At 45.2% G+C, this 72,089-nt stretch overlaps 1 long non-coding RNA gene across 9 annotated transcripts; it reads left to right on the forward strand.

The window, feature by feature from the left end:
• Positions 1–17,053: 17,053 nt before the first annotated feature.
• LOC123046290 (uncharacterized) lies at positions 17,054–40,090 on the forward strand. Of its 9 annotated transcripts, XR_006422105.1 has the most exons (17): positions 17,054–19,572; positions 20,105–20,209; positions 21,119–21,220; positions 21,297–21,357; positions 21,429–21,521; positions 21,603–22,793; positions 22,883–23,006; positions 23,169–23,293; positions 23,391–23,514; positions 23,676–23,724; positions 23,810–23,877; positions 24,061–25,857; positions 25,945–26,139; positions 26,849–26,940; positions 27,043–27,166; positions 27,237–27,401; positions 27,596–27,667. It is a non-coding gene; the product is annotated as an uncharacterized lncRNA (long non-coding RNA). The 9 variants fall into 9 exon arrangements; XR_006422104.1 differs by lacking the exon at positions 27,596–27,667 and adding an exon at positions 39,824–40,090 and having other exon boundaries at positions 27,043–27,401; XR_006422108.1 differs by having other exon boundaries at positions 26,849–26,923; positions 27,237–27,693.
• Positions 40,091–72,089: the final 31,999 nt, after the last annotated feature.

Genomic DNA, 72,089 nt, shown 5'->3' on the forward strand with positions numbered 1-72,089 from the left:
CTCATCTGGTTGTGCGAACTTGATCCTTGCATCCGCCATCCTAAAGAATAGAAAAGATGAGGAGTCAGAAATGAGAAGAAAGAGTAGTGATCTAGGGCTTTAGCTTAGTGGCCGTGTCCTACAGTCAGCGTGTGCTCTGATACCACCTTGTAGCGACCAGACCTCAAACAGTCTGATCTTTGTGCTCAGTGCCATCCCTGGATCAGTAATGCTGACACCACACAGTACTTGGAGGATTTATAACAGAGTAGCAATCACACACTTATTACATCGAATGTCTCAAAAGAGAACTTATTGAAATAAATATGGCTTAAGGCCATCTAAAAACGATAACAGCGGAAGACTTGGAAGATAAGCGAGTCCATCAACTCCAACGGCATCACTGAGTATAGAACCACGACCTAAAAGCACCTTACTCGTCGTCTGAAAAGTCTGCAACATGAAACGTTGCAGCCCAAAAACGGGTCAGCACATGGAATATGGTGGCAATGTAACACATAGAGAATAACAATGGAATAAGCTACACTACATGCAATTTGGCTGGTGTAAAAGCTCTATGGTTACAGTTTTGCATAAAGCCAATTTTTCCCTACTGCAAAGGAATAAATTTATTTAACTATCATGGTGGTTGTTAAACATTGAGAATGGTTGACAGCATTCTCAATCCCAATTAAAAGTACTCATTAAACCCAACAATATTAAATTAGAGTAACATGATGAGATTCACATGATATCCAGGTACTAGATACTCAAAACGTCCATAACCGGGGACACGGCTAACCATGATTAGTTTATACACTCTGCAGAGGTTTGCGCACTTTTCCCCACAAGACTCGATCGCCTCCGTTTGATTCCTCGCACTACATGATGTTTGAGAAACGGATGACCGAGACATAGTCTTTCGGAAGCACTAGCACCTTACATGTGGGTAGACCGGTACACCTACTTTCCCCTACATCTGCTAGTCTACCCGTAAGAGTTCGCACAACTTAGTCAACTATGCCAGAGCCCATAATGGCTTGTGGCTGCACACGGAAGTTTCTAGTTTGAATAATCTCATGATCCCTTTGAGCCTGGGTGGCGGTCCGAAGAAATACAGGCAAGTCCTGATAGAAACCAGGTGCCTCAATCCACCCAGATGTGTGTTTAAGTTGCCACCTTAAATAAACCATTGATTAACAATCTCACATCTGTCATGGATACACTCACCCAATCCACGTCTACTAGCATAGCATGGCATAATAAGCAAACGTAGAAGTAACTCCCAAAGGTTTGATAATAAAACAGGTAATAGGTACTACCTCAATCTACTTCCCAAACCCACAATTTAATTAGATCCTAATCATGCAATGTTTGAGGATTGATCTAATGCATAAAAACTGGGTAGTAGAAAAGGTATGATCAAAGTGTTACTTGCCTTGCTGATGATCCGCAAAACCTAGAGACTCGAAGTAACAGGCAGCGCACTCCGGGTATTCTATCGCAGACAAACAAACAAACAAACATACAATAAGTACTCATCTAATGCACTGATAAAACTCGAATAAAAGATCTAACCAGAATGTTCAAATTAAGAACTCCGGTTTGCAAAAAGAACCAAATCAAACAAAGCAACGAAAGTCAAACGGCGAAAGAAAACAACTTCGTTTTACTAATCTTGATCTAAGTCAAATTTTACAGCAACAAAAACTTGTTTAAGTTGATTATTCGGAAAGAGGGTTTCGAGGCGAAACTCCAGGCGCTTGAATTGCCTGATTCCGATAAACGAGCGAAAAGTTATACTAAAACGAAAATCGGATCAGGAATCGCGATCAGAAAAATCGCGGATTAAATCCGAGAAAAAGAAAAACGACGAACAGGCTGACGAACGAACGTTCGTTGACTAAACAGATCTGACGAGTACGTTCGTTAAAACGAACGAACGAGCGAACGCTCGCTATTTAACCGAACCGAAAAAATAAAACCGATCTAACGAAAAACCGAAAAAAACCGAAGAAAAACCCGCTCGGTTTTTATAAAAAAAATCGGCGACACGCAAATCGAGGCGGCGGCGAACCTCGGCGGCGGCGGCGGCGAAGTCCGGCGATGCTCCGGCGGCGGCGGCGGCTGGCGGCTAGGGTTAGGGTTTGGCGCGGGTGTGGGCCGGCGGCGGCTGCGGGCTGGCGGGGCGGGGCGGCTGGGCCTGGGGCTCGGGGCAGCGCTATTTAAAGGCGCCCCCGGGCGGAGTCCCGCGCGGGCACGGCCCGTAGGTCGGTTGCGTTTTATTTTCAATAATTCCACGCAGAAGAAAAATAAAAAGAAATACTAAACGGACTCCAAAAATCCCGAAATAAATTTTCCCCGGCTTCTAAAATCAAGTCGGACAAGATGAACATTTATTTGGGGCCTAAATGCAATTTTGAAAAACACACATTTTTCCTAAATTCAAATAAAAGGCGAAAAACTCCAAAATAAATCTTATTTGATTTTTTATTAAATCTTCATTATTTCTTTATTTTGGGAAAGTCATTTTATTCCCTCTCTGAATTTTTGGTAGTAGAAATAATTGAAGATAAAATAAATAAAATCAATGATCCTATTTTCAAAATTTGAGAAAAACTCAAATAAGAAAATAACGAAATCCTCAACTCTCTCCGTGGGTCCTTGAGTTGCATAGAATTTCTAGGATCGAGCCAATGATGCAACAAAATATGATATGCAATGATGATCTATGTATAACATACCAAATTGAAAATTTGGGATGTTACACTATCGCTCCCTTGCCGCTCGCTGAGTGGAACCGGGGCGCCCCCGATCCCCTAGTCCAGACCCTCCCTCCCCTCCCCTACCCTCCGCACCAGCGGGCATCGTCGGGCGAGGCCCATGCGGCGCCGTCAGCGGAGGGGTTGTCCAGTGGTGCGTGGTTGCTTCGCGGCGCGGATCTGGGCTTTGCCCCGTAGTAGTCTCCCCGAATGCTACGGCGCCTCCGGCAGCGTGGTTGCGGTTCGTCGGCGTTACCGCTCCGATTCCCCTGGTGTGGAGACTCGGTCATTTGAGGAGCTGCAGCGGTCTGCGGATGTGGCTTCCCCGATGGCGTGCTTCCGCCACCGGTGGTGCAGCTCTAGATGTGCTGCTCACCGCCTCTTTTTGGCCGGCTCGGGCCGGTTGTGGGGCTCTGAGGCGGCTTCCGGCGAGCCTGGCTCTAACGAGCTCTAGATCTGGCGCATGTGCGTGTTGGGGAACATAGTAATTTCAAAAAAAATCCTACGCACACGCAAGATCATGGTGATGCATAGCAACGAGAGGGGAGAGTGTGTCCACGTACCCTCGTAGACCGAAAGCGGAAGCGTTAGCACAACGCGGTTGATGTAGTCGTACGTCTTCACAGCCCGACCGATCAAGCACCGAAAGCACGGCACCTCCGAGTTCTTGCACAGGTTCAGCTTGATGACGTCCCTCGAACTCTGATCCAGCCGAGTGTCGAGGGAGAGTTCCGTCAGCACGACAGCGTGGTGACGATGATGATGTTCTACCGATGTAGGGCTTTGCCTAAGCACCGCTACGATATTATCGAGGTGGAATATGGTGGAGGGGGGCACCGCACACGGCTAATAGATCTCAAGGATCAATTGTTGTTGTGTCTAGAGGTGCCCCCTGCCCCCGTATATAAAGGAGCAAGGGGGAGGGGCGTCCGGCCAGGAGGGAGCGCGCCAGGAGGAGTCCTACTCCCACCGGGAGTAGGACTCCCTAATTTCCTTGTCCAAGTACGATAGGGGGAAGGAAGGGAGAGAGGGGAGGAAGGAAAGGGGGGCGCCGCCCCTGCCCCCGCCTTGTCATATTCGTACTAGAGGGGGAGGGGGGCGCGGCTTGCCCTGGCCGCCCCTCCTCTTCTCCACTTTGGGCCCATGAGGCCCATTAAGCCCCCGGCGAATTCCCGTAACTCTCTGGTACTCCGAAAAATACCCGAATCACTCGGAACCTTTCCAAAGTCCGAATATAGTCATCCAATATATCGATCTTTACGTCTCGACCATTTCGAGACTCCTCATCATGTCCCCGATCTCATCCGGGACTCCGAACTACCTTCGGTATATCAAAATACATAAACTCATAATATAATCGTCATCGAACTTTAAGCGTGCGGACCCTACGGGTTCGAGAACTATGTAGACATGACCGAGACACGTCTCCGGTCAATAACCAATAGCGGAACCTGGATGCTCATATTGGCTCCTACATATTCTACGAAGATCTTTATCGGTCAAACCGCATAACAACATACGTGTTCCCTTTGTCATCAGTATTTTACTTGCCCGAGATTTGATCGTCGGTATCTCAATGCCTAGTTCAATCTCGTTACCGGCAAGTCTCTTTACTCGTTACGTAATGCATCATCCCGTAACTAACTCATTAGCTACATTTTTTGCAAGGCTTATAGTGGCGTGCATTACCGAGAGGGCCTAGAGATACCTCTCCGACAATCGGAGTGACAAATCCTAATCTCGAAATACGCCAACTCAACATGTACCTTCGGAGACACCCGTAGAGCTCCTTTATAATCACCCAGTTACATTGTGACGTTTGGTAGCACATAAAGTGTTCCTCCGGTAAATGGGAGTTGCATAATCTCATAGTCATAGAAACATGTATAAGTCATGAAGAAAGCAATAGCAACATACTAAACGATCAAGTGCTAAGCTAACGGAATGGGTCAAGTCAATCACATCATTCTCCTAATGATGTGATCCCGTTAATCAAATGACAACTCATGTCTATGGTTAGGAAACACAACCATCTTTGATCAACGAGCTAGTCAAGTAGAGGCATACTAGTGACACTATGTTTGTCTATGTATTCACACATGTATTATGTTTCCGGTTAATACAATTCTAGCATGAATAATAAACATTTATCATGATATAAGGAAATAAATAATAACTTTATTATTGCCTCTAGGGCATATTTCATTCAGTCTCCCACTTGCACTAGAGTCAATAATCTAGTTCACATCATCATGTGATTTAACACTAATATTCACATCTGCATGTGATTAACACCATAGTTCACATTTGTCATGTGATCAACACCCAAAGGGTTTACTAGAGTCAATAATATAGTTTACATCGATATGTGATTAACACCCAAAGAGTACTAATGGTGTGATCATGTTTTGCTCGTGAGAGAAGTTTAGTCAACGGGTCTGTCACATTCAGAGCCGTGTGTATTTTGCAAATATTCTATGTCTATAATGCTCTGCATGGAGCTACTTTAGCTAATTGCTCCCACTTTCAATATGTATCCAGATTGAGACTTAGAGTCATCTGGATCAGTGTTAAAACTTGCATTGACGTAACCTTTTACGACGAACCTCTTTTATCACCTCCATAATCGAGAAACATTTCCTTAGTCCTCACCAAGGATATTCTTGACCGATGTCCAGTGATCTACTCCTAGATCAAAAAATTGTACTCCCTTGCCCAACTCAGAGCAAGGTATGCAATAGGTCTGGTACACAGCATAGCATACTTTATAGAACCTATGACTGAGGCATAGGGAATGACTTTTCATTCTCTTTCTATTTTTGCCATGGTTGGGTTTTGAGTCTTACTCAACTTCACACCTTGCAACACAGGCAAGAACTCCTTCTTTGATTGTTCCATTTTGAACTTACTTCAAAATTTTATCAAGGTATGTACTCATTGAAAAATCTTATCAAGCGTCTTGATCTATCTCTATATATGTCGATGCTCAATGTGTAAGTAGCTTCACCGAGGTCTTTCTTTGAAAAACTCTTTGAAAAACGTTTATATATCATTTTCAATCAACAATATGTCATCTACATATAGTTTTAGAAATGCTATAGAGCTCCCACTCACTTTCTTGTAAATATAGGCTTCTCCACAAGTCTGTATAAAACCATATTCTTTGATCAACTCATCAAAGCGTATATTCCAACTCCGAGATGCTTGCACCAGTCCATAGATGGATCGCTGGAGCTTGCACATTTTGTTAGCACCTTTAGGATTGACAAAACCTTCTGGTTGCATCATATACAACTCTTCTTTAAGAAATCCATTAAGGAATGTAGTTTTGACATCCATTTGCCAGATTTCATAAAATGCGGCAATTGCTAACATGATTCGGATAGACTTTTAAGCATCGATATGGGTGAGAAAATCTCATTGTATTCAACACCTTGAACTTTGTCAAAAACCTTTTTCGACAAGTCTAGCTTTGTTGATAGTAACACTACTATCAACGTCCGTCTTCCTCTTGAAGATCCATTTATTTTCTATGGCTTGCCGATCATCGGTCAAGTTAATCAAAGTCCACACTTTGTTTCCATACATGGATCCCATCTCAGATTTCATGGCCTCAAGCCATTTCGTGGAATCTGGGCTCATCATCGCTTCCTCATAGTTCGTAGGTTCATCATGGTCTAGTAACATGACTTCTAGAACAGGATTACCGTACCACTCTGGTGCGGACAGTACTTTGGAAGACCTACGAGGTTCTGTAGTAACTTAAACTGAAGTTTCATGATCATCATCATTAGCTTCCTCACTAATTGGTGTAGGAATCACTGGAACTGATTTTTGTGATGAACTACTTTCAATTCGGGAGAAGGTACAATTACCTTATCAAGCTCTACTTTCCTCCCATTCACTTCCTTCGAGAGAAACTCCTTCTCTAGAAAGGATCCATCTTAGCAACGAATATCTTGCCTTCGGATCTATGATAGAAGGTGTACCCAACAGTTTCCTTTGGGTATTCTATGAAGATGCACTTCTCCGATTTGGGTTCGAGCTTATCAGGTTGAAACTTCTTTTACATAAGCATCGCAGCCCCAAACTTTAAGAAACGACAACTTTGGTTTCTTGCCAAACCAAAGTTCATAAGGCACCGTCTCAACGGATTTTGATGGTGCCCTATTTAAAGTGAATGCAGTTGTCTCTAATGCATAACCCCAAAATGATAGTGGTAAATCGGTAAGAGACATCATAGATTGCACTATCCAATAAAGTACGGTTATGACGTTTGGACACACCATTAAGGTGTGGTGTTCCAGGTGGCATGAGTTTGTGAAACTATTCCACATTGTTTTAATTGAAGACCTAACTCGTAACTCAAATATTTGTCTCCGCGATCAAATCACAGAAAATTTTATTTTCTTGTTATGATGATTTTCCACTTCACTCTGAAATTCTTTGAACTTTTCAAATGTTTTAGACTTATGTTTCATTAAGTAGATATACCCATATCTGCTCAAATCATCTGTGAAGGTCAGAAAATAACGATACTCGCCACGAGCATCAACACTCATTGGATCGCATACATCGGTATGTTTTATTTCCAATAAGTCAGTTAGCTCGTTCCATTGTTCCGGAGAACGGAGTTTTAGTCATCTTGCCCAAAAAGCACGGTTCGCAAGCATCAAATGATTCATAACCAAGTGATTCCAAAAATCCATCTTTATGGAGTTTCTTCATGCGCTTTACACCGATATGACCCAAACGGCAGTGCCACAAATAAGTTGCACTATCATTATCAACTTTGCATCTTTTGGCATCAATATTATTAATATGTGTATCACTACGATCGAGATCCAACAAACTATTTTCATTGGGTGTATGACCATCGAAGGTTTTATTCATGTAAACAGAACAACAATTATTCTCTGATTTTAAATGAATAACCGTATTGCAATAAACATGATCAAATCATATCCATGCTCAACCCAAACGCCAAATAACAATTATTTATGTTTAACACGAATCCCGAAAGTATAGGGAGTGTGCGATGATGATCATATCAATCTTGGAACCACTTCCAACACACATCGTCACTTCACCCTCAACTAGTCTCTGTTTATTCTGTAACTCATGTTTTGAGTTACTAATCTTAGTAACCGAACAAGTATCAAATACTTAGGGGCTACTATAAACACTATTAAGGTACACATCAATAACCTGTATATCAAATATACCCTTGTTCACTTTGCCATCCTTCTTATCTACCAAATATTCAGGGCATTTCCGCTTCCAGTGACCATTTCCTTTGTAGTAGAAGCACTCAGTTTCTGGCTTTGGTCCAGCTTTGGGCTTCTTCGCGAGAGTGACAACTTGTTTGCCATTCTACTTGAAGTTCCCTTTCTTTTCCTTTGCCCTTTTCTTGAAACTAGTGATCTTGTTTAATCATCAACACTTGATGATTTATCTTGATTTCTACGTTCGTTGATTTCAGCATCACGAAGAGCTCGGGAATCATTTTCGTCATCCCTTGCATACTATAGTTCATCACAAAGTTCTAGTAACTTAGTGATGGTGACTAGACAACTCTGCCAATCACTATCTTATCTAGAAGATTAACTCCCACTTGATTCAAGTGATTGTAGTAGTCAGACAATCTAAGCACTTGCTCACTAGTTGAGCAATTCTCCTCCATCTTTTAGGCAAAGTATTTGTCAGAGATCTCATACCTCTTGACACGGGCATGAGTCTGAAATATCAATTTCCTCTCGTGGAACATCTCATATGTTCCATGATGTTTCAAAAATGTTTTTGTAGTCCCGGTTCTAAGCCATAAAGCATGGTGCACAAAACTATCAAGTAGTCATCATATTGAGCTAGCCAAACGTTCATAACATCTGCATCTGCTCCTGCAATAGGTCTGTCACCTAGCGATGCATCAAGGACATAATTCTTCTGTGCAACAATGAGGATAAACCTCAGATCACGGACCAAGTCCGCATCATTGCTACTAACATCTTTCAACTTAGTTTTCTCTAGGAACACATATAAAAACATAGGGAAGCAACAACGCGAGCTATTGATCTACAACATAATTTGCAAAATACTACCAGGACTAAGTTCATGATGAATTAAAGTTCAATTAATCATATTACTTAAGAACTCCCACTTAGATAGACATCCCTCTAATCATCTAAGTGATCACGTGATCCAAATCAACTAAACCATGTCCGATCATCACGTGAGATGGAGTAGTTTTCAATGGTGAACATCACTATGTTGATCATATCTACTATATGATTCACGCTCGACCTTTCAGTCTCAGTGTTCCGAGGCCATATCTGTATATGCTCGGCTTGTCAAGTTTAACCTGAGTATTTCGCGTGTGCAACTGTTTTGCACCCATTGTATTTGAACGTAGAGCCTATCACACCCGATCATCACATGGTGTCTCAGCACGAAGAACTTTCGCAATGGTGCATACTCAGGGAGAACACTTATACCTTGAAATTTAGTAAAATATCATCTTATAATGCTACCGTCAATCAAAACAGAATAAGATGTATAAAAGATAAACATCACATGCAATCAAAAAATGTGACATGATATGGCCATCATCATCTTGTGCCTTTGATCTTCATCTCCAAAGCATCGTCACAATCTCCATCGTCACCGACATGACACCATGATCTTCATCATCTTGATCTATATCAATGTGTCGTCACATGGTCGTCTCACCAACTATTGCTCTTGCAACTATTGCTATCGCATAGCGATAAAGTAAAGCAATTATTTGGCGCTTGCATCTTATGCAACAAAGAGACAACCATAGGGCTTCTGCCAGTTGCCGATAACTTCAACAGAACATGATCATCTCATACAACAACTTATATCTCATCACGTCTTGACCATATCACATCACAACATGCCCTGCAAAAACAAGTTAGACGTCCTCTACTTTGTTGTTGCAAGTTTTACGTGGCTGCTATGGGCTTAGCAAGAATTGTTCTTACCTACGCATCAAAACCACAACGATAGTTCGTCAAGTTAGTGTTGTTTTAACCTTCTCAAGGACCGGACGTAGCCACACTCGGTTCAACTAAAGTTGGAGAAACTGACACCCACCAGCCACCTATGTGCAAAGCACATCGGTAGAACCTTACTCGCGTAAGCGTACGCGTAATGTCGGTCCGAGCCACTTCATCCAACAATACCGTCGAACCAAAGTATGCCATGCTGGTAAGCAGTATGACTTGTATCGCCCACAACTCACTTGTGTTCTACTCGTGCATATAACATCTACGCACAAAACCTGGCTCGGATGCCACTATTGGGGAACGTAGTAATTTCAAAAAAATTCCTATGCACACGCAAGATGATGGTGATGCATAGCAACGAGAGGGGAGAGTGTGTCCACGTACCCTCGTAGACCAAAAGCGGAAGCGTTAGCACAACGCGGTTGATGTAGTCGTATGTCTTCACGGCCCGACCGATCAAGCACCAAAAGCACGGCACCTCCGAGTTCTTGGACACGTTCAGCTCGATGACGTCCCTCGAACTCCGATCCAGACGAGTGTCGAGGGAGAGTTCCGTCAGCACGACGGCGTGGTGACGATGATGATGTTCTACCGATGCAGGGCTTCACCTAAGCACCGCTATGATATTATCGAGGTGGAATATGGTGGAGGGGGGCACCGCACACGGCTAATAGATCTCAAGTATCAATTGTTGTTGTGTCTAGAGGTGCCCCCCTACCCCCGTATATAAAGGAGCAAGGGGGAGGGGGCGGCCGGCCAGGAGGGCGCGCGCAGGAGGAGTCCTACTCCCACCGGGAGTAGGACTCCCTCCTTTCCTTGTCCAAGTAGGAGAGGGGGAAGGAAGGGAGAGAGGGGAGGAAGGAAAGGGGGCCCCCGCCCCCCCTCCTTGTCCTATTCGGACTAGAAGGGGAGGGGCGCGCGGCCTGCCCTGGCCGCCCCTCCTCTTCTCCACTTTGGGCCCATGAGGCCCATTAACCCCCCGGCGAATTCACGTAACTCTCCGGTACTCCGAAAAATACCAGAATCACTCGGAACCTTTCCGAAGTCCGAATATAGTCGTCCAATATATCGATCTTTACGTCTCGACCATTTCGAGACTCCTCGTCATGTCCCTGATCTCATCCGGGACTCCGAACTACCTTCTGTACAACAAAATACATAAACTTATAATATAACCGTCATCGAACTTTAAGCGTGCGGACCCTATGGGTTCGAGAACTATGTAGACATGACCGAGACACGTCTCCGGTCAATAACCAATAGCGGAACCTAGATGTTCATATTGGCTCCTACATATTTTACGAAGATCTTTATCGGTCAAACCGCATAACAACATACGTGTTCCCTTTGTCATCGGTATGTTACTTGCCCGAGATTTGATCATCGGTATCTCAATGCCTAGTCCAATCTCGTTACCGACAAGTCTCTTTACTCGTTACGTAATGCATCATCCCGTAACTAACTCATTAGCTACATTGCTTGCAAGGCTTATAGTGACGTGCATTACCGAGAGGGCCCAGAGATACCTCTCCAACAATTAAAGTGACAAATCCTAATCTCGAAATACGCCAACTCAACATGTACCTTTGGAGACACCTGTAGAGCTCCTTTATAATCACCCAGTTACATTGTGACGTTTGGTAGCACACAAAGTGTTCCTCCGGTAAACGGGAGTTACATAATCTCAGTCATAGGAACATGTATAGGTCATGAAGAAAGCAATAGCAACATACTAAACGATCAAGTGCTAAGCTAACAGAATGGGTCAAGTCAATCACATCATTCTCCTAATGATGTGACCCCGTTAATCAAATGACAACTCATGTCTATGGTTAGGAAACACAACCATCTTTGATCAACGAGCTAGTCAAGTAGAGGCATACTAGTGACACTATGTTTGTCTATGTATTCACACATGTATTATGTTTCCAGTTAATACAATTCTAGCATGAATAATAAATAATAACTTTATTATGATATAATAACTTTATTATTGCCTCTAGGGCATATTTCCTTCAGTGGGCCAGTAGGGCCGATGGGCTTTGGCGGTCCTCGTTCGTTCATTGGCTAATGTCGACTGGGTTGCAGCGAGAGGCTAGATGGTGATCTGGTTGCAGCTGGATCTTCCCCGGCATGCTGCCGACGAGGTTTGGGGTGGCCCCCGTGTGGCGCCAATGCGGTTGTTGCATGGGAGGTGAGCGGGGCAGGGGATTGCGATGCGTGGGGGTGGTGTCTGAGATGTTCCAGGTGAAAACCTGCACAGTTGTTGCCGGGCGGTGGCAGCACCCGCGTGTGTTGTTTCCCTCCTTGTATGCTGTTGTGGAGATCTCCGGCTATCTACCCTCGGTTCAAGATCTTCGCGCGAAAGCTTAAGGCTCGTCGTTGGATCGGGCGATGGTGTCGTCCTCGTTGCATCCTATTTTGGGGGCGTCGCCTTGAAGAACTTTGATCCAGATCGCGCATTCCATAGGCTGGACGCTCACGACATTGCGGCCAGCTGGTGTCCGTCCGACGATGTGTGCGGTTGGCGTTGCGACCTGTGTGGCAACGATGATGGTGATGAGCGAAGCTGGGTTGCGGCTTGTCCTTCTGGTGTCGGAGGTCCGGTGCGCCAATGGGTGCGCCTATGTTGGTTTCTTGTTGTGACTGAGAAGTCAGAGCTGCGGGCGGCGGCACCACTGTGGCAACGATGACTCCATGAGGGTTTTTTCAAGCGGATGGTACTCTTCGGCTGTTGCACTGAGCTAGGTTGATGCGAGGCTTGCAACTTTCTCCTGTGAAGCTCTTCTTCCAAATTGGAGCTCCGATGTCCTTGACGCTTTGGTCGACCGATTGGTGCTTGTGGCCAGGTCACCGTGTGTGCCCCGTGTGGGGTTGTATCTAGGTTTTTGCCCGGTTTTCCTTCAATTAATCGGGCAACTCTCTTCTTCTTAATCAATAAAAATGGAAAATTTGGGGGGCTGCTAGGCACCATCCGGATATAGGAAATCAAAACAACATCCACCTTCTAGACCATATGATCCAGACTTCCTTGCCGATCGATTGATGTAAGTCAACTCAGCATGGTTTCTCTTTTCTTCCTTTTCTTTGCAGAACGACTCACACACATTCTCGCCTGCGTAGCAAACTCTGATGGCATGGAAGAAAAGTCGGCAGCACCAGCTTGCAGCACTCCGTCGTCGTAGCAACTCCGGCGGCCTAGGAGCAGCATCTCGCAGCACTTCCCCGTCGTAGCAACTCCGGCGGCCTGGCAGCACCAGCTCCTAGCACTAAGCCATCGTAGCAAATTTCGGTGGCCTGGCAGCACCGGCCGCAGAACGACGGAGCCATGCAGCATCGCTGATGTAACCCAAGCCGCCGTCACATCATCCTCGTCGTAGCATCACCGGAGTAGCTCAGGCCACTGTCGCAACATCATCGAAGCAGCCTCGAGCCGCTGTCACAGCACAACAACACCGTCGTAGCACCACTCGTTGTGAGTATCATCGGTCGACGCCACTCGCAGTAGCGGCTTCGCAGCCGAGATGTCGTCGCCGCGGCATGGCTGGAGCAGCCGGACCATCGTTGCAGCAAGTCGCCGCAGAATGACTGGAGCAGCTGGATCACCGTCGCAGCAGGTCGTCGCAGCATGGCTGGAGCAGCCGGACCACCGTCGCAGCAGGTCATCACAGCACGAGCCGTCGCAGCATGGCTGGAGCAGCCGGACCACCATCGCAGCAGGTCGTCGCAGCAGGGCTGGAGCAGCCGCACCACCGTCGCAGCAGGGAGCCATCGTCCCTCTCCGACGAACCAGGGACCTTATGGTCTAGCGCGTGCTATGCTAGCCACTGCGACCAACAAGCTCCAGTGCTGAATTAGCAGCGGAACACTAAAAGAAAGAACAAATAAAACTCAATGTTTGCTAAAAAATCCAAAAAAATTCAAACGAGAACATTTTTCAAATTACGAACAAATTTGTAACACAAAATTTCGAAACAAAAACAGAAAATTGAAATTATGAACAAATTTCAAAGAAAACACAAAATTTGAACCTCCAAACTTTTTGAAAAAACGAACAAATTTATAAATTCAGATCATTTTTTAGAAAAATGAACAAAATCTAAAATTGCAAACTTTTTTCAGAACACAAACAAAATTTAAAAGTGAGAACATTTTTTGAAAATGCAAACAAAATTTTCAAACTCCAAGAATTTTTCTACAAGGTTTTCTTTGGAAATTCTGAACATTTTTTAACAATGCGAACAATTTTAGAAAATGTGAACAAAATTCTCAATTTCGAACATTTTTCACAACATGAACAAAACTCCAAAAACATTTTTTTAAGCGATGAACAAATTTCGAAATTCCAAACATTTTTTTAATTGAGAACAAATTTTCAAAAATGTGAACAAAATTTGGAATTTTAAACATCTTTTTGAATTGTAACCGAGAATATGAAAACAGGAACATTTTTGAAATTGTGAACAAAATTTTGGCAATGCGAACATTATTTCAAAAATATGAACAAATTTTGACAACAATTTGTTGTTGAAAATTCTGAACAATATTTTAACTTCAAAAGAAAAGAAAACAAAAGAACATAAAAAGAAGTGAAGAAAACCCGAAAAAACCAGTAGAAGGAATAAAAGTTTTTTGGAAATTCCGTGTACTGGTTTTAAGTTATGTCCCTGCTGTGTGTTTCTCTAAAATTCGCGTTGTGGGTTGTTAACTTGCACGAGCCAGTCGGGGTGGCTATCGCGCTTGTACATCTACAGTAGGTGCTAGGTTTGATCCCTAGCGCAAACTCTTTTTGCTATTTTTAATCTCGCAAGAAGAGAAACGACAACAAATGGGCCGGCCCAGGGTGAGTTGTGCCCTGTGCGAAGGCGCGACAACTTGCCGCAATAAGCGGCAAATAGGAAATTCCATAAGACACGGCACACAACCTAAGGCCAACTCCACCGCGCGACTCCATCTTGTCCGGGTGCGTCCATTTAGGGTAAACGGACGAATAGCGCGGTCCAACACGCGGCCTCAAACGGACAAATGTCCGAATTCCGTCCGTTTTCAACCCATCCCCGGCCCAAAGTTGCGCTCGGTTTGGGGTAAAACGGACGCGCGCGGACGGCCGCGACGCACGCCCTTGTCCCCCCCGTGGCCCGCCTGTCGGGGACACTATCAGTCCCTCCGCTCCCAATGCTTCGACCCTCTCTCTCCCGCCCGCCCCACCGCCGGCGCCGCCGCTATTCTCCGGCCGCCTCCTCACCGCGCAGCGCCCGGCCGTCCATACCAAACCACGTCTAGACATGGCCGCCACCACGCCCGTGCTTTCGCCGTAGTTTTGGCCGTCGATCGGAGGAGGTTTGGCTGTCGTCTTCTTTGCCGGTGGTAGAGGAGACACGACCGCCGGCGAAGTACCGCGGCGGCCGCAGTAGTTTCCGAGGGCTCCAGAGTGGCCAGTAGCCGGCCGACAACCACCCCTGCTGCGTCGAGGTGATCATCGCGGCCTCTTCGCCACCACGACCGCAAGGTGTTCGGCATTTTGCCCACAAAGGTATGGATAGTGGAGACGAGTTTTTCTTCCACCACTTCCTTTGTTCATCGGATGATTCGTCGTTGGATGATGAAGATCTTGTGGTGGCTGCACTGGTCGTTCACGACCACATTCAATGACAGCTTCCTCGGTACAGGGGTTCAGTCCCTGGCCGTGCTCCCAACCTGAACCGCAACAGGGAGAGAGGCCACGCTCTGCTCTATGCCGATTACTTTTCCAACAAACTGCTCTTCAAGCCGGATAAATTCCGTCGCCATTTTTGAATGGCAATGCATGTGTTCAATCGTATCCGAGAGGGAGTGGTTTCTCATGACCCATACTTCAGGTGCAAGAGGATGCCCTTGGCAAGCTTGGATTCTCCTCTTACCAGAAATGCACCACAGCCGTCCGCATGCTTGCGTATGGAATTCCATTCGATCTGGTGGATGAGTACGTACGTATGAGCGAGACAACATGTCTGATGTCAATGTACAAGTTTTGTCAGGCTGTGATCGAGGTGTTTGGCCTAGAGTACTTGAGGCAGCCAATTGTCGCTGATACAGAGAGATTGTTGGCGACCAACGCAGCTAGAGGCTTTCCAGGCATGCTTGGCAGCATAGATTGTATGCACTGGGAGTGGAAGAACTGTCCATTTGCTTCGCAGAGCCAGTACAAGGGGCATGTCAACGAGTGCACTGTCATATTAGAAGCGGTGACATCGCAGGATCTTTGAATATGACATTCTTTCTTCGGCATGGCAGGTTCTCACAATGATATCAACGTGCTGTAGCATTCTCCAGTCTTTGCGAGGCTTGCAGAAGGCCGCTCCCAACCTGTCAACTTTGAGATCAACGGCCACCAGTAGAACAAAGGATACTATCTAGCTGATGGTATATATCCTCAGTGGTCAACTTTTGTGAAGACAATCTCGAAGCCCCAAGGTGAGAAGAGAAAGATATTTTCCCAAATGCAAGAGAGTGCTAGAAAGGATGTGAAACGTGCTTTTGGTGTGCTTCAATCCCGATGGGGCATCGTTCGATACCCAGCACTGTCATGGGATGAAAGGAAGCTTTGGGAGGTGATGACTGCTTGTGTGATCATGCACAACATGATCATCAAGGACGAGCGTGATGACAGTATCTTTGACCAAGGATTTGATTTTCAAGGTGACAATGTTGAGCCCCTGCACCAAGAACCGGCCACGTTTGATCAGTTTGCCCAGTTCCACCGTGAGCTGCGTGATTGGCACACTCATGTGGATCTTTAAAATGACTTGGTTGAGCACGTGTGGGAGCATATTGGCAACCGATAGATGTATTGGTTCATTTTATGTTCATTCAAGACAATTTCAATTTGGTTGTTAAACTATCTTTATTAAAGAGAATTTTGATTGGGTTGTAAAACTATTTTAATTTTCAAACAATTAATATTTGGACGTGCAAACTTGTTTTCATATGAAAATATGGGCATTTTAGGCCCTGGCGGACGAGATGGGGCAAATGGATGCGGCCGCGCGCTGGGCGCACGGCCACTGCTTTCCAGGACATGTCCGGACACGACCCATTGTCCTACCCAAACGAACAGAATCCGGACAAAATGGACGTCCGTTTGGGGTCGCATGGTGGAGTTGGCCTAACTCCTAACATGACCAAATTGGCCGGCGGTCTGCTCATGTGTGCCCGGTCCGTGGTCTGCACACAACCGCCTCTGCCTCGAGCACCCGACCCCAATATGAGGCTCCCAACGGTAATATCTCCGCGCCGTGCTGTGTTGCCGATCGACCGACCCCTCCTGTCCTGCTCCTGCCCACACGGTCCGGATCCAGTCCCAACCCACCACCGCCAGCTCCACTTCCCTTCGGTTTCTGCTGCTCGTCGAAGCCGTCTCCGGCAAGGACCTGGCCGGCGACACCGCCTCTTCCATGGCAGCCCGGCCACGGCCAGGCACGCCCTTTCCTCCCTCCCCGCGCTCTGGCCGTGGCCGGTCTGCTCCTCCTCTCTTCATCCGGGGCCCCGGGTCGTGCCTCTCATCTGGTTTGGATTTGCTCGTCCCCGATTCACCATCCGTTTAGGCTTAGAACAGCAGCGCCTCATTTGGTTTTTTCTCGTGCTCGGTTCGTCCATTTGGAATCGCGCCTGGTTTGATTTTGCTCGTCCTTGCCGTCGCCTGTTTGGGGTGATGGGGTCACGTCCGATTCGATTTTGCTCCTCCTCGCCTTGTCTGTGTAGAGTCGCTTCTGGTTCGATTTTGCTCATCCTCACCGCCGTCCGTGTATAGTCGCGCCTAATTCGATTTCGCTCGTCCTCGCCGTTGTCCTGATGCGCTTGCGTTTTCTAGGTCCGTCTCGCCTCGTCGGGGGTCTCCGTCTCATTTGCGAACTAGAAATTCTGTCTGCATGCGCTTGTGTTATCCGAACTAGCAATCCTGGGTTTCGTGTTCGCGTCGGTTGCAGGAACGCACGGGTCTGGTTTCGAAATTGGATTACGGCCGGAGACGGGGAGCGATGTTCGTTTATGGTGCTAGTTCAGACCGGTTCCTCCGTTCCGTCACCTGCATTGCTCTTGGTGATTTTCAGAACTGAAATGCATGCTCTCTTCTGTCAGTTCTTGTTGGCCCTCTGTCAATTCTTGAGTTCGAGGGTTCGTTAATTCTTGAGTTCTTGTTGTACCGGCTAGGCGTGTGTGCTCTCAATATAGATGTAGAGACGGGGTGATTCCTTACGCTTGTTCTGATGGTGTATACTGTTTATGTTCTTTCCAATTTGTTTCTTTTTATCATGCTTTGCTTGTGTGTTGCCATGTGGCCTGCTGCTTGACTAATTGAACACCTGTTGCTGCTACTGTTGGACAAGGTTGCTTCTTTTTTTCCTGATGTTGCTATTTCCATTGAAGTACTCATAGGAGTTATAGATGGTCTGCTGCTAGTTAGTTCCCCTTAGACTACATTCTAGATTGCATATCATAACTCGGGCATATAATTCTGTTGTGAGCATAACTCCAGAATTTATTTATTCATGAAAGCACGTTCATCACATGTTTTTTATCAATGTTGCTAACTTCTGTCACATCCGTTTCCTCAATTTCAACGAACCAATAATGTGGACATGTGTTGCTTGTTTTCTTGTGATGATGGTGATCCAATTGACTAGCCCAACTCTTATGCTCTGACATTTGTTTATCCCCGGTTAGTGTGCCTGAAAAATTATTGTTTGTCATGTTAAATTGTATGGCATCAACTCGGTATTGTGATTAATGACCTAGTATTTGTTTAGTGTACATAGTTGACTTCTTTTTTCTTAAATTTTTAGTGATATGCGTGTTTGTTATGTCTTATGTGGATATCATATTCTTTTTTTGTATTACTAATGTCCAGTCAATGAAAAATGCTTTTCTTGCTTTGCCTAGACTTTGTGACAATTAACTTATAGTACGATCATTGATCATTGAGCTTCTGACACCCTATTCCATAAAATTATGTGTTCGCTGTCTGGTTTTGAATTTGGATTACGAGGGCAGGGAGAGGCCAAAGCAATGTCAGTTTATCGTGTTTGTTCATATCGGTTCCTCGGTTCCGTCGCTGCATTGTTCGTCGGTGATTTCCAGACCTCAAACGCATGCGCCCTTGTGATACTCTGGTTTGGCTCGCTGGTCGTTATGGTTGTTCACCACGGTTGTTCTTATGTTCTTGAATCGCCCATCTCATAAGCAAAGATGGGGTGATTCATTATGGTTGTTCTGATGGTTGCTTATTTAGTGTTATTTCCAATTGAGTTCTTCTTGTCATGCTTTGCTTATGTTCCCAATGTCTGTCTTCCCATATATGGGAATGCGTTTAGGGGTGCAAACCGTGTAGGCCGTGGTGTGTATTGTACCAGCTACAGTGTGTTTTATACTATCTGATGTGGAAGGTATAAATATTGATATCACTTATGTGTTATTATACTTGATATGGTGTGTTTTATTCAAGTTATTAACCACATCTCTTACAAATTTTCCTTGAGATACATATTTATATGGCAGGAATGATTGTCTTGAAGAATAATCATTTATGCTAACTTGGTATTGGTAGTTCCTGGTCATAGGTAGCAGACCAGTACTTGTTTAGTGCAGATAACTGACTATTCTTTTTTCTGAACTTTTTTGTGATATGTGTGTTATGTGGATATCATATTCTAAAGCTTTTCTAAGTATTTAAGGTACAGACATGTGTATCTGGACATGTCACATTTGCTCTTTATTGTGTTGCTAAGGACACTGAAGGTTTGGCTGGGCCACTGCACGGGCTGGCTAATGAGGTACACTTGATTTTATGTATAGTTGATGTCTCTGCCACATCTAGTGTTTGCCAAATGGATCTCCTGGAACAAATTGTTCGTAATAAATGAACAAATTGTAGAACTTGTGGCTGTGCTATTTACTCCCTCCGTCTAGGTGAGTAAGTCATCTTAGGTTGTGCACCGTGACCAAGGAGAAGGAGAAAACGAGAGAACTTAATGTTCATTTGCTAATTAATAGCATTGCATGCAATGAACTAACCACTGCATGTCGTGTTTGGTAGTCTCAAGTCATTAAAAGCATGCACACCCCACATCTCTTATTGGTTGATATGTCAAGAAACAAGAAACGAGGTAGAATTTAATGCACCGCGCCTAAGTGTTTTGGGATTATTTGGTTTTCGTAAGATGACTTACACACCTAAACGGAGGGAGTACCAACTTGCTTTTGCACATGATGCTAAGAAGAAGAAAAACATACTGTCCTATTATTTTTAAAATGGTGTATTTACTATTTTGATGCGCATAAACTGAGAATTGTCACCATATACAGCAGGAAGTGTTGCTCTGGATCAAATCTGTAATGGAAGAGACTGGCAGTAACATTACAACCGACCAACTTAAAGAATATGTATAGAAGACACTTAAGAGTGGAAAGGTAGCTTATCTCAAACCGAGTTATATTTATTCAATTATCAAGCACTAATTATTGCTGAAGGACTATAGTTTTATAATACCTCATGATCTTGTCTATGAGTAGAGAAAATAATGCAATATAGGGATTACTGTTGCCACTCATTTCATGCTCACATGCTCACATGCTTCATGCATCATGTCCCTCATATGCACCGCATTTCAAAAATCTAAATAGCTTTGTCTTCTTTAGTATTACTATTTGGGAGTTCTTGTTGAAGTTGCAATTTATAATGTCTCATGGGATTAAACTCTGTTAAGCTACTGAAAACAGTCACTAAAATTAGCCATTAAGGAGTAGTATAATTTCTATTTATTGCAATCAAGTGGTCTTAGTCTTAACTATTCTTATATTTCTAGGTATTAGCTACCATCAAAGTAAATAAAGATAGAATAAGTGTGCAGAAAATACCTAGTGCCTGTTCGGTTTCTCTCCGCTCCGGCGACTCAGCTCCCGGAGCGGAGCAGGCTGTTGCAACTTTTTACGGAGCAACTCAAACCGAGCTCCGCAGCTCCGTGGAGCGGAGAGATTCCAAACAGGGCTCTAGTATTGAAAGATTATGTAGATCGGAGATGGTTAATATATACATGTGCAGAAAAATGTATAAACAATGCCTGCATCATGCTTGTCATCTTGTGAAAGAACTCATCCAGTGAATTTACTACTTCTAGTGTCTTCATGTAAATCTCATGGGGAAGGTTTATCTATAGATTTGTTTCACTACCACAAATAACTGACATAATATATATTTCTGTGGGCTTTGTAATTGCTCACTAATCCTCTTTGGTGACTTTGTGATTGACCTTGTTGTTGTTATGTAAAAAAGTCTTGCAACATTCTTGATCTATAACCGTGCTGGCTATCTATATGCAGGTTGTAGTGATTAGGGAAGCTTGCAGAACTGTATGAATTTGAACAACAATGGTCGAGAGCAGCACAAATGCTTAGTGGAATTGGCTTGGACTCAGAAATCAAGTACAAGCAAAGCTTTTGTCTCTCTTTACATGTCATTGGATATTCTGGGAAATCTGACCATCTTCTTAAAAACCAGGATGCTTGATGACACAAACAAATTATCCAAGTGTGTCCAGATTGCACGACTATATTTGGAGGTTAGTCCTGTTGGTTAGCCTTTGTCGTCATTGCATTGTCAGCTGGACTAATGTAGTTCTTCATTTTGTAGGATGATGACGCAGTGAATGCGGAAGCTTTTATCAACAAAGCCTCGTTTTTGGTCACAAACAGCAACCAGGAAGTTCTGAACTTACAATACAAGGTTTGTTGGTTCAGAACCAGTTTAATAATCTATATGTCTACAACTAAGGACAAAAATTTAGTTCCCTTGTATCTCTTGTAGGTCTGCTATGGGAGAATTTTAGATCTAAAAAGCTGCACTTCAATATTGTGTTATCTCTCAAATTGAGCAATGCCAAATTGGGGATGAGTAAGGCTTACTCCATTCAGTTGTAGATTTGTTTCTCTCGTGCAATTTACTCGTTTTTAATGTTCTATCTTGTATGGTTCTTTGTTGCCTTGCCGGTGTAGTGGTGCCTAATTTCTATTTTACACCCTTCAAATATTTCAATGTTTTGCTTACTGGATGTAATATATTACCCTACTTGATACTCATGTTTAAGTACTGCAGTGGTTATTAGCAAGTCGTGTTTGGAACTGATACCACCTCCATATTTTATTCTTAAAGATCTTGATGGAACATTGTTTCTATATTTTCTCAGATAGATTGATGAAAATGCTCTTGAGCATGCTCTTAGTGCTGCTGTAACATGCACAATATTGTAACTGATGAGAGGCAGCCACTGTTGCCAACTTGAAATTAGTTTACTCATTCAAGTTCTAGAATTTCTTTATAGCTTTCTGAGTTTACTTCGGTCTTCCATGTATTGGATTTCTCTTTGTGCCCCTATCTATGTTCGTTTCTTGTGTGCAAGTGCTCCATTCTATGTGTGTGACTGTGTGTGACTTGATGAATATGTGTGTGGCTTGACTCTCTGTGCGTGTGTGTGTAGTTTGACTTTGTGTGTGTGTGTATAGCTTGACTGTGTGTGGCTTGATGCCGAATATGTGTGTGGCTTGATGGTGAATATGTGTGTGGCTTGACTCTGTGTGAGACTGTGTGTGGCTTGATGCTGAATATGTGTGTGGCTTGACTCTGTGTGAGACTGTGTGTGGTTTGATGCTGAATATGTGTGTGGCTTGACTGTGTGTGTGTGTGTGTGTGTGATTTTGTGAAAATTGCATTTGTTTGACGGTGTGGCTTGTATGCTTTGCTGAATATTTGGTTGTATAACTTGTGTTTTATGTCACGACTGATTGCTTTGTTGTTTGTTGAATGTGAACAGACCTAGCACTATATTTTTTCTAAACTTTTTGTGATATCATATCCTTTTTTGTACTATTGCTGTCCAGGCAATTGAATAATGCTTTTCTCTAAGTATTTAAGGTACAAACATTTGGATCCGGACATGTCACATGGGCTCTTTATTGTGTTTTTAAGGACACTGATGGGTTTTGTTTGCATGCAACACAGGTATATTTACGTTCTTTACATTTTGCGATGTTGATGGCAAAATGTTTATTTAGTCAAATTTTGCTACTTATGGGTACTTTTGTTTTTAGATGTGTTGTATCCATAACTACCTATTGGCACCAGATATTTGTGCTCAAAATGCAGTATGGACCAACAAAATGGTCTCATTGCAAGGTCACTACCTGGACATATAGGCAAGCAATGTCAAGAGAGGTATTCTTTTGATTATTTTATTTTTGTGGTTCGCTTAAATGCATTTTCCCCTTTGTGCAATGAAGACAAACAGGGGAATGCTTGCTAATTCAGAAACACACTGGTTACATAAGGAGCTGATTCGTTATGAACCTGATTTTGAATTCATACATAACATCTTAGGTGGCATAATCATCTGAATCCAGAATACAGAGAGATGGTTGGACTACTGAGGAACATGCACGAATTAATACCCATCGGGTATATGAGAATAAATGGGCAAAAATAGCAGAAGTTGTTCCTAGAAGGTACTGCCTTGGTCCTCTTTGTTACCAGATTCCTAACATGAATGATGTTGCCCCTGCCAATTCCTCACTCTTTCCTGAACATCATATCGTGTATCAGGCATCTGAATATTGCAGGAATGGGGTACTTCCATTTATGTAACTTCTATTTGTTATCAGTTCTTCTCACCTATAGCTAAAGTCAAAGACGGTGAATTATTGGATTTGCAAGATACACAAAATCAGTAAGTTCATATCCTTCCAAATGGTCGGAGTATGAATTTTATACTGAATCCTTGGTTTCTTGACAACTTTGATATACACACAGGAATAATTACCTACGTTGTTATGATCATAAACTGATTTCCAAGTATTTTTGACTCATACGATGCTTATTACATCATAGGTCATCTTAATCTTCTTTTGTAAATATGACTGATGGTCCTGCTGATAACGTAAGCTACTTTTCTTGCTTCAAGAATAATAGAAACATCATTTACATTGTGAAACTCACATTTTAAGTTGCTCATGTCATTTCAGGCTATCCATCGGCTTGTAAGTCATGAGAGGCAACCACAGTTGCCAACTTGAAACATATAATTTTTTAGGTATGAATGGCTTACCTTAGCCAGAATTTCTATAAGAATACTTCTCATTTTATATGCCTTGCTTTCTCTAGTAAGTAGAACAAGAACACATTTAACATTTCTTTCTGTCCATAGGCCTACAAACTTGTGGGTAGTGATGAAGATAATCAGTTAATCAGCCTGTAACCAGCTTCCTTTTTTCAGGAATGAAGATCTGAATCACCCTCACCCCTCGAGAGAAATCAGTTTAGTCATTCAGGTTCTAGAATTTCTTTATAGATTTCTGAGTTTACTTCGGACTTGCATGTATTTGTGCCCCTATCTATGTCTGTTTCATTTTGTTTCTTGTGTGCAAGCGCTCCATTCTATGTGTGTCTGACTGTGTGTGGCTTGACTCTCTTGTGTGTGTGGCTTGACTGTGTGTGTGACTGTTGCATTTGACTGTGATGTGTGACTGTTTGTGTGACTGTGTGTGTGACTGTGTGAATATTGTGTATTTGATTGTGATGTGTGACCGTGTGAATATTGCATTTTGACTGTGGTTGTGTGTGTGTGTGTGTGTGTGTGTGTGTGTGTGATTGTGTGTGTGGCTTGTATGCTTTGTTGAATGATTGGTTGTTGTGGCGTAACACTGCCTTTGCCGGTCCCAAGCCCAGATGTGAAAGTGTGCAGGGAGCTGTAGTTACCTCCTTTGTATTGTTTGCCTTAGAAGTGTGGAAATTCATGGCTTAGGTTATTGTCCTAATCAAATAGTGAATCCTAACATAATGTAGGATTCAAGCTTCAAATGCATCCTTCCTTGCTATGAAAAATCTAGGCATGCCAGGAACTTCCTGATTCTATACCTAATATAATATTAACGGGAGGAAGATTTCATAGTTCTCAATAAGTCGTTTGCCAATCGTTAATACGACGTCTGTGGTTCGGTCTACCCGTGTCCAACCTTGCTACCTCTCCGATCCAACTGGAGTTTGTGCAAACCGTGTCTGGGCTTCCCGTGTCCGTCCCGCCCTCAAATCTTCCTTTTTTAGCCCTAAAAATATCTTCCTTTTTTTCTTCCTTCGCGTGACTCCTTCAGTTCTGCGCCCTGCCGATCCCCCTGATCTCACCTTCTGAACGCGCAGCCAACTCCACCTCCGCCTCCTTCGTGTGGCCAGCAGCGGCACACAACATGTACTTTTCACCAAGATTGTTGCACGGTAGGATCGACGGTGGCAGGTGAGTCTGCCGCCCAACAACGGTATGGCATGGCCTGAACCATGAGGAGTGTGGGGCTCAGCGACGTCTTTTGCTTTCTGATTATTGATTGATTTGTTCCTCGCAGTATTTTCAATCGCGTTTCATGATTTTATTTTTCAGTTTCGTAGCATAATGTGTGTTCCTCACAGGCTAGAAATGCAATTAACTCAATCATGTGAAATATGTAGTTATAGGCAGGTGTGTACAGTTAGGCTCAAGTTTCATAGTGCCAAACTCTAATCTTGATACGCCAATTGTGTCATTTATGTTGTGTGGCCAATTTGGCATCCAATGCATCCCATGCTTATCTTATTTATCTCACTCACTCATCAGAGCACCCTTTTTTGTGATATGTGTGTTTCATTATGTCTTACGTTGATATCATATCTATTATTGTATTACTGTTGTCCAGTCACTGGAATAATGCTTTTCTGAGTATTTAAGGTACAGACATGTGGATCTGGACATGTCATATTTGCTCTTTATTGTGTTGCTAAGGACACTGTTCCTACATCAGTGTCTAAACATGGCAAAGTTCCAACATCAACTCAATGATGCGGCGTATCTGCAATAGTTGGATATTTTCATCCAGCTCCAGTACCACAACAAGCATCACAGGTTTAGATGGGTCCTTCTTTGTATACTGGGCCACTCTTTGGAGCACTCTCTCGTTTCACCTGCAACATTTGGTGTTGGTAGTGTAGCTGAACCATTCCCTATAGACACAAACACTCTGTTCAATGTTGCAGAACGGTCGAGAAAGTAGGTCCTGTATAGTTCCATTTATTTCACTTGTTATCATCATAGCCGTTTAACTTTAGCTGATTCTTGTGCTCGGTCATGTACCAGCCTCCAGTACCTAACTGGCTTCAAGAAGAGCTCCTAAAGAAAAATCAACTCCATTGAGTGCTTCGGTGCAACATCTTGACTAATTCTGATTCCATGGAATCTGAAGATGCTGCAGAACCACCAAAAAGAGCTAACCAAACTGATAGTAGAAGCATTGGTTCAGCAAAATCAATCAAAGCTGATGAAGCTGATGAGGTGCTCTTCACTATTTTATTATTAATTATTAGTGTAGTACATATTATGGTAATAATCTGCCCTATTGTGATTCTCTTGCATTCAAAAATCTTCCCCTAATGATTTATTTCAGTACGAATAGTACCATGTCCAAGTTAACGGGTCTAAAGATAAATAGTATTGTGGCGAACTTTAAATAAATAATGATTTTTGGATAACTTTTGTAAATCAAGGTGAACTAATTTAATCATGATAGGAAGGTTGGGTTGTTAGACTGGGTGGGAGGTTAGTGCCTGGTGGCTTTGAGAAACTAAATAATTTACCTACTTCCGTCTTTTTTTAACGTTTATATAGTAATTTCTGAAGAACAGTGATTACATAATGGTGAGAGAAATGGCATGGCTAGGTGTCAATTTTTTTCCATATTTGATTTGTCAGTGAAGCAACCTGGATATTATTTACTTGAGACTTGAGGTTACTTGCCATACTGTATTATTGTACTGACGAATCTCCTAGTTCCTACAATAATTTTTCTGGAGCAGTGTCTTTTTTCATCTATACATATGTTCACTTCTTTTGGATCTGGTGGAAACATTGGATGCTAGTTACTGAATAGTTAATCCTTTTTAGATTAAAAAAATAGTTAATCCTTTTTGTTTTGTTCATATTGACTTGGATATTAACATGGCCCTCATTTCAAATCGATGAACTGGACTTGAATCATTTGCAGGATGAAGTTGAAGTGGCACGGATGGCAGCAATCAACAAGGAAATTAAACGTGTGTTGACAGAAGTTCTTCCGAAGGTTGTCATTGCATGGAGGTTGTTTACTTATGTAGCTAGGTTTTAACATGTACTTCTATTCTAAATTCAGCAAGACTGCCATTTCTTACTTTTGTACTTTTGTATTTTTGTCATTTCCAGGTTACTGATGATCTTTTTAGTGAGATTGCAAGCAAAGTTATGAATGAAGAGGATTCATGAGTTGGTGATCTTTTTGATGAGATTGCAAGCAAAGTTATGAACAAAGATGATTCATGATCTGAACGTGAGTGAATTATACTAAAACTTAGTGTAAATAGGAAATTACATTGTTGATTATCGCCTCTGTCTTGCAGCAAATGAGACCATTGGTGTCTCTAGCTCAAAGGAGACCACAACTAAAGTTGTAGTCCCTGCTAAGACAAACAATGCTAGCTCTGATGATATTGTGCTAAGTTCTCCTGAAGGTGCTCTTCTTGGTCTTACTAGTTATGATTCAGATGACGAGGATGATGGTGATGGTAAGGGTTTAATTCCAAATTTATCATCTAAAATTAAAGTTGGTGCAGCTCATCCTAAAGAAAGCAAGTTCTTGAACAACACAAAGCAAACATGGTTTCCTAAATTTATTTTCTAAAGAAGGAAGAGCTTATTATTAACCTGTCAGTGTACTAGAGTAGGGGTACCCTAATATCCCGAACTTGTGCACGGGCAGTTGCAGCACCCCGCGGCAAGGCTTGCCGGGTGACCGCCAAGGTCCCCCGTGGTTCCTTTGGAGCCATTCAAGAACAAAGTATTCAGGCCAAGGAGACGAGGCCCCGGCAAGAGGAGCTTGCCAGGAAGGCCAACCAAGGCATCTCAAGGAACTTGCCGCGACGTGCCACGCATCCCGGCGAGGCCCGGTGAGCGACAAGCTTCCGGACGCGACAAGACTACGACCTCGGTAAGGCGCTTGCCGCGGCAAGCTACCACTATGTACCCGCGCTCCAGCACATCCACCAACGTGTCGCCCTGGGGCCTTTCCAGGCGCGCGTGGCAAGAGGCTGTGCGGCCAGCGGTGCGCGGTGGCAAGCGACGCTGACAAGATTGCCATTGTGGCGAGCGGTGGCGTCCCTGACGGTCCCTTTTTGCACTATTTGGGCGACGCAGACGGGCATTTAATGCCTTTGTCCCCTGCCGTCAGGGTTAGGTATGATACACTGTACAGGTAGTTGTACCAATCGCAATTCCTTTTCCATTTTTACCCTTGTCTACGTTGCCACCTGTCGGAGACCCCTTTAGCATATAAAAGGAGGCCCATGCGCAATGTAGAGGGGGGTTCGGAGGCAGAAAAACACTCACGCTCGATCTCGTTAGCAGCTAGTGTGTATTGTAGCACTCAGCGCTGCCGAGCAAGAACTCAATATACTCAGACATGCAGCAGTAGGAGTGTTATCTCTCCGGAGAGCTCCGAAGCTGGGTAAACCGCTCGTGTGCTTCGCCTCGATCCGCTCTTCGTGCGATCTCCGCCCCCCGCCAAACCGAAAGGGGCTCGGTCCGCCGATCCCATAGGTGTTCGTGGATCAGTTTCCCCGACATCTTTGGCGCGCCAGGTAGGGGGCGTCGAGGTTGTGTGAACCTGATCCAGCGTTCACATGAGCTAGATCTTCATCTTGTTCATCGACATGCCGCCGAAGAAGAAGGCTTCGATGGCAGCTATTCCGTCCACGTCGATCCCACCACCACCGGAGCAAATGGGTGGTGGGGTAGACGCCGGCGGAAGAACGGGCATCGATGAGGGAGCTCACGGTGCAGCCAGGTCCAAGGACAAGGCTGCGCAGACCTCGGCGTCCGTACATGCACCGCGCCCATCTCAGGAGGCGCAGGACCGACAGCGTCATGGTATTCGCAGTGCCATACGTTCATTGGACCAAGATCGAGCTTGTGGATCTCGGGGTGCTCAAGACCAGCATGCACGCCAACATGTTGGCACGAGCGAGACACGGTCGCCTGGACGGGATACTACTCCTTCTAACATAGTTAGAAGTCCGAGCATATCCCGCTCCTCACACCGCTCGCCACTGCCGCCCACCACTCCAGCAGAAGCTTTGGCGCGAGCTCAAATGCTCCTGGATTACCCTCCAACGGCAGACAAGATCGATAAATGGAGGGCCACCATTCAGAGTCTCATCGGCTTCGCCAACGGCGACACTCCGCGGCAGCCGAGTACATCGCTGCCGCGGCAGGACTGCCAGGCACGAGCCGATGGCGACGAAACTGGTGGGGGTGCAACCACCATGCACTCTACACCCCGAAGGCCAAGATTGCCGACTCGCCGGATCCACCTCAACAGCGACTCCACCGCATCATCAGATCCACGAGCTCGTCGCGATCAGCGCCAAGTTCTTCACAAACGACAGCAAGAAGACGCTCGTACTCGCCTCGAGCGCCGAAGAGAAGCGCCGCGTCAATCGGACCAGCGCGCTGGGCCCTTCGTCGACATGCATGCACCAGGGGAACCAGGCAACTTGCCGTACGCGGTAGGTTGCCCTGCGTTCACTCGTGAGTTGCGGCGAGTCCAGTGGCCCAGCACGAAGAATTTCAAACTAGACGTACCAGAGAAGTACGACGGCAAGTCGCATCCGTCGGAGTTCCTCAGCATCTACACCATCGCGGTGCAAGCTGCCGGGGGGCAGGACGACAAGATCCTGGCCAACTACTTCCTGCTGGTGCTCAAGCCCAATGTCAGATCCTAGCTCATGCACTTGCCGGACAACTCCATATCCTCCTGGACAGACCTATGCCATCAGTTTGTCGGTGCCTTTACGGGCGGCCACAAGCCTCATGGCCAAGAGAGCGACCTTCATCTGCTCGCCCAGAAGGAAGGAGAGCCCCTGCGCAAGTACATTCAGAGATTCAGCCGCGCACAGCACAACATCCCAGATGTCCACCCTGCCGCAGTAATCAGCGCGTTCCATCAGAACATGTGAAACCGCAGGATGCGGGAGGAGATGGTGATGTGCAAGATCAGAGACGTCAGTGATCTATATTCCCTGGCCGACAAGTGTGCACGTGCTGAGGAAGGGAGGAAACTCCCGGAGAGAATACAGAAGCAGGAGGATCCGATAGTGAGGAGGCTGCCCCGGCAAAGAAAAACCGGCGGCGGAACAACAGGAAGAAGAAAGGCAAAGATGTGCTAGTCGCTGAGCAGTCTGGCAATGGAGGTGGCGCCAAGAAAGCCAAAGCTGGTAGCTCCGGCGAGGAGATTACCGCAGGCACCAACTACCAGGCTGTGGCGGTCACCGACAAGTAGGACGTCACCAACAAGCAGTACTGCAAGATCCACCGCACCAAGGGCCATGACCTCCAGAGCTGCAAGAAGGTCGAGCAGCTTGTCGAGCAGCAAAAGGCTGAATACGAGCGACGCGACAAGGAGAAGGCCCAGGAAGGTGCTAGAGGAGCCGACAAGAAACGCCCCGGCCGAGGAGGACGCCGCGGCAAGGCCAAGCAGCGGCAAGAAGACAAACCTCCCCGCGGCCGCGACAAGGATGAAGATGACGACGACGATGAAGATATGGATGATGACGAGACCAATGAGCAGGAGTTCCAGAAAGCCACAGAGGTCCTGTGCGTTGACGGCGGTGCTTCTCTGCATACTTCACACCGCCAGCTCAAGCAGTGGGTGCGGGAAGTCAATGCGGCAGAACCACCCGTCGAGTCACGCAAGCCTCTGAAATGGTCCAGCACGCCTATCGTCTTTGATATTGAGGACCACCCTGATCGCATAACTGCGGTCGGGTGCTTGCCGATGTTGGTTTCACCAACTATCCGCAACCTCAAGGTCACTAAGATGCTAGTTGACGGCGGGGCCGGCTTGAACCTGATCTCCTCCGCGGTGCTCCAGAAACTCCAGATCCCTGATGGCGAGCTCGAAGAGACCAGCACATTCCAAGGAATCAATCCGGGAAGGAGCAAGCCGAAGGGAAAGATCATGTTGCCTGTAACATTTGGCAGCGAGTTGAACTTCAGGACTGAGAGGGTCACTTTTGACGTTGCTGACTTTCCATTGCCTTACAATGGGATACTCGGCCGTCCAGCACTCACCAAATTCATGGCAGCCTCTCACTATGCATACAACATGCTGAAGATGCCAGGACCGATAAGTGTCATCTCTATCCCTGGCGACAAGAAGGATGCTCTTATCTGCGCCGACAAGATCTACCGAGAAGCAGCAGCCGCAACAGATCGCAAGTCACTTGCCGTTGAAGCTCCCGGGGCGAAGAAGCAGACCAAGTCCGGCAAGAGTTCTGATGCCCACTCCGGCAAGCGCACCTCTTCGAAGTGCTGCGCTACCGTCGAGGACGCACCATCGAGCTCCACCGGCAAGTGTAAGAAGACAATGGCAGCTCCACCAGAGACCAAGAAGGTGTCCGCCAAGGAGGATGGCACTGGTGGTACCTTCACCATCAGTGCCACTCTCGACCCTAAATAGGAAAGCGCGCTCGTTGCTTTCCTGCGGGCGAACGTCGACGTATTTGCGTGGCAACCGTCTGACATCCCCGGTGTTCCCAGGAAAGTAATCGAGCACCATCTTGCCGTCTGTCGTCATGCGCGGCCCGTCAAGCAGAAAGTCAGGAAACAGGCAGTGGAGCGCCAAGAATTCATCGCATAAGAAATCAAGAAATTGGAAGCAGCAAGCCTTGTCAGAGGAGTGCTCCATCCTACATGGTTGGCCAATCCTGTAGTCGTGCGCAAGGCAAACGGGAAATGGAGGCTTTGTATTGCCTTTACCGATGTCAATAAAGCTTGTCCCAAAGACCCATTTCCCTTGCCGCGCATCGACCAGATTGTTGACTCCACGGCCGGATGTGACTTGCTTTCATTTCTTGATGCTTACTCAGGATACCATCAGATCTTCATGGCAGAGGAGGATGAGGAGAAGACCGCATTCATCACCCCATGTGGCACATACTGTTTCGTACGGATGCCTTTCGGTTTAAAGAATGTTGGTTCAACATTTGCAAGGGTAGTCCATGACGCTTTTGAGCCGTAAATACACAGGAATGTGGAAGCCTACATGGATGACATAGTGGTCAAGAGCAAGGACAAGGCGACTCTGATTCAAGATTTAGACGAAACCTTTGCAAACCTGCGCAAGATCAACCTCAAGCTTAACCCCGAGAAGTGTGTGTTTGGAGTCCCCTCCGGCAAGCTTCTCGGGTTCTTCGTGTCTCAGCGGGGAATTGAAGCCAATCCCGACAAGATCAAGGCCATTGAGCAGATTGAAGCACCAAAACGCGTCAAGGATGTACGAAGACTTGCCGGTTGCGTAGCTGCTCTCAGCAGGCTTATCTCTAGGTCTGCTGAGCGCGCCCTGCCATTTTTCAAAATATTGAAAAAGGCAGGTCCAATGAAATGGACTCCGAAAGCGGAGGCTGCACTGCAGGACTTAAAGAGATACCTGTCCTCCACTCCAACACTTGTCGCGCCTAAGCCACAAGAGAAGTTGCTGCTATATATAGCGGCAACCAATCAAGTGGTTAGTGTTGCGTTAGTAGCGGAGAGGGAGGCGGATGATGAGCCAGCAACCACGGCAGATGCATCCAGCGACAAGCAGGGGACTTCACCGGCAAGCTCTGGTCCCGACAAAGATGGATCTGCGCAGGCGTGTGAGAAGATGCAGAAAAGAATGGTGCAGCGCCCAGTTTACTTTGTCAGTTCCCTTCTGCAGGGGGCTAGGTCAAGGTACTCTGGTGTGCAGAAATTGCTTTTCGGCCTTCTCATGGCCTCGAGAAAGCTGCGCCATTACTTCCAAGCACATGAGATCACAGTCGTCACTCGTTTTTCGCTGAAGAGGATACTGCAAAATCCAGAAGCAACAGGCAGGATTGTCGAGTGAGCACTGGAACTGTCAAGCTTTGGCCTCAAGTTTGAGAGCACTTCAACTATCCAAAGCAGAGCATTGGCGGAGTTCATAGCAGAGTGGACGCCAACACAAGATGAAGAAATTCCAGAAACGAGCATTCCCATCAAGGAAGCAAGCAAAGAGTGGCTGATGTACTTTGATGGTGCCTTCTTGCTGCAAGGCACCGGTGCGGGCGTGCTACTTGTTGAACCCACCGGAGAGCACCTCAAGTACGTAGTCCAGATGCACTTTCCCAAGCAGCAAGCAACGAACAATACCGCAGAGTATGAAGGTTTGCTTGCCGGTCTCAGGATTGCAGCAGACCTTGGGATCAAGAAACTCATTGTCAGGGGTGACTCACAGCTTGTCGTCCGCCAAGTGAACAAGAATTATCAGAGTCCGTTGATGGAAGCTTACGTTGATGAAATGAGAAAGCTAGAAGAGCACTTTGACGACCTACAGATGGAACATGTTCCAAGAGCTCAGAACGACATTGCCGATGGCCTGTCGAAGTGCGCCGCACTTAAGTTACCTGTGGAACCAGGGATCTTTGTGTTCAAACTGACTCAACCGTCTGTAATGCCATCAACTGGACAGAGCAAGAAGAGGAAGTTGATTTCTGGTGACTATTTTCCGGCAGAGCTCCCCGAAGCCGCCGCCAAGAAGGTCCTCAAGATCAACACCAAGGGTGCTGAGGAGCAGTCTGCTCCGGCAAGCCCTAGGGTTTGTTCCGTTGAAGCAAACGCTCCCTACAAGTTTTGCTCCGGCAAGCTTGTCGGGGAACGTCAAGCTCCAGCAGAGCCGCAGGTTCTCGCCGTAGAAGCGGATGTTCCCGCAGCAGCAGATGTGCCTTTAGTCCTTGTTGTCGAGCCGCGAGCTCCAGCATGGGCACAGCAGATTGTCCGTTTCCTTCAGACAGGAGAACTTCCCGAAGAGCAAGAAGAAGCGGAAAGAGTAGCCCGGCAGTCAGGTATGTACCTGTTTGTCGACAACACACTGTACAGAAGAAGACGGACAAAAGCTGTTGGCAGAGATACATGGAGGCATATGTGGTCACCACATTGGCGCAAGAGCACTTGCCGGCAAAGCATTCCGGCAAGGCTTCTTTTGGCCGACAGTCCTCCAGGATGCAACTGCACAAGTAACCAAGTGTGAAGCGTGCCAGTTCCATTCCAAGCAGATACACCAGCCAGCTCAAGCTCTCCAGACGATCCCTTTATCCTGGCCATTTTTGGTCTGGGGGCTCGACATCTCGGCCCCTTTCCCCGAGCTGTCGGGGGCTTTGAGTACTTTTACGTTGCAATCGACAAGTTCACGAAGTGGCCGGAAGTGGAGGCAGTGAGGAAGGTGAGAGCACAGTCAGCAGTCAAGTTCTTCAGGTCGATTGTTTGCCGCTTCGGGATCCCTAACAGAATCATCACCGACAACGGCACGCAATTCACGAGCCGCACCTTCATGCTGTACGTCCAAGATCTTGGCGCCAAGGTCTGCTTCGTTTTTGTTGCTCATCCGAGAAGTAACGGTCAAGCGAAGAGGGCGAATGCTGAAGTGCTGCGCGGGCTCAAGACCAGGACTTTCGACAGGCTGCGCAAGTGCGGAAAGAACTGGATTGAGGAGCTGCTGGTGGTTCTTTGGTCGATCAGGACGACGCCAAATCGAGCCACTGGCCAGACACCTTTCGCTCTAGTTTATGGAGCAAAGGCAGTTCTCCCCATGGAACTCGTATGCGGGTCACCTGGAGTGCTCGCTTATGATGAGCTTGAGCAAGAGCAGCTGCGACAAGATGACGCGCTGCTCCTTGAGGAGGACCGTCTTCAGGCCGTTGTACGAGCTGCTCGATACCAGCAAGCTTTGCACCGCTACCATAGCCGCAAAGTTAATGCCAGAAGTCTCGAGGAAGGCGACCTTGTTCTTTGGCGCGTTCAGTCCGCCAAGAATTCCAACAAGTTGACGCCGAAGTGGGAAGGCCCTTACCGGGTGAAACGAGTCACTAGGCCTGGCGCTGTCCGCCTTGAGACCGAAGATGGCATTCCGGTGAGCAACTCCTGGAACATTGAGCATCTTCGTAAGTTTTACCCGTAGGGTGCGGTTGCCGGAACCTGTTCCGGCAACCACCTTTTGTACAAGTCTTGTCGATGTTGCATATAATCCTTTGTACGAAGCCGGGCGAAGACCCCGTGCATAAGTAAAGCTCATGTGCTCCGCACATCTTGTCAATTTCATGCTTTCTACTTTTTTTGCATGTGTTATCTGACACTTTGTGCAGCGCCTACCCCCGGTAAGCAATAAGGAGCCGTAAGGCTCCATATCTTTATTTTCTCTTCTTTCTCTTTCTCAAAGAAAGGAAGAATCCCTCGCCCACAAGTTTGCCGGGGGGAAAGGAGAAGATAATGGTGTGGACCAAGCATCGTTCGAGGAAGTTTCGCCTTACCGGGAAGCAAACGACAGAAAAGCTAAGTTGCTAAAGTTTGAGCAATCAGTTTTAATTTTTTTTAAGTTATCTTCCTCGAACGACCGTGCTTTGTATGGGAAACCTGTGCGCGGAGGAACCAACTCGTAGCTAGTTGCGCCCTTACTTTGTTTCGAGTCCGCTCAACAACTTAAGTGAGCTGCGACTAGTTGCGACAAGGTTCCTTGTCGGTAGCGGCACCGCCAGCAGGCTGCTGACGTCCCGCACTAAGCACTCGCAGCTAAGGTGCCTGCGCCGACAAGTTCCCTAAAAGCGTAGGGCAAAAACATACAAAGGAAGGAATCAAGTAAAGGAAATAACATAGCAATCACTACCCAAAATAGAGTCATATTACAAGATAGCTTGTCGCAGCTCTAACAGATTGTTCTCATAACATGACCAGCAGCGACAAGAAAAAGAGGAAACGGGCGGCCTAATCTACGCGATCGCCCTCAACCCTCTTGATCCCGCTCACCTTGTCCACAATGGGTGCGACAAGGGCCTTGAGCGCTTCCAGATCAGCATCTAGCGGCAAGGTCCTGAGGACGTTGGTGAGGTTGAGGCCTGGGTTGCGGAAGGCCACCTTCACCAGCACCTTTTGAAGAGCTCTCGCGCAGATCTTGCGCGACTCATCGGCCAGCTGCTTTGGGATCTTCTCCCGGAGTCGCTGGAGGGTCGTCGCCACGCCTTTGAAGAACAAGCTGAGCTTGGCGCTGGGTTGGAGGTGCTCATCGGAGGAATACCCGAGATCCTCCATCCCCAGTTGCGCCAGCTCCCTGTCGATGACTGCGGCAACATCCACGAGACCCTCGGTCCAGTGCTCCACATTCTCCCTAAAAGTGTTCTGGGCAGCAGCAGCATTCGCCAGCAGCGCCTCGTCGGCCTTGATCTTCTCCTTCAAGGCCACCTCCTGCTCCCTGGCGCCGTCCAACGTCTTGGTCAAAGTAGTCAGCTTCAACTCAAGATCTGCGTTGGAGTCCTTGGCGGTGCTAAGCTCCTTGCTCCTCTCGGCGAGACGACCCTGCAGCTCGCCATGGGTGTAGGCGTCCTTCTCGCGCTCACGCTTGAGCGCAGCAAGCTCCTCGCCGCTCACCTTGAGATCGGCCTCCAGCTGCGCCACCTTCGTCTCCAGCTCCTTCTTGGTGGCCTCGGCAGCGGCGGCGGCATCCTCTGCTTCCTTGAGAGCCCCGCCGAATGTTTGCTCGCACGCGGCAAGCTCCTCCTCGTGGCTGTCAAGGTTAACCTTCCGCTGCATCAACTCGCCTTCCTGCGCAGACAGCTTCTCGACAGCAAGCCGCTGTTGCTCTTCAACTTCAGCCTTCTCGAGGAGGAAGGCTTTCTGCTCCTCGGCGAGTTGTTCCCGCTCCTTTGCCAGGGACCCGAGAGCTTCCTGGTTGAGGCCCCGGAGCTCCTCCGTGCGCTTCTCGATGTCCACTCCCGCCTTTGCGACAAGCGCTTCTCGGGATACCAGCTTGGCCTGTCGGGCGCGGTACAGCGACAACAGCCTCCGCAACAGCTGCTCCTCCTCAGGCTCGCCGCTGCTACTGCTCGGCGCGTCGACCAGCGTCAGCCCAGTGGAGGCGAGCAACTCTTCATCAAAGATTTCTCCTTTGATCGGCGCCCTGGAGCTCGATGTCCAGGGGAGCTTGATGAAGACGCCATCGCCGGCCTTCAAATAGGCGTCGGGCTGGGGCTCTTCGGAGCCTGACGCTGCAGCAGCGGCGGAGGGATCGGCGGTTGGTGTAGCGCCTGACGCTCCTGCGGCCTTGGGGCCGTCAGTGCGATCGCCGGACCCCTCGCCAGCTTCTGCGGCGGCAGCTTTGGCGGCCTCTTCACCAGCGGGATCATCAGCGCCGGCCTCTTCTTCGGTGGCAGCGGCGTCGTTGGTATTGCCACGCGCGTTCTCACCGTCGGCGACCTCGGTTTCCATCGGCTCCGTGGCAGATGGATCTGACGACCAGAAAAGGGAGAAAAGTCAAGCAAATATTCAAAAATAAAATCAGAAGAAGAAGAACCCAAGGGAGGTTTTCAAACAAGAGGATTACCTGTACTAGGATCTACAGCCGTGGTCTCCGCCACCGAGGGGTCGCTGGTGCTGTCCCTTGCCGGAGAACTGTCCCTTGCCGGAGACTTCTCCCTTACCAGAAAATTCTCCCTTGCCGGAGAATGCTCCCTTGCCGGGGAATCCTCCCTTGGTGGTGTAGTCGAAGCAGAGGGCATATCGGGAGCGGCTTTCGGGCACTCCTGGTGAGACTGCTCTGCTCCTACGCAAACCAATAGTCAGATGTCAGCAAAGAAAGAGCACCCATGCACGCCTAACAGCAGGAAGTAAACCATATACTTACGCTGGGGGCTGCGCTGGGGGCTGCTTTTGGGAATAGTTGCCGGGTCCGGCAAGGTGGTCTCGGACACACGCCCTGCTGTCGCGGTGGGTTCGTCCTCGATGACAATCACCGGGACCTTGGCTCTCTTCGCCGCTCTCTGGGCCAGAGTCCTGAAAAGGAATGGGTTCGGAGTAAAGCAAATCAGATACAAGACAAAACAGCAAGAATTGAAGAACTACAAGTACAGCAAAGAATCTTACTCTTCCTCTTCCTCGTCGGAGCTGAGCGCGGAGAGGTCGAAGTCCGGCCCACCTTCGGCGCGACAAGGCGAAGGAGTAGGTTCCCTTAGCCGCTTGGCGGGAGCAGAAGCGGTGGTCCGGGAGGGCCCCGCTCCAGTTGCCGCAGCGGCGTGAGGTGCTCCTGCGGTAACAGTGCTTGCCACGGTGGAGCGCATCATGAGGCGCGGCGGCTGTTGACCCGTCTGCCGCCCCGCTATGTCCACGGCCTTGCGGAGACGCCTTCTTGGTGGAGCTGGGGGCTCCGCTTGCGGTGAGCTGTCTGAAGGTGAGAAAGAGGAGGAGTCGATCTTCAACGAGTCGCTCGCGCCCTCAGCGGGCTCGCTCGACTCAGCTTCAGGCCCGGCAAGCTCCTCTCGCTCGGCAAGGCTTGCCGCCTCTGCTGCCTCTGCCTCCTCCACGGTGAATCCAAACTCGCCCGCGGCAGCTGCCGCCGCCGCCTCTTCCAGCCTAGTGGCGATGCGCTGCATCTCCGCATCGGTGGTGTCGCGAGTAAGGCTCTTCTGTTCATCGGAGCGGACCGGCACTTCTACCAAGCCGTCAAAGAACTCCTGCACGACGTCGTCTGCAGGCTCTTGCCAAGTTGGGACAATTCCATGCGAATCGCACAGCGGCATCATTGCACGGATGCGGTCGAGTGAGGAGTTGTTGCACAGCGGAACGACACCCCTCGGCAACATGAACGCTTCGGGATGTTGAGGATCACGCTTGAACAGTTCCAGGAGCATCGCGTCTAGTTCCAGGACAGTGAAGTTGAAGTTGAGGCCCGGGCGCAGCCTCATGATATCCGCCGCATTCTGGAACTCCCAGGCGGGTCTCCTCCTCTCCTGCAGGGGGGCGATGCAACGGCGAAGAAAATCTGTGCCAACGGCGCCTACGGTGAGCCCGGCAAGCCTGAGGCGTAGGATCCGGGTGACGGCAATCTTCAGCCTATCGTCTTTCGGGGCCACGTTGCTCCAATCGTTGCCGTGTGCTACTGGGGCTTGGCACAGGGCGGTAAGTGGTTGCGGGTTCTCCTCGACAATCCAACACCAGTCTGCTCTCCATTCATCCCACTTGCTGCGGAGCTCTCCCTCCAGATAAGCTTCCTTCTTGCCAGTTCTCGAGATCCAGGCGATTCCGCCGGATAAAGGCTCCCCTCTCTCAACTCGGGGCATAAAGAAGTGGCGAAAAAGAGCTACATTTGGATAGACTCCGACAAAGTTTTCGCAGAGATGTGCAAAAACTGCCATGGTCAGAACGGCGTTGGGGGTGAAGTCAAGGAGGCGGAACCCGTAGGTGTTCATAATGTCACAGAAAAACTCAAAGAAAGGCGGGCAGAGCCCGCAGTAGAAGAACAACGCGAAGAAGGGATATCCATTCGGAGCCAGTTCCGAAGCGGCAGCTGAGAGTACCTTCGTGCGCGGATGCGCTCGCGTCTCCGTCGACCAAAAGAGGTAGTAATACTCCCTTAGCTCCTTCGCGGCGAGCTGAGGGGGGAAGGTTGCCCGCTCCTTTCGCAGCGCCGCGAGCTGCTGCGCCTCGGCCGACTTCACAACCTTCCCGGCTTTTGGAGCCATGGCGGAGGTGGTGAGAGAGATCAACGGCGTTAGTGGAGCCGGTGGCAATGGGGGGCGGAGCGCTGCTCTCTTTCAGCTTTGGGAAGAAGGGGGGAGCGGCGGAGGTTTGTGAGATTGGAATAGCAACCGGCGAGATGGGCGAACTGCCCCTGTTTCCCCTGCTTATAAAGAGGGAGGGGGCGGACTTTCCGTCTTTCCGAATAAAGAAACCACCCACGATCTCTCCCACGACGCCGCATTCGACGCGTGCCGTTCAAGGAGGGCGCGGTGGATACAGAGTGAGATAAGGCGTAACGCAGGCCGCGCGTGCCCGTGCCCTGTTTTGGGCCAGGCCCAACAGCGCTCGGCACCGTGTGTGGCCCAGGCCCGGGGGCTCCTGTCGGTGTACTAGAGTAGGGGTACCCTAGTATCCCTAACTTGTGCACGGGCAGTTGCAGCACCCCGCGGCAAGGCTTGCCGGGTGACCGCCAAGGTCCCCCGTGGTTCCTTTGGAGCCATTCAAAAACAAAGTATTCAGGCCAAGGAGACGAGGCCCCGGCAAGACGAGCTTGCCGGGAAGGCCAACCAAGGCATCTCAAGGAACTTGCCGCGACGTGCCACGTGTCCCGGCGAGGCCCGGTGAGCGACAAGCTTCCGGACGCGACAAGACTACGACCGCGGCAAGGCGCTTGCCGCGGCAAGCTACCACTCTGTACCCGCGCTCCAGCACATCCACCAACGTGTCGCCCTGGGGCCTTTCCAGGCGCGCGTGGCAAGAGGCTGTGCGGCCAGCGGTGCGCGGTGGCAAGCGACGCTGACAAGATTGCCATCATGGCGAGCGGTGGCGTCCCTGACGGTCCCTTTTTGCACTATTTGGGCGACGTAGACGGGCATTTAATGCCTTTGTCCCCTGCCGTCAGGGTTAGGCATGATACACTGTACAGGTAGTTGTACCAACCGCAATTCCTTTTCCATTTTTACCCTTGTCTACGTTGCCACCTGTCGGAGACCCCTTTAGCATATAAAAGGAGGCCCATGCGCAACGTAGAGGGGGTTTTGGAGGCAGAAAAACACTCACGCTCGGTCTCGTTAGCAGCTAGTGTGTACTATAGCACTCAGCGCTCCCGAGCAAGAACTCAATATACTCAGACATGCAGCAGTAGGAGTGTTATCTCTCCGGAGAGCTCCGAAGCTGGGTAAACCGCTCGTGTGCTTCGCCTCGATCCGCTCTTCATGCGATCTCCGCCCCCCGCCGAACCGAAAGGGGCTCGGTCCGCCGGTCCCATAGGTGTTCGTGGATCAGTTTCCCCGACATAACTTTCTGAGTATACTTCGGTTTTGCATGTATTAGCTTTCTATTTTTGCCCCTATCTATGTCTGTTTCTCACAGTTTCATGTGTGCACGCGCTCCATTGTGTTTGTGTGTGTGACTATGTGTGTGATGTGCCCCTATCTATGCCTGTTTCTCTCTGTTCATTAATTCTTGTGTGCAAGTGCTACATTGTGTGTGTGTGTGACTCTGTGTGATATCTGTTTCTTTGTCTTTCTTGTGTGCAAGCACTTGATTGTGTGTGTGTGCTTGTGTTACTATGTGTGTATTGCTTGATGGTGTGGCATGAATGATTGGTGTTATATAACTTGTAATTTTGGCCCTATCCATGTCTGTTTCTTTCCATTTATTGTGTGCACGCGCTTCATTTTGTTTGTGTGTGTGACTGTGTGGGTGATGTGCCCCTATCTATGCCTGTTTTCTGTCTGTTTCTTGTGTGCAAGTGCTACATTGTGTGTGTGTGTGACGTGCCCGTATCTATGTATGTTTCTTTGTCTTTCTTGTGTGCAAGCGCTTGATTGTGTGTGTGCTTGTGTGACTGTGTGTGTATTGCATTTGCTTGATAGTGTGGCATGTATGCTTTGCTGAATGATTGGTGTTGTATAGCTTGTGTGTTTGTATTGTTGTGGTTTAACACTGCCTTTGCCGGTCCCAAGCCCATATGCGAAAATGTGGAGGGAGCTGCAGTTTACCTCCTTTGTATTGTTTGCCTTAGAAGTATGGATATAAATTACTCTGTCCTGATTGAATAGTGAATCTTTACATAATGCCGTAGCATGTGATACAAGCTCTGAAATGCATTCTTCCTTGCTATGAAAAATATAGCAAGTGTAATTGTCGTTAGAATTTGTCCCGTCTCCTAACTTAATCTCGCTGGTTTCTTATATCTTGTCAGCACCGATGTTCTTTCCTATACACTTTTACTAAAAATCAGTCATCTGTTTTTTATTTGGCTTTAGGTGGAATTTTGTGGTTGTCTGACCATGCACGAATCTCGGTGTCATAGGTGTCCCTCATTTGTCTGTCACTCGCGAGTGCCTGTCGGTTTTATTTGTCGTTGGGCTTTTTATTCGGGTTGTGGGTCGGCCACTCCTTGTTCAGTTGTGTGTCATTTCTAGAGGGGATGAGCCGCTAAGAGTGTGTGAGAGAGATGGGGGGAGACTTTGGCGCACGGCCAATAAGGCACTGTGTAGGCTCGTGCGTAGCGGCGCACGGCGAGTAAGGCGTTGTGTAGCTGTGGGGGTCACATGAGATAACTTTGGTCATTGGTTCAGCTGTGGGGGGTTGTGCCAGCATGTTTTATTAGGTCGAAAGTGTGATGTTTTTTCTGCCAATTCTGTTAGTTCAGTGTCTATTTTGTGTCGTGTACATGCTCTTCAATAGCATGAGGTAATGGACCTTGTATGCAGATTTTTGGGACTTGGTTCATTGAATATACTAGCAAAAGAGCTCGTGCGTTGCAACGGGAAAAAACGTGATCTCCAATGGCCATGACCATAGTTTGCTGCATTATCGAGATACACTATCACTCTCAATTTCATGAAATCATGAACATTTTTAAACTTCTGAACATATTTGAAACTTTGAATATTTTTCAATTTTGTGAACACTTTTACACATTTTTGAACATTTTCTAAAATCAAGAACATTTTTTGAATTCATGAACATTTTTTAATAAAATTTTGAACATTTTTAAATAATTTTCTTCAATCGGCGAACATTTTTAGAGTTGACGATCAATTTTTTGGAAATTGATGGAACAATTTTTGAAGTTCACGAACATTTTTTTGATTCAACGAACATTTTTTGAAATGCATGACCATTTTTTGAAACAACAAACATTTTATGAATGAATAAACTATTTTATAAGTCACAAATAGTTTTTGAATTTTAGGATATTTTTCCATTCATGAACTCTTTTTGAAATGGTGAAATTTTGTTCAATTTCATTAACATTTTAATACACAAACTTTTTTAAAAAAAATCATGAAATTCTTTTGGTTTCCCGAGCATTTGTTTTTAAAAACATGAACATTTTTTGAATAAATAAACATTGTTTACAAAATCACAAGCATTTTTTGAATACAAACATTTTATAATTTATAAAAAACATTTTTAAAATTTTCAGAATTTTTTTGAAGTCCCAAATTATTTGAAGTGGGAGGAAACAAAAATGAGAAAGAAAAAGAAAAAACAAATTTAAAAAACAGGCCAGGGCGCGCTGCATGGGCCGTCCCAGGCGAGCGAATCCCGTGTGTAAAATGTTTTTTATCACTTATAGGTGACATTGGTGAGTAATGTTTTGCAACTTTGGGGACAACTTTCGTGACATACCGCCTGAAGAAATAGCCCATTTATTATTAGGTATAGATATAGACTAGCTATGTTCAGCAACATGGTATTTCTATTTCATTATAATTAATGTTTTTTCATGTAGTTAGCCGAGGTGTTTCATGTAGACCGCTAATAAAAAAGTTAGGTGAAAGTTAATAGGATTCAATGTGTATAATTTAGTCCAATGGTTGATTAGTCATCAATTTTTTTATCTTCATTTCGGTGATGTATAAACATAATTTGGTATTGTTCTATTCATTGAATGTTCAGTCTTCCATTTTTTAAGTTGATTGCGTAGTTTTTTCTTGTTTGGAAATGAATGCTTCTTTCTGTGGAATTGTCGTATTTCATTTTGTTAATTATTAGTCATGACTTTTAGTCATCTTTCAGTTCCTTGCAATCTTCCATTTTATCATTATTATTTGAAGTAATTGTATTATTTATCAGTCATCTTTAGTCAAATTCAAACCCTCATTCAGTTAGTTCAGTCGTCTCAACATGGTGGCATCGAACTGCATGTGTGAATGCAGTGTAGGCACCGAGAGTAGGTTGCCATTTATCTAGCGAAAAGACAAGTGTTGGCAACAAGCAAGCTTTTATGAGGTTCAGAGAAGAACCATTAATGTAGCTTCATGGAATACTAAGACTAGTATTTGTAGTTTATATATTGTTTCAGTTCCTTGTTGTAAACTGAAGGAAGAACTTTTGAACGTAGTGGCAATGAGTTAACTATTTGTGCAGGTGTTTGGGCGGGAGCCAATTGTAATGATGTGTTGGTTGCGCCTACTAGAGAAGAGAAACATAAGAGCAGAGCAGAGTGTTAATATTTAGACAAGTAGAGATGCAAGAGGGGAGGAGCCAAACACATCCTTTTGCATTTGGTCACTGATGCCACTAAGACCTGTTAACTTGGTCGGAAAGCATAAACACCTAGTGTACATTCTGAACCGCATGAGGCGCATTTCAAAAAAGAAATGCATTTTCTTGTCCATATGTGTTTCCAATAGATTCAATGTGGTCTTGGTGTGTCCAACCAAGAACATTTGCAAGCACCGCTGCGACGGTTGCGAATCTTGCAACACCTAACAAGAATATAAATGTCAAGCAGCCAAGCCGTCTAAAGTAGACATCAATTATATCGAGTATCAATGGATAAAATGTTATTAGAGTGTTGGATAAAATGAATAAAAATTATACTCCATCCTCCTCGCCGCCGATTCCTCGTCTGTATCAATCCAAAGCTCGTCGCCTCCATCCATCGAAAACTCCTAACTTTCTAACTCTCGACGGAGTTGCTGCACACCGGCCACCACAACGCTACGGACAAAAGGGGAGATCCCACTAGTAGACATAACTGTCATGAGAAGGAGATGACTCCCCGACACCTGTCTCCAAAGGTACGACTCATGCCCCAATCCTTCTCTTTGGCAGTAGGCAGATGAAACTCAAGATGTTGAACAATATTGTTTCTTTTGTTTGGCAGATTGGTATCATGGAGGAGAACCTCTACACAAGAACTCCACGAGGAAGAACGGAGAGCTCAAACACCCATGGTGTTGCTGCTCCACCTGCACCCTGCTTGCAGATTTAGTAATAGAAGATTTCTCTACATGAGTTCTCTATAGATGAAACAAAAGTTCAGTCAAACAAAAGATTAAAGTGATGGAGCAGTAGATGGTTTAACTTTTTTAGGAACACTACAATTTTTTGGAATAGATGGTTTAGCTTCTTTTTAAGGTGAACTTCTATTTCAAAATATTGCAAGTTTCAGTGAAAGCTAAACTTGCAATGAAACTTCTGTTCCAATGAAACTGGCAATGTTCCTCCTCCAGAAGATTTACTAAACAGTTGTTGCAAAAAACTTACCAGATGAAACAGAAGTCTAGTAAAACATAAGATTACTCGCATAGGAAGATCTTAACATGATATTCACTGAATCAAGTTTCATGCAGAAGATTTCTTTGTTCACGCAAACAAATTTTAGGCAGTTGAAACTCAAGGAGTATATTGATTGTTTCCTTTGTTCATGTTATTCACAAAGTGTCAGAATTGAATCTACAATGTCAGACTCCACAGCATTGACACAAGAAGTTCTTGCAGTGGATCAGATAAGGATAAAATTGAAGCTTTTTCAAATGCTACGATCTTCATATATTGTCTACTCCAATGTGTTCAACATTTCTTAAAGGTGCAACTTCTTCTATCGATGTGGAAGATTTGGTCACACTTGCAATCAAGGTCTCTTTGTATAGTGGATGCTCCCATCACACGTAGCCTTATACTCCTTCCTTTTCATCAATAACAGTTAACATGCATGCATTTATCTTCTAAAGAAACCAAATATTAATTCCAACGCAATTGCTTGAAGAGGGTGCTGCAACTTGAAGCATAATCGAATCATGTTACTGCATTGTTAACTTGATCAGAATTTCGCTTGGCTAACCTTCATGTTACTCTACTCCATTGTTCATGTTAGTATCATTCAGAGCGACGACATTTTGTTAACTATTATTGTTAGTTATTCAGAGCAAGAAACATTGCTAGTTCATACACAAATGTTATAAAAATTGTGTATTTCGAGCAACAAATGTGACTAAACATTGCTAGTTACAGAATTTGTTACTGAAATTTCCCCCTGTCAATTCCTTCCTGAAATTGTACGCTTTGTTACCGAACTACAGTTGTTTGTGTTGTCAATTCCTATAATTTCATTGCCCAGACATTTCCTTTGAATAAATTGCAAGCAAGACTGAGAAGGGCTATGTGATCAATTACTGATTGCTTCTTAGAACTACTAAAATTGTTGCCTTCCTGGAACTAATGTATATTGCAAAAATTGTAGGAATATTGCTTGTCCGACCAGTGTGCAAGCAAGATTTAGAAGGGCTATAAGATGACAAGACTATTGTCATCAATTGGAGAATATGGAGTAATTAGGAATACTGCTTGTCCAATTGTTGTGCAAGAAAGATTTTGAATTTTGTAGAACTTTGGCAGGCTTGGCAGGTTTATCTTGCCGTAGAAAAACCGCAACCAAGTTTTAGGAAAATGGAGTAATTTAGGATACATATTCAAAGTCTAAAGTGATGCTTGTATGGTAAATGTCCAAATAATTCAAATTAGTTCAATTAATCCAAATAATTCAAACTAATTCTAACAAATCCAAGTAATTCAAATCAATCCAAATTAATTCAAAATATTAGAAATAATCCTAATTGATACTAAATTCAATTAATCCAAATAATCCAAATTAAATCAAACAAATTTCAATAAATTCAATTAAATTCCAACATGGAGTTGATATACTAGGATTAGATAAGACATGCACAAGGACATGACATAAGGGCCTCTTTGCCCCCCTCTTGACACAAGATTACAAAAGGCATATGCAAGGATTACACAACTCATATTCTAATATTTCTTTTCCTTTCGTTTCTTTTCTTTGTCCCCTCTATTACCCTTCTTCTATAATGGCATTGGTCTCAACAACTAGCTAAACATCGCAATGTAGAAAGATTATTTGCCTTCTATCATTCTGACAGCGGTCCTTGTGCAAGTATTGGAGCTTGTACTTATTCCTTTGTTTTTCATAACTGCTTGTAGTGTCACTAAGCTTTTAAGCAGCTTGTGGACCTCATAGTTCTCAAACTCTTCTTCCATGCTCCCTACCAATTTCTAGATATTTCTAGGTACTCTGCAGTCGGTTAGGCATTGGAGAGAGTTGTGGAGCAAAGGTCTAAAACATTGAAATCAGGGTTGTTAGGTGGTTGCTGTAACAATCGAATGTCATGATCGGTTTGTGCCACAGCTTCTTGAAAACCTTCATCATTGGGAAGGACATGTTGTTTGTCATTATCATGTTGGATGAATATGGTTGTTTCGTCATCTTTGTCGTGTCACTTATCTTGAATTGCTGGGATCACTTTGTTGTTGAGATAAACTCTGCAGATATTTCTGGTCACTTTCACTTATTCTAGTTCTTTAGTTCCCCTTGCCCTGTTTTGACTCGTTCTAACAGCCTCAGTCCCTTCCATAAATGCCCAAGTACCGATCTTCCCATTGAATGTCACCTTCCCATCGCCTTTGTATCTTGGCTTGGCCAAAACAGTTACGAACATGACCATCCCAACGTTGTTAGTATTCTACATTGTGCGCTCGAGTTCAGGTTCTTCTAGCAGTACATACTATGTGTTCGTCACTGTTTTCATATCATACCACTTCTCATCTATATGCACCATGTTTGTCATTGGCTTTAATGGAGGAAGGGAGTTTAGATCCAATGCTCATCGAGCATGGACATGCAAAACTTGAATCTTGCAATCTTATTCTCGGGCTTGAGGGAAGGCTTGACAGTGTTTGTGATGTGCTTAAGCTCATTCTACTGAAACATCTTGTGTAGGGTCGAGCGGGAAACATCTAGAGACCTTGCCAGAGCTCGAACGATCCTTCTTCTGTTGAGTGGGATTGTTGATGTCCATGATAGATCCATCAATTTTCTCTTTTGGCCAACTCTTCCTTTCTTATTGTTTCAGACATCCACTCTTTGGCCATCGACCATCTGTTTTTTGCGTCTACCCAGATTCTTTCAACTGATCCTACACTTATATTCAACAGGGTTGCGATGAGCAGCTTGTCATATGGTTGAATAGCCCCTTTTTTGCTCTCGATTACTAGCAAAGCAAATTAAACACCAAACCTCTCCTTATCTGGCAGTTCATTCCTTTTTGGATTACTTGCAAAAAGGAGCAAAAATAAATTTAGGAACATGTGTAAGCAAAGTAATCTAAACTTCTTGAATAGATGTTGCATCATCTCTAGAATCATGGAGTATTACCTTCTCCATCTTCTTCTTGAGCTTCATCTTCTTGGTCTTTAAGAATCAAGGTCAGATCAAGAGCACACCTTCTTCATTTTGAGGAATCAAGTTTAAATCAAGAGATTCAACTTCTTCCTCTTAAGGAATCAAATTCAAATCCATAATGATTTGTTGCCCCTATCAGTAATGAATGACAAAACATAAATCTACATGTGGTTCGCACCATAACACAAGATGAAAAAGAGTATACACAAAATAATTTAACCCGAATATAAGAGATATCAGAATCCCAGAGTATGGATGAGGAATAAAAGATCCTAACACCATCCAATGGCGAAGTGGGCCCATAAGCCACACAACCATGTTAGTAAAAGTTTTGCACTGACTAGACTTGACTTCGGCAAGGAGTTTGGAAGGGGGATTCCTACACACAGTCGACTCTGATACCAACTTATGACGCCCCCGATTCAATCATATGCTATACATGCGAACATGTACGATCAAGATCAGGGACTCACAGGAAGATATCACAACACAGCTCTAAACACAAATTAAGTCATACAAACTTCATATTACAAGCCAGGGGCCTCGAGGGCTCGAATACAAATGCTTGATAATAAATGAGTCAGCGGAAGCAACAATATCTGAGTACAGACACTAAGTTAAACAAGGTGCCATAAGATGGATAGCACAAACATGGATACAGATCGAAGAGGCGCATGCCTCCTGCCTGGGATCCTCTTAAGCTACTCCTGGTCGTCGGCGGCCTGCAAGTAGTAGTAGGCTCTGTCGGCATAATAGAAGTCATCGTCGGTGGTGGCAGCTGGCTCCTAGACTCGACCATCTGGTCACAACAACCGAGTATAGAGGGGGAAAGAGGTAGCAAAGCAACCGTGAGTACTCATCCAAAGTACTCGCAAAACTTACATCAGATCTATACTACATATGCATTGGTACCAACAAAGGGGGTAGTATGTGTGGACTAAACTGCAGATTGCTAGAATAAGAGGGGAGAAGCTAGCCCTATCGAAGACTACGCTTCTGGCAGCCTCCATCTTGAAGCGTGTAGAAGAGAGAAGATGGTAAGTTATCAAGTATCATTGCATAACATAATCCTACCCGGCGATCCTCCCCTCATCACCCTATGGGAAAGGAATCACTGGGTTGTATCTGGCACTTGAAAGGGTGTGTCTTATTAAGTATCCGGTTCTAGTTGTCAGAGGTCGGAGTGCAACTCCAAGTCATCCTGTTACCGTGGACACGACTATTCGAATAGGTCAAACTTCCCTGCAGGGGTGCACCACATTAACCAACACACTCGATCACCCGGCCCGCACACACTTTCCTGGGTCATGGCCGGCCTCGAAACATCAACACGTCGCAGCCCTACCTAGGCTCAACAGAGAGGTCAGCACACCAGTCTAAATCCTAAGCGCGCAGGAGTCTTAGGCCCATGGCCCGTTACACTCCCGGTCTAAACAGAAGGGGAAGGTGGGAAACGGAGGAGGCTCATCAGGGGAAGGCTGCTGGCGAGCTCGGGTGGGTCGGGAGGCGCCGCTAGTGGAGATCGACGGCGATAGCCGCGGGGACCATGGGGAGGAAGATGTGCCCAGGTCGTCCACGCAGTCCCTGGTGGAAAATCCTATTTACCGCTCGCTGCGTCAAACTACCGGTGAAGCGCACAGGCGAGCGACCGAGGAGCGACGCAACGAGCCGGCCCGTTTAACCATTCCAACGCCCCCGGTTTTGGGAACCTTCTAGAGGTTCCCAACTGTTTTCTTTTTGGATTTTGGAAAACTTCTAAAAGGTTCCTTGAATCGGTTTTTTCTTTATTCTGTATTTTCTATTTTCTTTTCTTTTCTCTCATTTTCCTTTTACTGTTTTTATTTGTTTTTTCTTTGTTTTTTATTAATTTAAAATTTATGCACAATTCGAAACAAAATCACGGTTTCAAAGTTTGTGCATAATTCAAAATTTGTTCAGAATTCGAAAAATGTTCACAATTTTATAATTTTGTTCATAAGAATTTGAAATTTCTTGATGTTTCAAAATTTGTTCAGAATTCGAAAAATGTCCGCAGTTTTATAGTTCATTCACAGATTCGAAAAATGTTCACGGTTTTATAAATTTATTCATGTTTCAAAATATGTTCACAATTTGAAAAATATTCACAATTTTACAATTTTGTTCATGTTTCAAAATTTGTTCACAATTCAATAAATGTTTGTGGTTTCAAAATCTGTTCACAATTCAAAAAATGTGTGGTTTCAAAATTTATTCACATTTCAAAAAATGTTCGTGGTTTAAAAATTTAGAGATTTGTTCGTGCTTTTAAAAAATATCAAATTTTGAAAAAGTGGTTGTGATTTCAAAAAATGTTCGCATGTTTAAAAATTTTTTCAGGTATTTGAAAAAATATTCTTGTTGTACAAAAATAGTTCAGAGTGGTTTTGCTCAAATTTCTGAAAACTTTTCAAAAAATGTTAAGGATTCAAAATTGTTCCCATTCTCAAAAACTGTTCACAAATTTCAGAAAAATGTTCATGTTTTCAAAACAATTTTGATAATTTAAAAAATGTTCGTATATTCAATTTTTTTTTGAAAAATGTTCTGGATTTCAAAAATTGTTCACTTTATGTTCATGTTATGTTTTTCTTTCCTTTTTCCTAAAAAATGTTTGCTGTTTCTAAATTTGTTCATGTTTTGAAATAATGTTCACAATTGTCAAAAAGTGTTCGCCGTTTGTAAATAATGTTCAGAACTTCTAAAATTGTTCACGGTTGCTTTACGTTTTTGGAAAAAAAATTGGCCAAGTTGAAAATAAATATTTTCCTTTGCAAAATAGGAATTTCAAAATTGTTCATAATTTCCAAAAGAGTAGTAAAAAAATCAATAAATATTGCAAATCTGCTTCCACTGTCTTTTTTTTAGGATCATCTGACTCCATTGACCTTTCTTAAACATGCGTTCTTAGCATTTGTTAACTCCCGGCGTGAGCTCTATTGGCTAGCTGCATGCAGGTAAAAGTGCTAGGGTACGTCCTCGAGTCCCACAGGCACCTCTTTTTCTCGTGGTTTTTGCGTCATGCTGTAATGCGTTTAACTTCGGTTGTACTGGGCCGGCCCAGTCGTCGACCCCCCTGTGCGGCGCGCCTCCATTTGCCGCAATATGCGGCGGTCAATAGAGGAAGCGGGATTTGGGGGGGGAGGGGTAGGCTAGTGGTAGGCCTCAAGTGCTAGTAGTTTTCTTCCTTTTTTCATTTTTCCCTTTTATTTGTTCTGTTTGGTTTTATTTTTAATAGCAAATAAGCTTTAGTAAATATGGGACTTGGTCCATAATATAGTACAATATTAGACACTGCCACGAAAGTTTTGGGGGGTTATTTAAAACAGTTTGGAAATTATTTAAATTAAAAGGCAATTAAATATTAATTTGGCCCATGTTTTAATTGTTTTAGGGCATTTAAGTATTTTATAAAATGTTGGTTTTGTTTTTATAATTGCTTTGGGATTTTTTGCAATAATCTGAACACTTTTGTTTATTTATTTGTAGAAGTTTTATTTTACTAGCTATTTGAATATTGAATTGAAATGGATTTTGGATCCTAATGACAAATAGCAAGTTAATGATGATGACTAGGCATAATTAGAGGAAGTTCCTTGTACGTTGGTCACTGGGGGTGTCACAAATCCATGCTATAATGGTTTTTGCGCCATGCTGTAATGCGTTTAACTTCGGTTGTACTGGGCCGGCCCAGTCGTCGACCCCCCTGTGCGGCGTGCCTCCATTTGCCGCAATATGCGGCGGTCAATAGAGGAAGCGGGATTTGGGGGGGGGAGGGGTAGGCTAGTGGTAGGCCTCAAGTGCTAGTAGTTTTCTTCCTTTTTTCATTTTTCCCTTTTATTTGTTCTGTTTGGTTTTATTTTTAATAGCAAATAAGCTTTAGTAAATATGGGACTTGGTCCATAATATAGTACAATATTAGACACTGCCACGAAAGTTTTGGGGGGTTATTTAAAACAGTTTGGAAATTATTTAAAACAAATAGCAAGTTAATGATGATGACTAGGCATAATTAGAGGAAGTTCCTTGTACCTTGGTCACTGGGGGTGTCAGAAATCTCCTCCACTAAAAGAAATTGTCGGAGAACGTGGTAATTTCAAAAATTTCCTACGCACACGCAAGATCATGGTGATGCATAGCAACGAGAGGGGAGAGTGTTGTCCATGTACCCTCGTAGACTGAAAGCGGAAGCGTTATGACAACACGGTTAATGTAGTCGTACGTCTTCAGGATCGACCGATCCTAGTACTGAACGTATGGCACCTCCGCGATCTGCACACGTTCTGCTCGGTGACGTCCCACAAACTCCGATCCAACAAAGTGTCGAGGGTGAGTTTCATCAGCACGACGGCGTGATGACGGTGATGATGAAGCTACCAACGCAGGGCTTCGCCTAAGCACCGCAACGATATGACCGAGGTGGATTATGGTGGAGGGGGCACCGCACACGGCTAAGAGATCAATGATCAACTTGTGTCTCTATGGGGTGCCCCCCTCCCCCGTATATAAAGGAGTGGAGGAGAGGGAGGGCCAGCCCTCTACTATGGCGCGCCCTAGGGAGTCCTACTCCCACCGAGAGTAGGATTCCTCCCCTTCCAAGTAGTATGAGTAGGAGAGAAGGAAAGGGAAGAGAGAAGAGAAGGAAGGAGGAGGCGCCGCCCCTCCCCCTAGTCCAATTCGGACTAGGCCTTGGGGGGGCTGCCCTAGGTAGCCCCTCTCTTTCTCCCTTAAATCCCAATAAGGCTCATATACTCCGCGGCAAATTCTCGTAACTCTCCGGTACTCCGACAAATACCCAAACCACTCAGAACCTTTCCGATGTCCGAATATAGCCTTCCAATATATCGATCTTTACGTCTCGAACATTACTCATCGTCATGTCCCTGATCTCATCCGGGACTCGAACAACCTTCGGTACATCAAAACACATAAACTCATAATACCGATCGTCACCGAACGTTAAGCGTGCGGACCCTACGGGTTCGAGAACTATGTAGACATAACCGAGACATATCTCCGGTCAATAATCAATAGCGTAACCTGGATGCTCATATTGGCTCCCACATATTCTACGAAGATCTTTATCGGTCAAACCGCATAACAACATACGTTGTTCCCTTTGTCATCGGTATGTTACTTGCCCGAGATTCGATCGTTGGTATCTCAATACCTAGTTCAATCTCGTTACCGGCAAGTCTCTTTACTCGTTCCATAATGCATCATCCTATAACTAACTCATTAATCACATTGCTTGCAAGGCTTATAGTGATGTGCATTACCAAGAGGGCTCAGAGATACCTCTCCGACAATCGGAGTGACTAATCCTAATCTCGATCTATGCCAACTCAACAAACACCATCGGAGACACCTGTAGAGCACCTTTATAATCATCCAGTTACGTTGTGACGTTTGGTAGCACACAAAGTCTTCCTTCGATATTCGGGAGTTGCATAATCTCATAGTCATAGGAACATGTATAAGTCATGAAGAAAGCAATAGCAACATACTAAACGATCAAGTGCTAAGCTAACGGAATGGGTCAAGTCAATCACATCATTCTCTAATGATGTGATCCCGTTAATCAAATGACAACTCATGTCTATGGCTAGGAAACTTAACCATCTTTAATTCAACGAGCTAGTCAAGTAGAGGCATACTAGTGACACTGTTTGTCTATGTATTCACACATGTACTAAGTTTCTGGTTAATACAATTCTAGCATGAATAATAACATGATATAAGGAAATATAAATAACAACTTTATTATTGCCTCTAGGGCATATTTCCTTCAGTCTCCCACTTGCACTAGAGTCAATAATCTAGTTCACATCACCATGTGATTAACACCAATATTCACATCTGTATGTGATTAACACCCATAGTTCACATCGTCATGTGATCAACACCCGAAGGGTTTACTAGAGTCAATAATCTAGTTCACATCGCTATGTGATTAACACCCAAAGAGTACTAAGGTGTGATCATGTTTTGCTCGTGAGAGAAGTTTAGTCAACGGGTCTGTCACATTCAGAGCCGTATTTATTTTGCAAATATTTTATGTCTACAATGCTCTGCATGGAGCTACTCTAGCTAATTTCTCTCACTTTCAATATGTATCCAGATTGAGACTTAGAGTCATCTGGATCGGTGTAAAAGCTTTCATCGACGTAACTCTTTATGACGAATTCTTTATCACCCCCATCATCGATAAATATTTCTTTAGTCCTTACTAAGGATAATCTTGACCGCTGTCCAGTGATCTACTCCTAGATCAAAATTGTACTCCCTTGCCAAACTCAAGACAGGGTACACAATAAGTCGGGTACATAGCACAACATACTTTATAGAAACTATGACTGTGGCATAGGGAATGACTTCCATTCTTTTCTATTTTCTGCCATGGTCGAGATTTGAGTCTTGCTCAACTTTACACCTTGTAATACAGACAAGAAATCTTCTTTGACTGATACATTTTGAACTCTTTCCAAAACTTGTCAAGGTATTTACTCATTGAAAAATCTTATCAAGCGTCTTGATCTATCTCTATAGATCTTGATGCCCAAATATATAAGCAGCTTCACCGAGGTCTTTCATTAAAAAAACTCCTTTCAAACACCCCTTTATGCTTTCCAGAAAATTCTACATTATTTCTGATCAACAATATGTCATTCACATATACTTATCAGAAAGGCTGTAGTGCTCCCACTCACTTTCCTGTAAATACAGGCTTCACCGCAAGTCCGTACAAAACTATATGCTTTGATCAACTCATCAAAGCGTATATTCCAACTCCGAGATGCTTGCACCAGTCCATAGATGGATCACTGGAGCTTGCACACTTTCTTAGCACCTTTAGGATTGACAAAACCTTCTGGTTGCATCATATACAACTCTTCTTTAATAAATCCATTAAGGAATGCAGTTTTGACACCCATTTGCCAGATTTCATAAAATGTGGCAATTGCTAACATGATTCGGACAGACTTAAGCATTGATACTAGTGAGACAATCTCATCGTATTCAACACCTTGAACTTGTCGAAAAACTTTTTTTTGCGACAAGTCGAGCTTTGTAGATAGTAACACTACTATCAGCGTCTGTCTTCCTCTTGAAGATCCATTTATTTTCTATGGCTTGCCGATCATCGGGCAAGTCCACCAAAGTCCATACTTTGTTCTCATACATGGATCCCATCTCAGATTTCATGGCCTTCAAGCCATTTCGCGGAATCTGGGCTCATCATGGCTTCCTCATAGTTCAGAGGTACATCATGGTCTAGTAACATGACTTCCAGAACAGGATTATCGTACCACTTTGGTGCGGACTGTACTTTGGAAGACCTACGAGGTTCTGTAGTAACTTAATCTGAAGTTTCATGATCATCATCATTAGCTTCCTCACTAATTGGTGCTGGAATCACTGGAACTGATTTATGTGATGAACTACTTTCCAATTCGGGAGAAGGTACAATTACCTTATCAAGCTCTACTTTCCTCCCACTCACTTCTTTCGAGAGAAACTCCTTCTCTAGAAAGGATCCATCTTAGCAACAAATATCTTGCCTTCGGATCTGTGATAGAAGGTGTACCCAACAGTTTCCTTTGGGTATTCTATGAAGACGCATTTCTCCTATTTGGGTTCGAGCTTATCAGGTTGAAGCTTTTTCACATAAGCATCGCAGCCCCAAACTTTCAGAAATGTCAACTTTGGTTTCTTGCCAACCCACAGTTCATAAGGCGTCGTCTCAACAGATTTTGATGGTGCCCAGTTTAACCTGAATGTATCTGTCTCTAATGCATAAACCCAAAACGATAGTGGTAAATCGATAATAGACATATCGATAATAGACATCATGGATTGCACCATATCCAATAAAGTGCGGTTACAACGTTCGGACACACCGTTACGCTGTGGTGTTCCATGTGGCGTGAGCTGTGAAACTATTCCACATTGTTTTAAATGAAGGCCAAACTCGTAACTCAAATATTCTCCTCTACGATCAGATCGTAGAAACTTTATTTTCTTGTTACGATGATTCTCCACTTCACTATGAAATTCTTTGAACTTTTCAAATGTTTCGGACTTGTGTTTCATTAAGTAGATATACTCATATCTGCTCAAATCATCTGTGAAGGTCAGAAAATAATGATACCCGCCACGAGCATCAACACTTATTGGACCACATACATCGGTATGTATTATTTCCGATAACTCACTAGCTCGTTCCATTGTTCCGGAGAACGGAGTTTTAGTCATCTTGCCCATAAGGCACGGTTCGCAAGCATCAAATGATTCATAATCAAGTGATTCCAAAAGTCCATCTTTATGGAGTTTCTTCATGCGCTTTACACCGATATGACCCAAACGGCGGTGCCACAAATATGTTGCACTATCATTATCAACTTTGCATCTTTTGGCATCAATATTATAAATGTGTGTATCACCATGATCAAGATTAAATAAACCATCAAAATTGGGTGTATGACTATAGAAGGTTTTATTCATGTAAACGGAATAACAATGTATTCTCTGTCTTAGATGAATAATCGTATCGCAATAAACATGATCTAATCATATTTATGCTCAACGTAAACACCAAATAACATTTATTTAGGTTCAACACTAATCTCGAAAGTATAGGGAGAGTGCAATGATGATCATATCAATCTTGGAACCATTTCTAACACACATCATCACATCACCCGCAACTAGTCTCTGTTTGTTATGTAACTCCTGTTTTGAGTTACTAATCTTAGCAACCGAACAAGTATCAAATACCCAGGGGCTACTATAAACACTAGTAAGGAACACATCAATAACCTGTATATCAAATATACCCTTGTTCACTTTGCCATCCTTCTTATCCACCAAATATTCAGGGCATTTCCGCTTCCAGTGACCATTTCCTTTGCAGTAGAAGCACTCAGTTTCAGGCTTTGGTCCAGCTTTGGGCTTCTTCACGGGAGTGACAACTTGCTTGCCATTCTACTTGAAGTTCCATTTCTTTCGCTTTGCCCTTTTCTTGAAACTAGTGATTTTGTAAATCATCAACACTTGATGCTCTTTCTTGATTACTACCTTCGTCGATTTCAGCATCACGAAGATCTCGGGAATTGTTTTCGTCATCCCTTGCATACTATAGGTCATCACGGAGTTCTAGTAACTTGGTGATGGTGACTAGAGAACTCCGTCAATCACTATCTTATCTGGAAGATTAAGTCCCATTTGATTCAAGCGATTGTAGTACCCAGACAATCTGAGTACATGCTCACTGCTTGAGCTATTCTCCACCATCTTTTAGCTATAGAACTTGTTCGAGACTTCATATCTCTCAACTCGGGTATTTGGTTGAAATATTATTAACTTCAACTCTTGGAACGTCTCATATGGTCCATGACGTTCAAAACGTCTTTGAAGTCCCGATTCTAAGCCGTTAAGCATGGTGCACTAAACTATCAAGTAGTCATCATATTGAGCTAGCCAAACGTTCATAACGTCTGCATCTGCTCCTACAACAGGTCGGTCACCTAGCGGTGCATTAAGGACATAATTCTTCTGTTCAGCAATGAGAATAAAACTCACATCACAAACCCAGTCCGTATCATTGCTACTATCATTTTTCAACTTAGTTTTCTCTAGGAACACATATAAAAACATAGGGAAGCAACAACGCGAGCTATTGATCTACAACATAATTTGCAAAATACTATCAGGACTAAGTTCATGATAAATTAAAGTTCAATTAATCATATTACTTTAAGAACTCCCACTTAGATAGACATCCCTCTAATCATCTATGTGATCACGTGATCCAAATCAACTAAACCATGTTCGATCATCACGTGATATGGAGTAGTTTTCAATGGTGAACATCACTATGTTGATCATATCTACTATATGATTCACGCTCGACCTTTCGGTCTCCAGTGTTCCGAGGCCATATCTGCATATGCTAGGCTCATCAAGTTTAACACGAGTATTCTGCGTGTGCAAAACTGGTTTGCACCCGTTGTATGTGAACATAGAGCTTATCACACCCGATCATCATGTGGTGTCTCGGCACGATGAACTTTTGCAATGGTGCATACTCAGGGAGAACACTTATACCTTGAAATTTAGTGATAGATCATCTTATAATGCTACCGTCGATCTAAGAAAAATAAGATGCATAAAAGATAAACATCACATGCAATCATTATAAGTGATATGATATGGCCATCATCATCTTGTGCCTTTGATCTCCATCTCCAAAGCACCATCATGATCACCATCATCACCAGCGCGACACCTTGATCCCCATTGTAACATTGTTGTCGTCTCGTCAACTATTGCTTCTACGACTATCGCTACCACTTAGTGATAAAGTAAAGCAATTACATGGCTGAGGGAGTCCTAGATTAGGGGGTCCTCGGACAGCCGGACTATGTACTTGTGCCGGACTGTTGGACTATGAAGATACAAGATTGAAGACTTCGTCCCGTGTCCGGGTGGGACTCTCCTTTGCGTGGAAGGCAAGCTTGGCTAATCGGATATGTAGATTTCCTTCTTTGTAACCGACTCTGTGTAACCCTAGCCCCCTCCGATGTCTTTATAAACCGGAGGGTTTAGTCCGTAGGACAACACCAATCATAATCATAGGCTAGCTTCTAGGGTTTAGCCTCTATGATATCGTGGTAGATCAACTCTTGTAATACTCATATCATCAAGATCAATCAAGTAGGAAGTAGGGTATTACCTCCATCGAGAGGGACCGAACCTAGGTAAACATTGTGTCCCCTGCCTCCTGTTACCATTAGCCTTAGACGCACAGTTCGGGACCCCCTACCCAAGGTCCACAAGTTTTTACACCGAGATTGGTGCTTTCATTGAGAGTTCCACTGTGTCGTCACGATAAGGCTTGATGGCTCCTTCAATCATCCACAGCGATGCGGTGCAAGGTGAGGCTTTCCTCCCCGGACAGATCTTCATATTCGGTGGCTTCGCACTGCGGGCCAACTCGCTTGGCCATATGGAGCAGATCGATAGCTACACCGCTGGCCATCAAGTCAGGTTTGGAAGTTTGAATTACACTGCCGACATCCGCGGAGACTTGATCTTCGACGGATTCGAGCCCATGATAGGTGCATCGTACAGTCACGATGAGCATGACTTAGATCTGCCACCAGACGGTGTTCAGGAGAGCGCACCTGCAGCTGCCCCGGCTCTAAATCCGGAGCAGACCGTGTCATCCGAGGACGGGTGGATAGACCCCGCCATGGAGGCCGCATACTCATCGGCGATAGAGCCGAACACAGACTTCGCCTCCAATGAGGACTGCGTCCTCGGACCCTCGGCCTCGTCTCCGTCCATAGGCTCCGAATCGCGTGCATCTGTGCCTATCGAATCTGATTGGGCACCGATCATGGAGTTTACCTCCGCGGATATCTTTCAGCACTCGCCTTTGGGAGATGTAGTAAAATCACTGAAATCTCTCTCCCTGTCAGGAGACTCTTGGCCGAACTATGTCCGGCTTGAGTGGGAAGTGGACGAGAAGAAATTCATACCCCACCCAGCACCCACCTAATAGCCACTGTCGACGACTCAACCGACATGCTTGATTTCGACTCCAAAGACATCGACGGTATGGACGACGATGCCGGAGAAGAACAGGAACCACCGCCCAAAGGGTGCTGGACAACCACCTCATCATATGATATATACATGGTGGACACACCCAAATTAAACAACGGCGAGGAACGGAAGGATGCACTGGAGGATAATCATCTTGAGAAGCAACCAAAGCGCCAACGTCGGCACCGCTCTAAATCCCGCCACAGCAAAAACAGCGATAACGGCACAAGAAAGAATAATACCCCGATCGACTCCAAAGGTAAACGACGACCCCATGGACCCAGTGATGGAGCAGGATGAGCCAGGGGACGGCGAACATAGTCTGGGGCCGTTGTCCGATCACAACGATTCTGAAAAATAAAACTCATAAACCTGTCCAAACAATCCAGACGACGATGCACTCATCATCCGGGAAAAGTACTTGGAACAAGAAGACCTCCACAAAAGGCTTATCGTCATCGCGAGGAGCTTGAAGAAGCAGAAGCAACGGCTTAAGGCCACGCAGGACATGCTCAATTGCAGATGGAATAAAGTGCTCGACACTGATGAAAAATACGGTGGCGATCGCCACACAAAGAGCTACCCAAAGCGCAAGCTGCTGCCCGAATTCGACGACGAGGCTATAGAGCCCATCCCGCCGAAAAATAATACGGCCGATCTGCCGGACAGACCACCCCGTGGCTGCGATAGGTCGGCTAATGATACTGCGCACAAGTTAGCACACGATTTACGTGAGCACCTGGACAAAAAAGCCGGTATGACCAGGTCCATCTATGGATCTAGGAAGCGCACTCCGGCGCCGGATCGCGACCACCAAAACGACTATACTGATCGAATACCATCTCGGAATCAACACCGAACACTACAACCGTCGGCAGCATGCCATGACACATCCAAATACAGGGGTGCCACACACCCCCTGTGCTTCACCGATGAGGTGCTGGATCGCGAATTTCCAGAGGGATTTAAACCCGTAAACATAGAGGCATACGACGGAACAACAGACCCTGCGATCTAGATTGAGGACTTTATTCTTCACATCCACATGGCTCATGGAGATGATCTCCACACCATCTAATACCTGCCCCTCAAGTTGAAAGGACCAGCTCGGCACTGGTTGAAAAGCCTCCCCGAAAACTCAATTGGAAGTTGGGAAGAACTTGAGGACGCTTTCAGGGCTAATTTTCAAGGGACCTATGTCCTACCTCCGGATGCAGACGATTTAAGTCACATAATCCAACAACCCGGAGAGTCAGCCCGTAAGCTTTGGAATAGATTTCTCACCAAGAAGAATCAAATCGTCGACTGCCCGGATGCCGAAGCCTTAGCGGCTTTCAAGCACAGTGTCCGGGATGAATGGCTCGCCAAACACCTTCGCCAGGAAAAACCGAGGACAATGGCAGCCCTAACAAGCTTTATGACCCACTTTTGCGCGGGCGAAGACAGTTGGTTGGCCCGCAACAGCACTAGCGACCCAGGCACATCCGAAGTCAGGGATGACAATGGGAAGCCGCGACGCAGTAAAAACAAGCGTCAAAACAATGAAGATAACCCAGACAACACAGTGGTAAATGTCGGATTCAGGGGCTCTCGACCCGGTCAACGGAAAAAGCCATTTAAAGGCAGCAGAGATGGGTCGTCCGGCCTAAACAAAATTCTAGACAGATCATGTCAGATTCACAGCACCCTCGAAAAACCTGCAAATCACACCAACAGAGAATGCTGGGTCTTCAAGCAGGCCGACAAGCTAAACGCCGAACACAAGGGGAGGGAGGGGCCAAGTGAAGACGAGGACGAACCGCACCAGCCGAACACTGGGGCATAGAAAAAATTTCCACCAGAGGTCAAAATAGTGAACATGATTTACGCAACCCACATACCAAATAGTAGGCGCAAACACGCACTCCGAGACGTATACACTGTAGAACCAGTTGCCCCCAAATTCAACCCATGGTCGGCCTGCTCGATCACTTTCGATCGCAGGGATCATCCGACTAGTATCCGACATGGAGGTTCAGCCGCCTTGGTGCTCGACCCAATAATTGATGGATACCATCTCACCCGAGTCCTTATGGATGGCGTCAGTAGTCTTAACCTGATATATCAGGACACTGTCCACAAAATGGGGATAGACCCATCAAGAATCAGCCAAAGCTGTACTACCTTTAAAGGAGTAATACCAGACGTAGAAGCCCGCTGCACAGGCTCTCTGATACTAGAGGTTGTATTCGGTTCGCCCGACAACTTCCGAAGCAAAGAACTAATCTTTGACATCGCTCCATTCCGAAACGGCTACCATGCACTACTCGGAAGAACGACCTTCACTCGTTTCAATGTAGTTCTGCATTACGCTTATCTTAAACTTAAGATTCCCGATCCACATGGCGTCATCACAATTAGCGGAAATATAGAGCGTTCCTTACGTACGGAAGAGTATGTGGCGGCTCTAGCAGCCGAACCACTGAGCGGCTTCTCCAACCAGAATAAATGATCGGTCATCAAGACCATGGACACGGTTAGACGAGTCTGGCACACCACTAGTTGTAGCAGCCTAGATAAACCTGAGCTTGGGTCGATGGATATACCCCCATAGGTGGTGCTAGGGGCTGCCTGCATGTAAAAAGGCCCATAGTTCGGCTCGACCCTATTAATACAATAATAGATTGAATTCTCATGGTTCATTAATAATAACCAACTTTTCGCACGATCGCGCCAGATTCTTTCACCTGGGTTTTTCTTTTTTACAGATGATCATCATGCCACACCCTTCCAGGATACGGCACAACGGAGATAAAGGCACACACGTGCAGCAGGGCCCCGTTCAAAGGTTTCTTTTTAGATTAAGACCCTGTGTAAACCTTTTTTATTGTCTCTTGTTGTTTCACACCCTTCGGGCACTTAAAACAACCGAGAGGGATACTGGCGTTATTGGCATTTCATCACGCCAGATTAATGCATGTACCTAGAAATTCAGGGCTCATTATTGAGGGTGGTACTCAACCCAGTATATGTTATAAAGTCTGAATACCTTCGGGAGTGTTTGGCGTCGCGAGTTTGGCCTTATATGCATCAGCTCCGAATCATTTCTCTCGGTCAATAGTTGGGTTTGCCCGGCTCCCGTGTTTTGCTACATTACGTTCCACTCTATCGGCTAAGGTGGCACCAGGAGAACTACTGCGATTGTGCCCTGGTTCATCTGGATGAGCACCTTAGTAGAGAAAGCCGAAAACTGACTGTCATGATAAAGCGAGAGACTGGTCAACCACTCGATGACTCAGCGGAATCTTCGGGATTCCTCCGCATTAATGAAGGACCGATTTCCCGGTCACGTATGTAGACGCACCACATTCGGATGAGCGCGGACATACCAGGGGCTATGTAGTAGCCCCACCGTCAAACTCCTATGGCTAAGTGAAAGTGTTAAAGCTATATAGTTTGATTGCCTTGTTCACCGCACTATCACCTCCTTAACGGACCAAGACGTTGGATCAAGTGTGATTACATGCTTTACTGAACACTCCCGCATTATATGCGTGGGGGCTAAAGGCGACGACTGCAAACTTTCAGGTTATATACATACATACATAAACGGCCGCACAGGAGGCACCACAATACTTTACGGGCAAAAGTATAAATATAGCCTTTATTATCAAAGAAGCATTGTTTTTACAATCAAGATACATGTCACTGGAACATGGTACTCTTTGAGCACTGAGCCTCTATTAAATGGGCACCTTCTAGGACTTCTTCAAAATAGTGCTCGGGCGAGTCCTGACCCCTGGGCGGACCCCTGGTTGCAACATCGGTGGCCTCCATCTCCGCCCAATATGTCTTAACACGGGCGAGAGCCATCCGCGCACCCTCTATGCACGCCGACTTCTTGATAGCGTTGATATGCGACACAACACGAAGAAATTGTTGCACTAAACCAAAATAACTATCCGGAATTGGTTCCTTCGGCCAAAGATGATCCACAACAGACTTCATGGCAAGCCCGGACAACCTATGGAGCTCGACCCACTCGGCCATTTGCTCATTCAACAACAGCAGACGCCTCGGATTACTGAACTGCGACCAGAACAATCTTTCCACCTCATGATCTTTCTGATCTTTGAAATACCCAGTCGCATCAGCAGCACTCTTTGCTAAATCCAAGTATGCGTCTACAGAACTCCACAGTTGATCAAGAGGGACATACTTCGGATCGCCGAACTTTGTCCGCAATAAAAAGGGCTTCCCAGCCGTGATATCTCCGGCTTGACGAAGCTCCTCCCGCGCCACTCTGATTTTAGAGCGTGTTTCCTTGGCTGCCTCCAAGGCCTTTTTCAGGTCAGCCGTTTTCGCTTGGCTTTCCTTTTTGAGGAGCTCATATCGGCTGGCGGCATTTTGCAGCTCAAGAGCCATGTTGGCTATTTTATCTTCGCTCTGGCGATGAGCAGCCTGTTCGGCTTTTAACTCTTCGGCTGCCTTCTGGGCGGTCGCATCGCTTTTCCTGGCTTGTTCCCTGGCTCGGGCAAGTTCTGCCCGAAGCGTCTCCACGACGGCAGCTCCATCTGCATCAAAGCATATTATAGATACTAGCATCATGCTCCTCTTAATATTTGCTGACCGCCCGAATATACATACCCTGTGCCTCGTCAAGCCGCTTGTTCACAAGCGTGATGTCCGCATCCGCCACATCAAGTTGCCGCCTCAATTCGGCAAAATCAGCAGTCCGGTCAGCCGCCGGACCCTCAGCCTCCTGCGCATGAAAGCAGCGCTATCATTACCTGAGACTATGATCCTCTGTTTGCCGCCTTTGGACGACAACCAGAGTCTCAGGGGCTACTATCTATACAGAGCACACCTCGCGTGTGTGGTACAGTCATATATATATATATATATATATATTAGTTTACGTACCTCAAAGCCTCTTAGTACGCTCATAAAAGGTTCATTCAACCCGCTTTTGGCGGATGATATCCTCTCAACCACCGTACCCATTAAGGTATGATGTGTCTCTGAGATAGCCGCTTGCTCCAAAAGATCCATCAATGTGTCCGATTGTACACCGAATAGTCCCGGGCTTTTTCTGTTGGTCTCCTTAGGAGCCAAGGACCCCGGACTTCGGGCGGCCGAAGAATTACCTTCCGGCCTTTGCGGATCAGGAGAAATCCTCCACGATGACACCTCAGGGTTGTCCGTCTCACGAGGCAGGGAAGCAGGGGGAGGCATTTCGCTCTCCATCATCTCCGGAAGAAGATCCCTCAAAGACGAACTTTGTTGAGAAGGGCTATGAACCGGACTGCAAAACATACATCTTGGTTGTTATTCTCAGAGAAAAAGCAGGATATATTTACCAAAGTGCCTTTGTTCACTTACGGCTCAGTTGAGGGCTGGCCCCCTTGCAGGCGCTGTGCGGTAAGGATGCCCTCTGGGCCAGGGCCCCCTGGCGAAGGTTTCTTCCCTCGTTTGGAAACCACCGTTTCCAAGTCTTCAGAGGCGATCCTTTTCTTCCCATGGGGAAAGGGGATTTTAGATTCTCCTCCCTTATCACCCTCCTTCACGGAGGCACTAATTCCATCGGTTCGGATGTATAGAGTATGAAGCCCGCTTTCGCCTTCTCCATTCCTCCCCTCATCTTCACCTGATGGCACTTGATAGGGTGTGCGAGCCAGCATCCTGGTTAGAACAGGATCCGGCGAGCCTTCGGGAAGAGGGGCCGAACACCTGATCCTCTCTGCCTTTCTTATCCAGTCCTGGCCGAGGGCAATTTTCATAATGATGTTGTGACAAATATAATAACAGCATGTTCGGTCGCGGAGTTACTTACTTGAGTATCTGGACGGTTGTAGTTCAGACCCACATCCTCGATGGTGTCCAGACACTTTATTCGTGATCCGAAGAATAAATGATACATATGCCGAAGAAGTGTTGAATGGTTCACGGTCCTTCTGGGTTGAACTCCCACATACGGAGAGATCGACGTTGGCATAGTAGGACCCAGCGAACTAACATTACTTGCATTACTTTGACGAGACTGATGCCCCTCTTGAGGAGATCTCGAATGCGGCTTTGCAATGTCAACACATCATTAACTAGCCCCCAGTCCAGCCCTTTGTTGACCCATGATGCCAGTTGGGGTGGAGGGCCCGAGCGGAAGGCTGGGGCGGCTGCCCGCTTTGTACCTCGGGGTGCTGTGATGTAGAACCACTCCCATTGCCATAAGTCGGACACCTCCGGGAAGGAACCCTTTGGCCATAGGGCGTCGGCACCTTTGCTTATTATAGCACCACCGCACTCTGTGTGTCGCTCTTCGATCATCTTCGGCTTCACATTGAAGGTCTTGAGCCGTAAGACGAAGTGTGGGGTAATGCGGAGGAAGGCCTCACACACGACGATAAACGACGAGATGTGAAGGATGGAATCTGGAGCTAGATCATGGAAATCTAGCCCGTAATAGAACATGAGCCCTCTTACAAAGGGATCAATACTAAGGCCTAGCCCTCGAAGGAAGTGGGAAACAAATACAACACTCTCGTTGGGTTCGGGAGTAGGGATAACCTGCCCTTGAGCAGGTAGCCTGTGGGGGATTTCAGCAGTCAGATACTAGCCTCCCTAAGCTTCTTGATGTCCTCCTCTATGACAAAAGAGGCCATCCACCGGCCTTGAAGGTTGGGTCCGGACATGGTTGAAGGTCCGAAGTGCTTAGCCTGAACCTTGGGTGTTGGAACTCAAGGTAGGGGAAGGGAAGGATTGGGCGTGGAAAGAAAAGAATGGGTCTGGACCTCTTTATAAAGAGGGTGAATATCAAGCGTCCTCCGCGTGGCCGTTTGGAACTTGCCTAAAACCGAGGAGTCATACTAACGGCACGATTGGGTTACCCACACCCGTATTGATGAGAATCCCGTGATAAGGGGACACGATCTCTGCTTCGACAAGACGTGTCAATAAAACTGCCTCGCAATACGTGCAGTAACAGGCTGGGAAAAACGGTTCGTATAATGACCGGGCCGCGACGTGATGTCACGCTATGAAAAAGTTGTCAGCAGATTAGATTTGTGGAATATTGTGCTCTCTACGGTGGTATGTGGAATTGTTTTTTGCAGAGCCGGACACGATCCTTGTGTTCAAAATCTTTTATGGAGTATTCGGAGAAGGAACCCGCCTTGCAATGCCGAAGACAATCTGTGTGCTGGACTCATCGTCATTGAAGCCTGGTTCAGGGGCTACTGCGGGAGTCCTGGATTAGGGGGTCCTCGGACAGCCAGACTATGTACTTGTGCCGGACTATTGGACTATGAAGATACAAGATTGAAGACTTCGTCCCGTGTCCGGGTGGGACTCTCCTTTGCGTGGAAGGCAAGCTTGGCTATTCATATATGTAGATTTCCTTCTCTGTAACTGACTCTGTGTAACCCTAGCCCCCTCCGGTGTCTATATAAACCGGAGGGTTTAGTCCGTAGGACAACAACAATCATAATCATAGGCTAGCTTCTAGGGTTTAGCCTCTACGATCTCGTGGTAGAGCAACTCTTGTAATACTCATATCATCAAGATCAATCAAGCACGAAGTAGGGTATTACCTCCATCGAGAGGGCCCGAACCTGGGTAAACATTGTGTCCCCCGCCTCCTGTTACCATTAGCCTTAGACGCACAGTTCAGGACCCCCTACCGAGATCCGCCGGTTTTGACACCGACAATGGCGATTGCATCTCATACAATAAAGCGACAACCATATGGCTCCTGCCAGTTGCCGATAACTCCGTTACAATACATGGTCATCTCATACAATAAAATATATCATCATGTCTTGACCATATCACATCACAACATGCCCTGCAAAAACAAGTTAGACATCCTCTACTTTGTTGTTGCAAGTTTTACATGGGTGCTATGGGCTAAGCAATAACCGTTCTTACCTACGCATCAAAACCATAAAGATATTTCGTCAAGTATGTGATGTTTTGACCTTCACAAGGACCGGGCGTAGCCACACTTGATTCAACTAAAGTTGGAGAAACTGACACCTGCCAGCCACCTGTGTGTGAAGCACGTCGATAGAACCAGTCTCGCGTAAGCGTATGTGTAATGTCGGTCCGGGCTGCTTCATCCAACAATACCGTCGAATCAAAGTATGACATGCTGGTAAGCAGTATGACTAGTATCGCCCACAACTCACTTGTGTTCTACTCGTGCATATAACATCTATGCATAAACCTGGCTTGGATGCCACTATTGGGGAACGTGGTAATTTCAAAAATTTCCTACGCACAAGCAAGATCATGGTGATGCATAGCAACGAGAGGGGAGAGTGTTGTTGATACGTCTCCAACGTATCTATAATTTTTGATTGTTCCATGCTATTATATTACCCCTTTTGGATGTTTATGGGCTTTGTTTTACACATTTATATCATTTTTGGGAATAACCTACTAACCGGAGGCCCAGCCCGTATTGTTGTTTTTTGCCTATTTCAGTATTTCGAAGAAAAGGAATATCAAACAGAGTCCAAACGGAATGAAACCTTCGGGAGCGTGATTTTTGGAACGAACGTGATCCAGAGGACTTGGAGTGCAAGCCAAGAAGCAGCCGAGGCGGCCACGAGGGTGGAGGGTGCGCCCACCCCCTGGGCACGCCCCCTATCTCGTGGGCCCCTCGAGTGGCCACCGACCTACTTCTTCCTCCTATATATACCCACGTACTCCAAAAACATCCAGGGAGCCAACAAAAAACAATTTCCACTGCCGTAACCTTCTGTATCCGCGAGATCCCATATTGGAGCCTTCGCCGGCGCTCCGCCAGGGGAAATCGACCATGGAGGGCTTCTACATCAACACCATAGCCCCTCCGATGAGTTGTGAGTAGTTTACCACAGACCTTCGGGTCCATAGTTATTAGCTAGATGGCTTCTTCTCTCTTTTTGGATCTCAATACCATGTCCCCCCCTCTCTTGTGGAGATCTATTCGATGTAACTCTTTTTGTGGTGTGTTTGTCGAGATCCGATGAATTGTGGGTTTATGATCAAGTTTATCTATGAGAAATATTTGAATCTCTTCTGAATTCTTTTATGTATGATTGAGTTATCTTTGCAAGTCTCTTCAAATTATCAGTTTGGTTTGGCCTACTAGATTGATCTTTCTTGCCATGGGAGAAGTGCTTAGCTTTGGGTTCAATCTTGCGGTGTCCTTTCCCAGTGACAGCAGGGGCAGCAAGGCACGTATTGTATTGTTGCCATCGAGGATAAAAAGATGGGGTTTATATCATATTGCATGAGTTTATCCCTCTACATCATGTCATCTTTCTTAATGTGTTACTCTGTTCTTATGAACTTAATACTCTAGATGCATGCTGGATAGCGGTCGATGTGTGGAGTAATAGTAGTGATGCGGGAAGGAGTCGGTCTACTTGTCGCGGACGTGATGCCTATATACATGATCATGCCTAGATAATCTCATAATTATTCGCTTTTCTATCAATTGCTCGACAATAATTTGTTCACCCACCGTAATACTTATGCTATCTTGAGAGAAGCCACTAGTGAAACCTATGGCCCCCGGGTCTATCTTTTATCATATAAGCTTTCAATCTACTTTTATTTGCATCTTTACTTTTCCAATCTATATTATAAAATACCAAAAATATATTTATCTTATCATACTATCTCTATCAGATCTCACTTTCGCAAGTGGCCGTGAAGGGATTGACAACCCCATTATTGTGTTGGTTGCGAGTTCTTTGTTTGTTTGTGTAGGTGCGTGGGACTTCCGAGGAGCCTCCTACTAGATTGATACCTTAGTTCTCAAAAACTGAGGGAAATACTTACGCTACTATTGCTGCATCACTCTTTCCTCTTCAAGGAAAACCAACGCAAGCTCAAGACGTAGCAAGAAGGATTTCTGGCGCCGTTGCCGGGGAGGTCTTCGCTCAAGTCAAGACATACCAAGTACCCATCACAAACTCATCTCCCTCGCATTTACATTATTTGCCATTTGCCTCTCGTTTTCCTCTCCCCCACTTCACCCTTGCCATTTTATTTGCCCTCTCTTTCCCAATCTTCTCCTCTCTTTTTTCGCTTGCCTTTTTTTGTTTGCTTGTGTGTTGGATTACTTGTTGCCATGGCGCAAGATAATACCAAATTGTGTGATTTCTCCAATACCAATAATAATGATTTCCTTAGTACTCCGATTGCTCCTCTTAATGATGTTGAGTCTTGTGAAATCAATACTGCTTTGCTGAATCTTGTTATGAAAGATCAATTCGCCGACCTTCCTAGTCAAGATGTCGCTACCCATCTAAACAACTTTGTTGATTTGTGTGATATGCAAAAGAAGAAAGATACGGATGATGATATTGTTAAATTGAAGTTATTTCCGTTTTCACTTAGAGATCGTGCTAAAGTTTGGTTTTCGTCTTTGCCTAAAAATAGTATTGATTCTTGGAACAACTGCAAAGATGCTTTTATCTCTAAGTATTTCCCTCCCGCTAAGATTATCACTCTTAGGAACGATATTATGAATTTTAAACAACTTGATCATGAGCATGTTGCCCAATCTTGGGAAAGAAGGAAATTGATGATTTGCAATTGCCCTACTCAAGGTTTGATTTATGGATGATCATACAAATTTTTTATGCCGGATTGAATTTTGCTTCTAGAAATCTTTTAGATTTAGCCGCGGGAGGCACGTTTATGGAAATCATTTTACGAGATGGTACAAAACTTCTTGATAATATTATGGCTAATTATTCTCAATGGCACACCGAAAGATCTTCTAGTAAAAAAGTGCATGCTATAGAAGAAATTAATGTTTTGAGTGGAAAGATGGATGAACTTATGAAATTATTTGCTACTAAGAACGCTCCTCTTGATCCCAATGATATGCCTTTGTATACTTTGATTGAGAATAATAATGAATCTATGGATGTGAATTTTGTTGGTAGGAATAGTTTTGGAAACAATGCTTACAGAGGAAACTTTAATCCTAGACCATTCCCTAGTAATTCCTCTAATAATTATGGAAATCCCTACAATAATTCTGATGGTAATTTTAATAAGATGCCCTCTGATTTTGAGAATAGTGTGAAAGAATTTATGATTTCTCAAAAGAATTTTAATGCCTTGCTTGAATAAAAATTGCTCAAAGTTGATGATTTGGCTAGGAACGTTGATAGACTTTCGCTTGATGTTGATTCTCTTAAACTTAGATCTACTCCTCCTAAGCATGATATCAATGAGTCTCTCAAAGCCATGAGAATTTCCATTGATGAGTGAAAGGAAAGAACCGCTAGATTGTGTGCTAAGAAAGATTGCTTTGTAAAGGCGTGTTCTTCTAGTTTCCATGAAAATAATGATGAATATCTTAAAGTTATTGATGTGTCTCCTATTAGATCTTTGTTTTACAATATGAATCTTAATAATAATGGGACTGGAGATGAGTCAACTTTAGTTAGAAGGCGTCCCAATAATTCGGAGTTTTTAGATATTGATGCTAAATTTGGTAAAAGTGGGATTGGAGAGGTCATGACTTTAAATAACATTGAACCTACTATCTCGGATTTCAAGGAATTTGATTATGATAATTGTTCTTTAGAAGGTTGTATTTCCCTGTTGCAATCCGTTGTTAATTCTTCTCATGCTTATAGTCAAAATAAAGCTTTTACCATACATATAGTTGATGCCTTGATGCAATCTTATGATGAAAAACTTAATTTGGAAGTTTCTATACCTAGAAAACTTAATGATGAGTGGGAACCTACTATAAAGATTAAAATTAAAGATCATGAGTGTTTTGCTTTGTGTGATTTGGGTGCTAGTGTTTCCACGATTCCGAAAACTTTATGTGATATTCTAGGTTTCCATGATCTTGATGATTGCTCTTTAAATTTGCACCTTGTGGATTCCACCATTAAAAATCCAATGGGAAGGATCAATGATGTTCTCATTGTTGCAAATCGAAATTTGGTGCCCGTAGATTTTATCGTTCTTGATATAGATTGCAATCTTTCTTGCCCTATTATTCTTGGTAGACCTTTCCTTAGAATGATTGGTGCGATTATTGATATGAAGGAAGGGAATATTAGATTCCAATTTCCATTAAGGAAAGGCATGGAGCACTTTCCAAGAAAGAAAGTTGAATTACCTTATGAATCTATCATGCGAGCTACTTATGAATTGAGTGCCAAAGATGGCACTACTTTAATCTATCTTTGCTTTTATGCCTAGCTGGGGGCGTTAAAAGATAGCGTTAGTTGGGAGGCAGCCCAATTTTATTTGTGTTTTTTGTTTTTGTTTTTGTTTAGTAATAAATTTTGCATCTACATTCTGTTTAGATGTGTTTTTATGTTTTAATTAGTGTTTGTGCCAAGTAGAACCTATAGGATAACCTATGGTGATAGTTAATTCGATTCTGCTGAAAAACAGAAACTTTGCGTGCACTAAATTAGTTTTGTTAAATCACAGAAATGTTCTTTTGCATTGATTCTTTTTGCTTCTGATCAATAATTAAAGTTTCCAGGACTTCCTATTTTGGTAGGATTTTTAGAGTTCCAGAAGTTTGCGTTAGTTACAGATTGCTACAGACTGC

This window comes from Triticum aestivum, chromosome 2B (assembly GCF_018294505.1).
Source record: "Triticum aestivum cultivar Chinese Spring chromosome 2B, IWGSC CS RefSeq v2.1, whole genome shotgun sequence".
In the NCBI taxonomy this organism is placed as follows: Eukaryota; Viridiplantae; Streptophyta; class Magnoliopsida; order Poales; family Poaceae; genus Triticum; species Triticum aestivum.